Source organism: Trifolium pratense, linkage group LG2 (assembly GCF_020283565.1).
Source record: "Trifolium pratense cultivar HEN17-A07 linkage group LG2, ARS_RC_1.1, whole genome shotgun sequence".
In the NCBI taxonomy this organism is placed as follows: domain Eukaryota; kingdom Viridiplantae; phylum Streptophyta; class Magnoliopsida; order Fabales; family Fabaceae; genus Trifolium; species Trifolium pratense.
The window spans coordinates 29,701,478-29,754,735 of record NC_060060.1 but is presented as its reverse complement, the minus strand read 5'-3'; the positions used below and the strand labels follow the sequence as shown (position 1 = coordinate 29,754,735).

At 31.5% G+C, this 53,258-nt stretch overlaps 7 protein-coding genes and 1 pseudogene across 9 annotated transcripts; 3 read left to right on the top strand and 5 right to left on the bottom strand.

Annotated features, from left to right (window-relative positions):
* Window positions 1–6,355: 6,355 nt before the first annotated feature.
* On the bottom strand, window positions 6,356–10,991 carry LOC123907968 (G-type lectin S-receptor-like serine/threonine-protein kinase At1g11300). Of its 2 annotated transcripts, XM_045958449.1 has the most exons (8): window positions 9,893–10,991; window positions 8,804–9,679; window positions 8,554–8,685; window positions 8,120–8,283; window positions 7,832–8,042; window positions 7,399–7,636; window positions 7,149–7,299; window positions 6,356–7,004 (listed from the first exon to the last, which is right to left on the bottom strand). In XM_045958449.1, the coding sequence occupies exons 1-8, from the start codon at window positions 10,332–10,334 to the stop codon at window positions 6,690–6,692; spliced, it is 2,529 nt and encodes an 842-aa protein (XP_045814405.1). In that variant the 5' UTR covers window positions 10,335–10,991; the 3' UTR covers window positions 6,356–6,689. The 2 variants fall into 2 exon arrangements, with proteins under 2 accessions (XP_045814405.1, XP_045814406.1); XM_045958450.1 differs by lacking the exon at window positions 6,356–7,004 and having other exon boundaries at window positions 7,163–7,282; window positions 9,893–10,477.
* A 6,182-nt stretch (window positions 10,992–17,173) lies between these two features.
* Window positions 17,174–21,372, bottom strand: LOC123907958 (annotated as a pseudogene).
* A 2,068-nt stretch (window positions 21,373–23,440) lies between these two features.
* On the top strand, window positions 23,441–24,574 carry LOC123904516 (probable protein phosphatase 2C 43). Its single transcript, XM_045954173.1, has 3 exons — window positions 23,441–23,726; window positions 24,131–24,212; window positions 24,268–24,574. Exons 1-3 carry the CDS (start codon window positions 23,441–23,443, stop codon window positions 24,572–24,574), a joined length of 675 nt encoding a protein of 224 aa, XP_045810129.1.
* Window positions 24,575–26,296: 1,722 nt separating this feature from the next.
* Window positions 26,297–27,215, bottom strand: LOC123907963 (uncharacterized protein At1g08160-like). The gene has a single exon (XM_045958442.1). It carries the CDS (start codon window positions 27,156–27,158, stop codon window positions 26,553–26,555), a length of 606 nt encoding a protein of 201 aa, XP_045814398.1. The 5' UTR covers window positions 27,159–27,215; the 3' UTR covers window positions 26,297–26,552.
* Window positions 27,216–28,418: 1,203 nt separating this feature from the next.
* On the bottom strand, window positions 28,419–30,858 carry LOC123907960. 2 transcript variants are annotated; one of them, XM_045958438.1, is made up of 4 exons: window positions 30,737–30,858; window positions 29,881–30,514; window positions 29,203–29,491; window positions 28,560–28,763 (listed from the first exon to the last, which is right to left on the bottom strand). In XM_045958438.1, the coding sequence occupies exons 2-4, from the start codon at window positions 30,508–30,510 to the stop codon at window positions 28,759–28,761; spliced, it is 924 nt and encodes a 307-aa protein (XP_045814394.1). In that variant the 5' UTR covers window positions 30,511–30,514; window positions 30,737–30,858; the 3' UTR covers window positions 28,560–28,758. The 2 variants fall into 2 exon arrangements, with proteins under 2 accessions (XP_045814395.1, XP_045814394.1); XM_045958439.1 differs by lacking the exon at window positions 30,737–30,858 and having other exon boundaries at window positions 28,419–28,763; window positions 29,881–30,653.
* A 5,326-nt stretch (window positions 30,859–36,184) lies between these two features.
* On the top strand, window positions 36,185–36,761 carry LOC123907965 (calcium-binding protein KRP1-like). The gene has a single exon (XM_045958445.1). It carries the CDS (start codon window positions 36,292–36,294, stop codon window positions 36,646–36,648), a length of 357 nt encoding a protein of 118 aa, XP_045814401.1. The 5' UTR covers window positions 36,185–36,291; the 3' UTR covers window positions 36,649–36,761.
* A 765-nt stretch (window positions 36,762–37,526) lies between these two features.
* Window positions 37,527–41,126, bottom strand: LOC123907962 (OVARIAN TUMOR DOMAIN-containing deubiquitinating enzyme 1). The gene is made up of 9 exons (XM_045958441.1): window positions 40,890–41,126; window positions 40,493–40,725; window positions 39,952–40,017; window positions 39,760–39,843; window positions 39,483–39,605; window positions 38,549–38,601; window positions 38,358–38,407; window positions 38,185–38,285; window positions 37,527–38,015 (listed from the first exon to the last, which is right to left on the bottom strand). Exons 2-9 carry the CDS (start codon window positions 40,646–40,648, stop codon window positions 37,752–37,754), a joined length of 897 nt encoding a protein of 298 aa, XP_045814397.1. The 5' UTR covers window positions 40,649–40,725; window positions 40,890–41,126; the 3' UTR covers window positions 37,527–37,751.
* Window positions 41,127–47,474: 6,348 nt separating this feature from the next.
* Window positions 47,475–48,149, top strand: LOC123907964 (B-box domain protein 30-like). The gene has a single exon (XM_045958444.1). The coding sequence runs from the start codon at window positions 47,516–47,518 to the stop codon at window positions 47,927–47,929; it is 414 nt and encodes a 137-aa protein (XP_045814400.1). The 5' UTR covers window positions 47,475–47,515; the 3' UTR covers window positions 47,930–48,149.
* Window positions 48,150–53,258: the final 5,109 nt, after the last annotated feature.

The following is a 53,258-nucleotide window of genomic DNA, read 5'->3' as shown; positions in this document are numbered from 1 at the left end:
TGTAATTTATTTCCATCTGTCAAAGTTAGCAACTCAAACATTAAAGGAATTCACAGTTGCTATTTTTATTTTTATTTTGAAACAATTTTAGACTTTTAACTTAAAAAAATATAAAGAAATTCAAAATTATTAAGGCGGAAAACAGAAACAGAAAAAAATCGCACAGAACTAAAGAGAGGGAAAGAGAGCAATAGTTTCTTAGAGGATACATTATACTTATCTATGCCAATGTGAGAATTAAGTATAGTTTTAACTAAAAATGTAAACTATATAAAAGGTAGTCTCCAAACAGTGTCCATTAACAATAACAAAATTAACAATTTAAACCTTGTTAGTCATGGATTATGTTGATAAATAAATTTGAAGCCATGATTATACCTTCAAATTGATAGACTTTCCAACATCATTTATTTGAACTCTTTCATATAAATAGAATGTTTTGAAAAAATATTATAATCATATAGTGTTTGTATTTGGAAAAAGCTCTAATCATAGGTAGAGGGGAGAGCCATGAGCCCATGACTACAACTTACTTTTTTTTCTTGACAAATTTGAACACATATTCCATTGTGCTTCTTTTTATTTTATCCCCACACCAATTAATTAACTCTAAGAATCCAATGCAGATTCCTTCTTTACTTGCATGAAGGATTGAATGCGAAACATGTATACTACTCAAATTCCTTGTCACTAGACTAAATATAGTGGTTTAAAAAAAAATTCCTTAATTGGTTACAGCTGCTAGCATTTATAATGATATGGATGATATATTATTTTCATAGATTGCTAATTTTAATTCAAGATGAAAAGTATTTGTCCACAGTCTGTTTTATCTATATACACAATATAATATCCACAATAATATAAATAGAATATATAGAAACAGAAGAATAATGAATACCTTGAGATGATCTACGTCGATTCCAATAGATGCTAAAATCCGTACCAAAATCCGACTGATTACATAACTGACTGTGGTCATTAGAATGGCCATCATCATTTCTAGGGAAGGATTCCTGTAAATTAGGAATGTTCGACCGTCCGGCAACTTTATGTATTCATAGAAAGGGCCGGTCGAGTAAATCCAACCACCTACACCTTGCCATAGTTAATGTAATACTCCCTCCGGTCCTTTTTATAAGGAATACTTTGAAAAAATCACACAGACCAACAAAGCACATTTAACATAGTTATTTTCATTTAATACTCTTATAAATTTAAATTTATTCCATGTATATCCTTATTTAATTACTCTTTATTCAACTAACTTACTTATTTTTAAATTCTCTCTCATAATAAATAAGGGTATAAGTGAAATTGAACATTTAAAACATTTGAAAATTGGTCAAAGTTTCTTATAAAAAGGACCAAATTTTTTGTCCTAAGTGTTCCTTATAAAAAGGACAGGAGGGAGTAGTAAAATTACATTTTACTTCACTATCGAGACATTAATAAAAGAAAACCAGTGCAATCAGTCGATAGAAAATGATAAGATGGTAAAATTAGTAGGAGCGGGTTAGAATTGATTTCACATTTAACACACAACGTGGAAAGCAGCTAGGATTTCCAGCTTTGAATATGAATCACTTTCGAGGGCAGAATCCATTTGAGGTAAACAGTGACGGAGCCAGAAACTTTGAGAAGTAGGGGCAATATTTAAGTAAGTAAAAATATGATATTAAAAATATAACATATCATTTTCAATGTATATATACTGATATGTATCATAAATATTTTTTTGTAGTTTTATTATTCCAAACATTGCCAAAATCAAAAATATATTAACAAGAATTTTTTTAAAATTAATCTTCTAATTTTTTTAAAATTAATCTTCTAATTCACGGGAGAAGGAGTCATGGTAATATAGTGTTCGATTGTGATGTAACTAAAATCTGATCAATAATTGCTGTGCCAGAATTTGTTTTTGTTATTATTTAAAGACAAATGATAATAAGTGCCATAAATATATTTATTAAGAAGCTAAATATAAATATATAAAAATCATTTAAGAAATTGTGTATTCTAAACACCTTAAAAGTAAAAAAATTGTTCTTTTCAAGAGAAAAATAAAAATCTCTTCTATTTTCTTTTTTAGTTTCTTAATAAGAGACACTTGTTAGCAAGACGATTATTTAAAATATAAAAAAAAAAAAAAAAAAACAATGCGCCAAACTATCAACTTAGATACTATTAAATTGTACACAAATACATTTGTTCTTGTGGTAATATATAGTTAATTAAATCTATCAATCGTTAGTTGGTTCAGTGGTGATTGACGTTGAACTTGGTAGGGAGGGTCGCGGTTCAATCCCCCGCAACTGCGATCGAAAGACGCTGAAACTACTTAATATCAGAACTGAATCCCGAACCAAATTAAACTGGTAGTGAAAACAAAAAAAATTAAAAATTTATGCATTATAAGTGACATGCACATATACATATTACATAGTAGTACTAGTAGTAGCAAATTATAATTAAAGTGGGGGCACCAGCCCACACAGCCATATACATGGCTCCGTCCCTGGAGGTAAATGATAGTTACATTGCACCAAATAATTCACCTTTATTATGTTTGGTTACTTATATGAGATGTTAAAGAAGTTTCACATCGGTTTTAAGATGACCTGAATATGTACATAAAGTAGAGATAATTTTTACCTTACAAGTTGATTTTGTAGGGTTTAGTTAAGTCCAACTCTCAATTTCAAGATGGTATCTGAGCCTCCTCCATGATCCATTGGGTCGCCTGTTATCAGGTTTTTAATCGGTCCATCCATAATTTATATCCGCGCACCAAGTCCATAGTGATAGGCGCGAAGGGCAATTCTCACCTTACAAACTGATTTTGTAGGATTGAGTTAGACTAAGTCTCGATTCTAAAATCTTCACCGTATAAGTGATAAAAGTAAATTCGACAAAAATAAAATATAAAAATGAAAAAAAAAAAAAAAAGCCTAATCAGTGTTGTATTTAATCCAAGTGGCCTGCATACTTTCAATTCAATAATAAAACAACAATTTATATCAAAATCTCAATCCCTCTCCTTCCTCACTCTCATCACAAAATGGCACATCCACATGACCAAATATATGCTTTGGAGAAGATGTTGATTTTTAACTGCATCTTAACATTGATAACATTCGACTCTTCTACCAGCTTGTTGCTAAGAGCAACTTTATGCAACAATATCTGTATTGTGATGGTTTCATTAATGTGTTTCTTCTCCTCCGCCGTTCTCTCCTATGCCCTTATTCTATTACTCGACCACTTCCACCACAAGATCAACCGTCTCTTCGTCCGCATTGCAATGATTATCTGTGTCATCGGACATGTCTGGGGCGTTCGCTGTTTCATCATCCTTTTCTACTACCATTCCTTCGCTATCTGGAAACCCACCTCTTGTGCTCTCATGCTTATTCTGGATTTGATTTTTCTCTACAAGCACTTCATACCATACTTGTGAGTGATAGACTATGATAATGATCCATTAATTGGTGTTTAGTGTAAATGTAACTAGCATCTTCTATTAGTATTACTAGCTAGTTTGATTTTAGTTTCTTCTTAGTTCTGCTGCTAGCATCTTCTATTAGTATTATTAGTATTAATTAGTTGCCATTTTAATCAAATCCACCACTTCCATAACTGAGGCTTGCTTGTTTATAAAAATTGCATGGTTCCACACCCTTATCAATTTTTGGTCAGATTTTATTTACTTCGCAGACGAACTCCAGATTATCAGGATCTCCTTTCCCTAAGAACTAAATGATTAATACAACAATAAAAGTGAGGTAGGAGTATATTTTTTTTCGGTTAGGGGTGTAACTGAAGAGGTAGGAGTATTTTAAGTATTTTTTTCGGTCAGACTTAACATTATAACCAAACTCATATTCAAACATATAGTAGCTTAAACTCTTGAGGGTCAATAATTTCTTGGTGTGAGCTATAGGTAGTTATTTCAACCATGGCATCTTCATGACTGTTATCTGCCTTGCAAGTTTGTGATAGTGACACCATTCCTCGAATTCGAGTCATGACTATGTTGAGAGTTGAGACTGAGATGACTCTCCTTTATGCTCAGTCTGCCTTTGAATGAATGCATTGTTAAGCATTGAAACAACTGTTGCCATAGTAGGTCTCTCATTCGCAATTTCTTGCACACAAAGAAGTCCAATATGTATGCATCTCAAAATGTCATCTACATAATCTGGATTACATATTTCTGGATCAATCAAAGATATAATCTCCTCTTCATTCCACAGTTTCCATGCCTTAAAAAAACCAAACAAAGAAGAATAAATATCCAGTATATATGGACGTAAATTTGAAATATAGTACTATAATGTAGCAAACATAAAATAGAGCCTTAATATGAATCAACATGAAGATTAATTAATTTGGAATGACTGACATATCTTAGTTAATTTGGACCAAGCAGGATCACCATAACCTGAATAATTAACAAAATTTAGTTCAGAATTTGGTTTTTAATTGGACTAAAAGTTGAACAGGTATTATTCTTCAACACAGTAAACCTTGTCATACTTCTTGGATGTTCTATTAACTGAGATGCAATCTATGACTACTTGTGTAATAGAAATTTGAATGCATATATGTTTGGTTAGTTCTGAGATATAAGTTAAAATAATAAATGTTGTAGAAATACAAATACCTGAACGTTTAGACCAAAAGAAATAGGCACAAGAAACAACAATAATTGTTGCCACGATCACTATAGCTATAACTATTGCTGTAGTAACATTTCTTTTCCCATCTGTATCTATAGCTGTTTACATAATTTAGTTCAGAATCTAGTTATTGGACTAAAATTTGAAGATAAATTTTATACACATTATATTTATCATAGAAAAAATAAACAAAATTATAGCTATGCACACTCACCAAATTCTGAATAATCTAGGTATGTAAAGATCATAGTCACACGGTTCGCAATTCACTTCGGTACGCGGTACGAATTCGGGTACGCGGGGGTATACAGAGTCGGTACGCCATTTGGGTTCATGGTACGTTCAAATATAATATATTCCAAAAATAAACCCACAAAGTATCAGGCATACTTTGAGGGAGAGGGAGATAGTACAATGAATAACAAAAAATAAATAATAAGACTAATGAATTACAAAAACTCAATCTAATAGATTCCTAAGGTGTAGTTATTCAAATGATCAAAATCCCACATAAATAGCAACTAGTCCCATAACCATCACAATTTCACAAAGCCAGTTTTCAACACTGGAGCACTGCTAGTAGGAGCAACAGCTGGACCTTGTTCTAACTCTGCTGGAGAAAGTGCAGGAGAAACTCCACTGTATTCCAAATTTCCAACACTGCTAGAGAAGGCTTTTTAACCCCTGTAACTTTCTATTTTGTATCTTTGCTTCCTCTCTTGGTATATTTTATGACATGCAAGAGGTTTAATAAAATTTTGATGTTTAAAAAAAAAAAACTAACAAAATGAGCTTTGTGAAAGCTAGGAGTATGAAGAGGAAAGAAGTCCAACATTGCTTAGTTTCACAAGTAGTAGTATGTTAGTATTATATGACGAATGTTACTATGTTAATATAGAAGAAATTTCAAGTCCCACATCGAAGAAGTTGTAAATATTGGAGAGGGCAAGTGGGTATAAATACGTAGTAGCATAGGCTCTTATCTTTAGTGGGGCAACAAGGTGCATCTACACTTGTGGGCCAGTGCCATTTCCACTTCCAAAATGCAGTTAAAGGTTCGACATGAATCAAGTCAAGCATTGACTTCCTGCATCAAATGCATAAGCAGTACAAGAACAATTATTCAAACACATAGTTCGACATGAATCAACAGTAATATATGTAAAGGGTTGAGAGGATGTAATTGTGTACATAGTAGCATCTCCAATTTTGATCATGTAAAGGGTTGAGAGGGTGAGTAAAATATGTAACATGTTTCCTTGCACACTAAGTCCCAATATGTTTGGATTTCATTATATATTTTATTGGGAGTGCAAGGAAACATGTTGGGATATGTCTCTGGTGGAATACAGAATGATTATCTGTGCCAAGATCAACCGTCTCTTTGTCCGCATCACAATGATTATCTGTGCCATTGGACATGTCTCTGGCGTTTGCTGTTTCTTCGTCCGCGTCATTCTCTACTACAACGGTTTCTTTGTCTGGAAATATGCCGCTGGTGCTCTCGTCCTTATTCTGGATTTGAATTATCTCTACAAGCACTTCATACCATACTTGTGGATGGACTATGATAATGATCCATTAATAGGTGTTTAGTGTAATGTAACTGGTATGAGTGTGTCCTACAATGGGAAATATATTGTTATTGGTTATGTTAGTTATTTATGGTACTTCAACTTGGTCTATTTTCTTCTCTATCTAACTCGAGCGATAATTATGTTTTTTCTACAACCCTTCATCGAAGATAGAGACGATGTATATTTTTTTATTTGTTTTTTCCTTATATAGTATATTAACATTTTAAGCATTCTTAATAACAAAAATCTCTGTTTGAAGTTATATGAAAGTACAATTTAATAAAAACAAATGGTTGGTCAGACTTTACTAGTTTATAACGAAATTCACATTCAATCATATATATATAGTAGCTTAAAGTCTTGAGGGTCCATAATTTCTTGGTGTGAGCTATAGGTAGTTATTTCAACCATGGCATCTTCATGACTGTTATCTGCCTTCCAAGTTTGTGATAGTGACACTATTCCTCGAATTCGAGTCATGACTCTGTTGAGACTGAGACGACTCTCCTTTATGCTCAGTGTGTCTTTGAATGAATGCAGGTTGAGATGGACGAGGAAATTTAACAATCTCACTGTTAAGCATTGATACAACTGTTGCCATAGTAGGCCTCTCCTTTGCAATTTCTTGAACACAAAGAAGTCCAATATGTATGCATCTCAAAATTTCATCTACATAATCTGGATTACATATTTCTGGATCAATCAAAGATATAATCTCCTCTTCATTCCATAGTTTCCATGCCTTAAAAAAAACCAAACACAGAAGAATTAATAAATACCAATATATATGGATATAAATTTGAAATATATGACTATAATGTAGCAAACATAAAATAGAGCCTTATTATGAATCAACATGAAGATTAATTAATTTGGAAAGACTTACATATCCTAAGAGGCTAAGTGCTTGATCGTGATTATAGAAACTTGTGTTTTTCCTACCACTTATTATTTCGAGGAGTAAAACTCCAAAGCTAAAAACATCTGATTTCTCTGAAAACAATCCTTCCATTGCATATTCTGGAGACATGTATCCACTGAAATTAAAATTTCATTGTCAAATATGACTCATGGAATGATAATAGAGTAAATTTTTGCTCTTCAATTGCATATTTATTGGATGTAAGATTACTTACTATGTTCCCATAATCCTTCTTGTATTTCCCTCATTTTCGCTACTTCCAAAGATTTTAGCCATACCAAAGTCGGATATTTTTGGATTCAACTCTATATCCAACAAGATATTACTCAGCTTTAGGTCTCTGTGTATTATTCTCAATCTCGAATCTCTATGAAGATAAAGCAATCCTCGAGAGATTCCTTGAATTATATATAGCCGTTTTTGCCAATCTAAAATCTTCTTTTTTACTGGGTCTGTTGAAACAATGGAAAGTAAGGTAATCATAGTGAATGCAACTTTTGGTCAAGTGAAAAGATGAACTAGGTAAATTTAATTGTATATCATAGAAAGAGTTTGAAAAAAAAAATGTGCATCAATATTTTTCTATATTAAATTCAATCTACCTCAAGATACACAAAAAAGAACAAGTTTAGCAGATGTATACTAACCAGATAGATAAAAATCTAAACTGTTATTAGGCATGTACTCATAGACCAACATCTTTTCTTCTCCTTCAATGCAGCACCCTAAAAGTCTTACAAGATTGCGATGTTGAAGCTTTGAAATCACAATCACTTCATTCATAAACTCTTCAAGACCTTGTCCTGATGTTCTTGAAAGTCTTTTTACTGCTATTTCTAATCCATCTGGCAATTCTCCCTAGAAATGTTTTCGAGAAAAATGATAACATTATATTACAGAACATCAATATAAATTTTTTACAAGATTTAGTTTACCTTGTACACTGAACCAAAACCACCATGTCCAATCTTATTAGCTGAACTAAAGTTATTTGTTGCTGTTGAAATGTTTTTGAACTCAAATAAAGGAAGGTCCTCTATTTTAACTTGTTTCACATCTCCACTTAGATTTGCAATTTGGTTTTCTTGATTGGTTTGCCCTGTATTCAAAACAAATATTTTTTGTAAATATTCAAAATCCAAATAACTTTTGGTGATGAGATATCTCAGAATTGGTCAATATATATTTGCTTAAAGAGACACTCCCTCCGGCCTTAGTTATAAATCAATATTCAATTTTCAGATTCATTGAATAACTAATATATCCGAATAATATTAAAGACCAAATACATAAGTTATTCAATGAATCTGAAAAATAGAAGGAGTATTAAATACTTAGGAAGATCCATGAATTCAAGAAATAGAAATACCTGAACGTTTAGAAGACCATGACCAAAAGAAATAAGCACAAGTAGCAACAATAATTGCACCCACTGTCACAGTAGCGATGATGATTGGTGTAACATTTTTCTTCCCATGAATCTCATTTGTTTGTATAGATGCTATTAACAAAATTTAGTTCAGAATTTGGTTATTGGACTAAAAGTTGAAGAATAAATTTTGTACACATTTATCACAGAAAAAATGAACAAAATTATAGCACGAGCTATGTAAACTCACCAAGTTCTGAATAAGCTTGGCGTATGAAAAGATCGATGCCGCCACTTGTAAACCTTACTATGTCAATTAATTTACCACTCCAAATCAAGCACTGAATTCCATTATCAAATCCATAAGCTGTGCAATTACAATCATTCAAGCACCGAGCTCTACATGCATCCTCAGAAAGATATGATTGCTCAACAAAATCCGGTGGTTTTGTCGTCTGTAGTTTTATAAACCCGTCTTCTTCACCATCTAATGCACTCCTATTATTTTTCACCCTCTCACACTTTAGTGATGCTCTTCTCACACACCCATTTATCCATATTAGTCTATTCCATTCGTCGGCATTTTTTGGCTCAAAACCTTTCAAACATGTACATATTGGCGCCGAATCTTTAAAATCACAGCTTCCATTAGGACCACAAATACCATAAACATCACATTCGTTTTGTTGAACAACCCTTTTCCTAACTTGAATCCTATTGATCCATGCAGTATACACAAGGTTTCCTTCATAACTCACCACAAGGGTTCCAAAGTAAGAACTATTTGGCAATGTATATGTAATCTCAACAAGACTTCCATTATCTTTTCTTGTAAAGGTAAATCCATTTAGATATGCAGAAGTAGACAACAAATTTGTTCTCAAACCAAGAAAAGCTTGACCATTCCATGGACCCGAACGCCAATGAGGTTGTTTTTGGTTCCATATAAAAATTTCAGGAGCACTGAGACGCTCAAGGCCGCCAGTAAAGTTTCCAATAGCTGGATCAGAAGGACTTTTCCATGAAGTAGCTTCTACTCTTTCTCCTGTTATTTGGTTTGTGCTTATTATGATATTCGGAATGAATGTATCAGTTGGATGATTAAAACTCGACCATATTATCCTGTCTGTCATTAGAATTAAAATCTGATTCATTAATTATTCAATGAATTTGAAAAGTGATTTTTTGCTTATATTTGAAATCAGAGGGATATAAGTGATATAATCCCTCAATCAAACATACAATCTCACTATTCACGCGACTTCTATCTTGGATTGTAATATGTAAGTTCGTAACTATAACTAATAACAAACTACTAAAAAATAAATATTTCTAATACCTGTAGTGTCTTCCTGCAAGACGAGATTTCCAGTATTTTGAAGCTGAACAGTGACATTAAAATTTGGTACAATATTTGAGACATTTGATGACCATATAATATGTTTTTGTCCATTTAGTGCTAAAAGGTTTGTGTTGTCATCAGATATGATGACAACACCGGAAAAATCATGTAATGGTGTTTCTCTGTTGGCTACCCATACGACGTTGGATTCAGTGACATACCATATTCCTACGTAGCGATTTGTTGTGTTGATGGGGCTGAAGAATCCAAGCTTGAATGCGCCGTCCGCAGAGCTTATAGTTTCAGAATCTTTGATCAATATTTGAGACTTTGTAATTGTATTCACAGAAGCAGTGCCAATGTTCAATATAGTGCAAAGGGTCGAGAGAGTGAATAAAATATGTAACATGTTACCTTGCACATTATTGAGTCCTAACATGTTTTGATTAATTCATGATTTCATTATACCATTCCATTATTATAAGAACAAAGGGAGAAGGACACTACAGTTGACTATTTACTTATCTTTGAATTTTGTAGTTGAAAGTTGAAATTGTACGTAGCAGCATAGTATTAGCAACCACATCATCTTTTTTACACTTTTCTTTTAGTATAAGTGTTGTCTTCACATCGCTAATTAAGAAAAAAAAAATTTCTTGGGTTGGTGCATTGGTATTGGCTTGGGACTTGAGAGTGTTCTCCTCTTGAGGACTGAAGTTCGATTCTCCCTGGTGTCAATTTGAGTGGGCTAATTTAGCTTCTTCAAAAAAAAAAATGTCAAAAATTCTTTGGTGGTCAGATATTCGATTCCTGAGAAAATTCATTTAAAAGGAGAAAATTCATCTTGTGTATCTCCGACCAAGATTAGTTACCCCTAAATGGCGATGAACACTTCGTACATGACACGTTTCAAAAGAATGACACGTTTCAACCATGGCAAGTTGTAAATGTAAGTAGTAGATGAACATGACAGCCCATAATCAATTATCTGACATCAAGTTGTAGAGACATAACTGATTTTGTATTTTTGTCCACATTAAATGGTCGGAAGGAAAAATTCAACTTTGGGTACTGATATTGGAATTTGATGTGGTTCTTAGCAGCTCTATATTCAATGCATGATCATTTTATCATGCGAACCCAAGTCAAGTGACGCAAGTTCTAACAAAATCTGTGTGACTATGTGAGGTCATTATGCAAGCAGGCCTTAAATATAAGTATATATTTTGTACACGGTGAAAGACTTGTTTTTACCAGATAAGTGAGATAAATTCTTTTACCAGATACAAACTTGTTTTTTATTATTGAATTAATAAGTTCTACAATTAAATTAAATGGAATATGATATGACATATTGATTGAATGGTGATACTTATTAAGTTATTAACTCAATAGTAAAAATAAGTTTGTATATGGTGAAAGATTTATTTTATTTGTGAATCTCATCACATAAAGGCATATGTATATGCATATGGATCAGGTTTGAGTGTAGTCAGGGATTTCTGACTGCACTGCATTCAGGCACATCGGAGCCGTTCAATAATAGATTGGACAGTTAGATTTAAAAATCAATTTTATATTTAAAAAACTAACTAATATCTAAACTTAAAATCTTAACCGTCTGATCAAGATCGTACGATTTGTATGTACTGACTGCGTGCATTTTGACTGCACTGGATCTGTTTCCATATGCATATGCTTGGAAGATACCTAGATCTTTCCTAGTCTATGTAGACACACATAAAGTCCTGCTGTCCCTGTATAAGTATGGACACACATCAAATCAATGTAATATGTAGACTTGCAAATTTAAAGCAACTTTATTGCAAGATCCTTAGCTAGAATTTTTGGTGAAGTAATTGATTCTTATATTTTGTTGGCGTTGGAGTGAGTATATATGGCGGTACTTGATTCTTATAGATCGGAGAAAAATAGTACTCTTTTATCATGTCTCTTACGTCATATTTGGCATAATAGGATTAGGATGTTATGTTAAAACTTAGATTAATATAAACACTAATTAATTTTTTAATTATTTTATAATTTTTTTGGGAGCACATCTACTTGGTAATTTGAGAAAGGATTCTCTGCAGTAATTTACTCCCTGCAATTGAATCATGTCCATTCATTTTATTTATTACATATAATTTTATTAAGGGTAAATAGGGTTTTACCCCCTGCAAAATAGGAGAATTTTGCATTACCCCCTGTAAAATAAAAAGTTATGATTCCTCCCTCGTAATATTAAGATTCTTTGTTTTACCCCTGAATTGACAACATGGATTTGGAATCTTAATTTTGCTGACATGGCAACCATAGGTGGCTTTTTTTTTACGCATGGCTTTTTTTTACGGTGAGCACTCCGGTACACATCTTATGTGGACGTGTACCGGTACACTGTTAAGGTGTATAATTTTAATTGGTCCACATGTAATAATAATTTAACATGTCATTTCAAGACTTCTTTAAATAGAAATTTCCTAAATTACTCTTTTAATTTACAAAAATTTTAAAATGGAAATTAAAGAAATTTCCTAAATTGCCTTTTGTCAAAATAAATAGAGATGTTTTGTAAAAAAAAATAAAATAAAAAGAGATGAGATGTTTTAGATGAGATGAGATTTTTAATTTACAAAAATTTCAAAATGGTTTTTTTTTACAAAAGGGTTTTTTTTTTTTTTGTTAAATTGACAAAAGGGTTTTAATATGTGTGTTTTTTTGCTTTTCATCAATTTCTATTATTTTTTATACTTATAGCACCACTCGTTTTGAAGCATTTCTTTCAATTTCTTGTAAAGTTCATATTTTTGTTTCATATATGCAATTTCAAGGTTTTTCAATTTCCGGCGGTTGGTTTTTTTGTTTTAGGTTGTGGGTATCATTCGTCTCTTTCTTGCATCAAAAAATTCTTACTAAATACCCCCTCTGATCCCATATATAAGAAAAAGTTTATTTTTAAATTCAATGTAAAGTTGATGTATCTAGACTATAATGTTATCTAGATACATCAATTTTACAATGAATCTAAAAAATAAACTTTTTCTTATATATAGGATCGGATGGACTAACATTTTCCTTTAGGATATGTTTGTTTCGAAGTAGATGGAGTGAAGGGGAGATGAGGAAATATTTGTAATAAAGGGTAATTTTGGTAGAAACTCTCAAATATCTCAAATGTTATATATTTTTTAAAAAACTCTCTCAAATATTATATATACGGTACCTTTTTTTTTTGGAAAACTCTCTTATATATATATATATATATAGAGTCAGGATCCGTTGACACCAACTAGTTTGACACCAAATGTTACACCTCTCAATAACGTTTTAACCGATATAAATTTTATAAAATCCACCGTTGGATTGAAAGTTTACATCATATAGATCATTTGTGTAAAATTTCAGACAAATCCAAAATCATTTGATATGCTATTGAGACACATAAAGATTAACGGCATTTAAAAAAATACAAAAACCGTTAATTTTGATGTATCTCAATAACATATCAAATGATTTTGGATTTATTTGAAATTTTACACAAATGATCTATATGATGTAAACTTTCAATCCAACGGTAGATTTTATAAAATTTATATCGGTTAAAACGTTATTGAGAGGTGTAACATTTGGTGTCAAACTAGTTGGTGTCAACGGATCCTGACTCATATATATATATATATATATATATATATATATATATGAGATATATATATATATATATATATATATATATATATTTGTAGAAACTCTCAAATATAATTTTTTGTACAATATTTGAGATATTTGAGAGTTTCTACCAAAATTACCGTTTACTAAAAATATTCCTTCAATTTTTTTTAATTTTTTAATCAAACAAACTTAACGTCTTTCATTAACGAGTAAATGTTCAATACATAAAAGAATAATCTCAAATCTACGGAAACTAGCCCAAGAATTGGCCGCCCGAGCAAGAGAATGGGCAACCATATTCACTTGTCTCCTAACAAACTTCACTTCAAAGTTTATACACGATAACATAATTTGGATAATATCAGCAACAATTAAACTAAATTCCGAATTATCACTATTCCTCGTTCGAATAGCTTCAGTTAAAACCTGCGAGTCGCTTTCAAATTGAACCCTATCCAGACCTCTATTAGGTAAATGAATATTTTTCCGATATATTAGATCATTAAATTATTAGGTAAATGAATATTTTTCCAAAATAAATCATTTTTTATCATTTAAAATATTATAATAACTAAATACTATTTCTCAAAATTATAAAAAAAAAATAATAATTATCACTCATAATAGTCAATATTGATTTTTTTCATGAAAAAATGTAAAAACGTTTGTGTATTGCTTATAAAACATTGAAATTGTGTCTTTTCTTATGAAATTATTATATCTGAAATACAATAATCGGCAACTAATTTTTTGATTTAATAAATAATTATTAATTAATTGATCTAATGTACCGGTAGATTGAATTTTTTCATATGTACCATAGAAGCCCCCTAATAAGTTTGAGGGCTTTACTTACTTAATCCCTCAACAAGTTTTATTAGAAAATTGAGATTTTCATGTAGTGTGTGATTCTTAAAAAAAAAAAAAAGTAATTCTACCAACCATGATTAAGGGTGCGTTTGATATGTTAAAACTTAAGGGACTTGACAGGACAACTTCGGTTGTATTGTACGTGTTTGATTTTAATTTTTTTCTCAAACAATTCAATACCACCTAATTGGAACGAGACTCATGACATTTAAATTTTTAGCAATATAATATTTCGATGTCAACTAATTGGATTACCTGTGAATCAAAAACCTAGTTATCAGAAAAGGATTATTAAGTTGCTACCAATTCTACCGATAAGAACCAAAGAAATAAATTGACCAAATTGAAATGTAAAACACTTAAGAATTTAAATGTCGACAATGTAACAGTTCAACATCAACTAGTTAGATTAACTATGACTCAAGAAACGTAATTCATATGAAATGAGTGTTAAGTCTCAACTAATTTTCTCAATTGTGACATAGGGAATCAATTCATCTCAGTTAATCTATTCAACTTGACCTAATTGAAATGATAAACACTTAAAAAGTTGAATTTCAACATTCTAGCTAACAGTTCAATCTCATATTGTTGGACGAACTATTACACCAGAAACCTAGTTATTATGAAATGATTGTTAAGTCACAACCAATTAGACTAAAAGGAACTAAGGAGATCAAACATTCTCAATCTCACTATTCAACTTGACCAAGTGGGAATGAGAAACACTTAAGAATTCAAATTCTAAAATCAAACAATTCAACCTCAACTAGTTAGATTAACTATGAATTAAAAAAACATAGTTCAAATGAAATGACTATTAAGTCTCGACTAATAATGTCAATTGTGTCAACAGAAATAAAAAAATTTAGATCAAACCCTTCAACTTGAAACATAGTTCATATGCAAACTTAACTAATTATACTTACTTTATTAAGGAATTCAATTTTTCTCAATCAAGTCGTTCAATATCACTTAATTGGACTAACAATAACTTATGAATTTAAATTTCGACAATTAAGCATGTCTAGAACAATATCAAAAGTTCATTTACAAAATTTAGTATTTTTTAATATGAGACGAATTAAATATGAATTTTGTAAATCAAAATATCAAGATAAAAGTAACAAATATTTTGACCTAGAAATCAAATTTTGTGCTCCTAACTTTTGGACAAACCTTTTATAATGAGCTATACATATTTGCAAAATCATCAGAAATATACATCAACTTTACAACATGACCAAAATTGCATGCATAAACATTTTGTGGGGATCAAAACATGACATTTTCTTATGAAGATGAAAAAATAAATTTAGTAATTTTGTATCGATAACAAACTTATTTAACCCTGTAAAATATAACGAATCACTAAAAATTAACAATATTACAATAAATATATAAACATATTAAAAAATTTAAGTTTTTTTTACTAAAAATAAATATTTTTTAATAATTATATGCACTAATGGTTAGGTGGTAAATGTATATTAATTTTTATAAACTAATAATATTAAAAAAAAATTGAAAGGTAATAATATTGAAATATTAAAATCGTAGTTGGATATATCATATTAATAATTTTAAAAGTTTTTTTTGTTTGAATAATTAAAAAAGTTATTAAAATCATATTTTAATTTTTAAGAAAATACAAAATACTAAAATAATATTATTTATAAGATATTAAGAATAATATTAAAATATTTGAATTTGTTGAAAATCATATATAAGTTGAAAGATATGATGCATGATTTGATTTATTGTGGAAGAATATATTTGCCAATATTAAAAAGTAGTGTTTAATATAAAAAACTTAATAAAGAAACAAAATCTGCATTAATTTTTTTTGTTGGCAAATCTGCATTAATTACTATATTACTTGTTAACCACATCAGCAGTGTACCGGTACACATCCACATAATATGTGTACCGAAGAATTCACCTTTTTTTACTGTTTTTATTTATTTAATTTTTATTTTGCCACATATTGAGCTATGTCATTTAAAAAAAATAAAAAATAAAACACAAAAAAGAGGAAAAACAAACAGCAAGAAACATCAACAATCTTCCCCACTCTCATGGGAAGAATAAACAACAACAACAAACTTCATCTTCAATCTTAAATTTCATCTCATCAATTCAATCTCAAACCCATAAATTCAAAACCATAAAAAACTCATAAGTTTCTCAAAACATAAAATCTCACAGTTCATTCTCCACCACCAGCCACCACCACCGTCGTCGTCCATCTCTCTTTCCCACCAATTGCATCTCTCTTTCCCACCAATTGCATCTCTCTTCCTTGCAGCATCACTCTCAATTTTGTTGTTTGTTGATTTTCCAAAAAATTAAAATTAAATCAGAATTAATGATGTTTGGAGAACATGTGTTGTTGTTATTTTTCTTGAACTTGTAATTGCTAACCCAACCCATATCCTTCACCAAGATCAGAGGAATGAACACGTGAGAGGTAGAGACCAGGAAGGAGAGGGATGAAGGAGTTGATTATGTTATGGTTGTTGTTGTTGGTGGTGGTTATGGAGGAGGTGGAGGAAGAGTTTGAATTGGAGGAATTGTGAAGATGATGTTTTTTTTTTTTTCCGATTTAGGGATTTGAGATGAAAGTTGCTTCCTGAGATTACCTCCTGAGATTACCCTATTTACCCTTTTATTAAACATAATAATTATGAATGGTGTGGATATAAACTGGACTCCCTCCAGTTATATTTCCACCGGTAATTTGGGCTGAGTTACAAAAAAAAAATTACATAATCCATCTTAAATAATTTAGCTTTCTTGATACCCTTGTTTTCTTTTTTTACCAATTGTTGAAAGTTTTACATATGATAGAGAAAAACGAACTGATTTTGTGAAATTGAGTTTGATTCAATCCAACTTCTAATATTAAAGCATCGAAAGATGGTATCAATAATTGTGTATGTACATCACTTGGACATGAAATTGAGAATGGTTGAACTGCTGCATTTAATTTCAACCATTGCATCGTCATATATATGTTCGCTACTATCTGCCTTGCAAGCTTGTGACACTAACAATGTTCAAAGAATTTAAGTCGCGACATTGTTGATCTATGTCTCCTCTACGTTCAGTTTGCCTTAGGATGAATGCAGGTTGAAATGGACGAGGAAATTTAACAATCTCGCTGTTAAGCATTGAAACAACTGTTGCCATAGTAGGTCTCTCCGTTGCAATTTCTTGCACACAAAGAAGTCCAATATGTATGCATCTCATAATGTTTTCGACATAATCAGGATTACATATTTCTGGATCAATCAAAGTTACAATCTTCTCTTCATTCCATAGTTTCCATGCCTTAAAAAAAACCAAACACAGAAGAATTAATAAATACCAGTATATATGGATATAAATTTGAAAGAATTAATATATGGTCGGGTGGCATTAATCGATTTGTAAAGGCTTACATATCCTAAGAGGCTGAGTGCTTCCTCGTTTATGGAAACTTGTGTTTTTCCTACCACTTATTATTTCGAGGAGTAAAACCCCAAAGCTAAAAACATCTGATTTCTCTGAAAATAATCCTCCCATTACATATTCTGGAGACATGTATCCACTGCATTTAAATTTCATTATGGAATCAACTATATATTTATGGTTTGTCGCATGATAATGTACTATATTGTTTTATGCCTCTTCAATTGCATATTCTAAAGACAAATATAAAGATAGAGTCATGCTTACTATGTTCCGACAATCCTTTTTGTACTGCCCTCGTTTTCGGTGCTACCAAAGATTCTGGCCATGCCAAAGTCAGATATTTTTGGATTCAGTTCTTCATCCAACAAGATATTACTTGGCTTTAGGTCTCTGTGTATTATTCTTAATCTTGAATCTCTATGAAGATAAAGCAGTCCTCGAGAGATTCCCTCAATTATGTATAAGCGTTTTTTCCAATCTAAAACCTTCTTTTTTACCGAGTCTGTAAAAATAATGAAAAGTAATGTATAGAAGAATTTAGATGTTGCTGCCACATGCAAACATTTATTTATTTATTTATTGTATAACATGATATTGATGTATTCAAATGAAAGGCTAAACCATTTTCAAATGAACTTTAAATGTTAGAAAATTTTGTGTTATATTAAAATCACTTATTGAAAGTACAAGTTAAGATGTACTAACTAACCAAATAGATAACAATCTAAGCTGTTGTTAGGCATATACTCATAGACCAACATTTTTTCTTCCCCTTCAATGCAACAACCTAAAAGTCTTACAAGATTGCGATGTTGAAGCTTTGAAATCACAATCACTTCATTCATAAATTCTTCTATCCCTTGTCCTGAAACTCTTGAAAGTCTTTTCACTGCTATTTCTAGTCCATTTCGCAATTCTCCCTGAATTTTTTTTCGAGATAAATGTATGATGCAAAATTTTAATTAAATATAAAAATTTCACAAGATTTAGTTTACCTTGTACACTGAACCAAAACCACCATGACCAATCTTATTAGATGGGTTAAAATTATTTGTTGCAGTTGAAATTTCCTGGAATTCAAATAAAGGAAGGTCCTCTATTTTCACTTGTTTCACATTTGTATTTTGGCTTTCTCGATGGATTTGGCTTGTATTCAACACCATTGACTTTGCCTCTTTCCTTCTTGCTGATTCCAATTATAATTCCAAATATATACTCAAAAGAATAATTATAATTTAGGCACGTGAATTTAGCACAGTTGGTAGGGACATTGCGTTACATATGCAGGGGTTCGGGGTTCGATCCACCTTAAGGGTGAAATTTCTAACCACTAAACTACTTAACAAAAAAAAAAGAATAATTATAATTTTACCTAAAATATATATTCTTCTAAATCAAATTCAAGCTAAAGTATCCTATATTTTCAAATTTCAACCGACTGTAACTAAGGTGAATGAGTTGATGTTGTCACCAAACTCAGCTCTGCCATACAATCAACATATCTAGATCGTTGGACAAAAATCCAGTTACTAACATTTTAGTAAAAAGTTAAGCTCCGATTAGATCATTCATATTAGTCAGTGTTTAGATCGGATGCCCATTTTTTTAAAAAAAATAGATATATATTTCAGTTTTACCAAATTAAGATTAGAATACAACTCGAAATAAAAATTGTTTGATCTTAATTTAACAGTCGAGATTTGCAATTTTTAGAATTGGATCATTAACCGGATAATAAGTAAGCAAATAATGAAAAAATTAAACATCGAAATTGTAGATATACCTGAACGTTTAGAAGCCCGCGACCATAAGAAATAAGTAGAAGTAGCAAAAATAATTCCTCCCACTATCACCACCATAGATATGATGATTTGTTTAACATTTCTCTTCCCATCTATATCAATAGATTTTAGATTAAAAAAAAAAATTGGTCAATTGACTATACTTTTATAATAAACTATATCTGGTTCATAATATATTAAAAAGAATCTTTATTTATATATGAGACCATAGAGTACATAAAATCGCAAAAAATATGCTATGAGCTAAGCATACTCACCAAGTTCAGAATTAGCTACGCGTATGTAAAGATCAATACCTCCACTTGAAAATCTAACTATGTCAATTAAATTACCACTCCATATCAAGCATTGTATTCCATCATCAAATCCATAAGCTGTGCAATTACAATCATTCAAGCACTGAGTTCGACATGCATCAGCAGAAAGATATGATTGTTGCACAAAATCTGGTACTTTCGTCGTCTCTAGTTTCACAAATCCATCTCCTTCACCACCTAATTCACACCGTAGTGATGCTCTTCTCACGCACCCACTAGTCCAATTTTGTTTATTCCATTCAACTGCGTTTTTTGGCTCAAAACCTTTCAAACATGTACATATTGGCAAATTTTTCGAATCACAATTTGCATTTGGACCACAAAAACCATAATAATCACATTCATTTTCTTGAGTAACACCCTTGGTAACTGGATACCCATTGAACCATAAAGTGTGAACCATCTTGCCTTCATAAGTCAACACCAGGGTTGCAAAGTAAGAACTATTAATCAGTGTATATTTAATCTCAACAAGACTTCCATTATCTTCCCTTGCAATGTCGAATCCATTTAGATATGAAGAAGTATACACCAAACCACTAGGTAAACCGATAAACTTTTGACCATTCCATGGACCCGAGCGCCAATGAGGTTTTGTTTTGTTCCATATAAAAAATTCTGGAGCGTTGAGACGCTCAAGGCTATAAGAGAAGTTTCCAATAGCTGGATCAGAAGGCGTTTTCCAAGAAGTCGTTTTTACTTTTTGCCCTGTTTTTTGGTTGGTGCTAAATATCATATTTGGAACGAATGCATTAGTTGGATGTTCGAAACTCTCCCATATTTTATTGCCTGTCATTAGAGATACAATTAGTTACCAGATACATCGATTATTTAATAAATTTGAAAAATAATTTTTTACTTTATAAATGTGATCAGAGGAATTAACTACTAATTAATGATATCTCTAATACCTGTAGCATCTTCCAACAAGACGAGGTTTCCGGTACTTTGAAGATGAGCTGTGACATTAGAATTTGATGCAAAATTGGAGACATTTGATGACCATATAACATTTTTTTGTCCATCCAGTACTAAAAGGTTCCTGTTGTCATTAGATATGGTGACAATACCGGAAAAATCTTGCAATGGTTTTTCTCTGTTAGCGACCCATATGATGTTCGATTCTTCGAGGTACCAAATTCCTACATAGCGATTTGTTGTGTTAGCGGGACTGAAGAATCCAAACTTGAATGCATCATCATTTGAGCTTATAGTTTGAGAATCTTTGATGAATTGAGAGGATGTAATTGTGTACATAGCAGCACTACCAATTTTGATCATGCAAAGGATTGGAAGAGTGAATAAAATATGTAATAACATTTTTCCTCGTACATTCAATCCCAAAATGTTATAAATTTATTCATGCTTTCACGGTACCATTATTATATGAACATATTTAGATCATAGGACACTATTTACTTCTTCTTGACTTTTGCAGTCAAAAGTTGAAATATCATCAGCTACCTTCCACACCTATTTTTCCTTTACTTTTCCTTGTCTTTCAATTTAATTGCCAATGTGGGAAGTTTCCATTATAAACGTAAAACTAATTCAATTGGAAGTTTTCTAAATCTCAATACATAAACATTATTACAATTGAAAATGGAAATTGAGATATACATTGATTTTGATTTTTTTTCTTCAAATAGATGGCAAAAATCAACTTTGGATGCTGCTAAATTTGAAATTTCTTAGCAGCAAAGCTGAATATTCAAGGCATATATCAATATTCAAACATATTTCTTCTGAAATAATAGATCTTTTTTAGATCTATGTCATTTCATGTGTAGTAAAAATGATTTAAAAAATTATCTAGTTGGTTCGGTGGTGATTGACGCTGAATTTGGTAGGGAGGACCACGGTTCGATCCCTGCAACTGCGATCGGGAGGTGGCCGGTACCACTTACCAGATTAAATTGGTGGTTAAAAAAATAATGATATTAAAAATTAATGGTATTTGTGTTTACACTGATTTTTGGTAAACAACCGCTAGTTTAAATTAATTACTTGAGAGATCAACTAGTAAATCTCGAGACAATTGTTCGTGCGTTATATTAAAAGAGGTTTGAATGTTCATCATTAAAGACATCATTAATTTGCAAAACAATGTGTTTAATTCGTAAAATAGAGTTTATGAAACACAAGTGTGAGACATAAATTGAATGAAAGTAAAAAGAAAGTTCACTCGAATGAGAGAACCATTTAAATGCAGAAATGTAAATACTTTGAAAGTAAAGACTTAAGAAAAGTAAATTTGCATTTAGAATGTAAAAGTTACAAATGAAAAGAAATGGTTCACTGATTCATACATCTTTCTCGAGTAACTCGTTTCTTGCTTTAACATGGGTACTTTGAGTGTTTGAGAATTTGTGCAAGTGAATTGTGACCCTTATTTCGACTTACAAACTCCTATTTATAGAAAAACTAAGTAACTGCTACTTTTAACGTTAAACTACTAGTCCTCTGTCACGCGTCCTTCTGTATTTGAAATGAACCAAGGCCTTGAACCGTTGTATCTGTCGAAATCGAATCATACTTGAAGGATGGAAAATACTCTAAGTCCACCATTTTAAGCACTTCGATTCGTTAACTTTAATCGAATCAACCATCTACTCGAAAGACAGAATCTCTTCATATCTTGTAGATTCATATTGGACAATACAAAGAATACTTTCCATTAGAATTCTCTTGTTCTTAAAGACATTACCCTTAACTTTCATTAAATGAGAAGATAAGAGAGATAATCTCTCTTGTTCTTGAAGACATTTAAAGCCTGATATTATTTAAAGCCTTTTAACAAGCTTTTCAATAATGAATGTCTTTGGAACTAGAGATGAAAACATATTTTAGCTCGAGCTAAAATATGGGATAACAATTTGGTCTAAAATTTAAACTAAATACATTTAACAGATATTATTCGATGAAGACTGAAGAAGACACTACATTGAGTACTATTGAATTGAAACTGAAAAATTCATATCACACCTCATCTAATGTGAAAGTTTCACATCTTATAGCGATTTTGTAAAAGATAGTTGATTTTATGTTACAAGTTAGTTGATTTTCAGTTACATTATAAAGTGGATAAGTTAATTTATATGTATTTCTGTTGAGGCTTTTCATTTTCTGTTACCAGTTAGTTGATTTATAGTTATATTATAAATACTCCCTCCGTCCCAAAATATAAACAAAGATGAGTCAAAGAAACTTGATGTATTTAGTTAAAGATTTAGATCAAATACATTCACTCTTGCTGACTAACTTTTGCTTATATTTTTGGACGGAGTACATGCATACTAGTATTCAATAATATTCATTCATTCATTGAGAATTTTATTTCCACACACAACACTCATTCAACCTCTTCCTTTCTCCTTCAATCTTTTCTTTTCTTTTTTTGTCTTCAAGAATTCAAAACCCTTATCAAGATCATGATTCCATTTCTAAAACATGTTGTTTTTGGGACCCCTTATCAGCAGTATGGTCAAATTGAAGACCCTCAGGCATTTCATAATGACCCTCTGGCGTGGTCGAGGCCACTGGTTAAGCATTACTGGGGCGAATTCTCCATGGCTGCAGTTCAGGCAAATGTGGATATGGAAGATAAGTGCCAAGTTGAAGTTGGCATTGATTCAATCTTTGTTGGAGTTTATGATGGCCAGAAAGGCGACACCGTTTCCATCTTGCTTAGAAATCATATCTTCCGTCAAATTATCGGTGAGTCTTCATTTCATTCATTTAATCTTTGTTTCTTTCACATTTGCATTTTCATTCATTACACTGTGTATACATAAATTACACAGTAAGTCTTCTTTTCATTAATTTCTTGATTCTTCTTTCATTTTTATAACATATTCTTCTTTGAGTGTGAATATGAAATTTGATACATGAACTGAAATTTAAGGGAATTAAGTGATTGTATTTCCAAGAATTGAGGAGATGGAAAATGTTTTCTTAATTATAAACACCGAAGAAATCAAGAAAATTGATATTTCTTGTGATGCTAATAACTTTTACACAGAACAAATCAAGAAAACTGATCCGTATTGTTGTACTTTTGGTCTAAATCGACATGTATAGATATATTTTTGATGAAGAAATAATCTGGTTATAAATTGCAGTGCTTATTCAGGAGAATAATAACAATATGAATAAGAATATTCTGGAGCGAGCTGTTGCCCGAATTGAGATAGCTTTTATGAGGTTTGCTGGAAGAAATGTTTGTTAGTTCAGGTTGTTTGATTTGTTTCATATGGAGAGGGACGTTATATGCCGCCAATGTTGGAAACTCGCGTGCTGTACTCGGTTCTATGACGGATGTTGGTAATCTTAAAAGATTGGTCGTTAAACAGTTGGTTAGAGATCACAATTTATATGATGGAAATATTCAAAAACAAGTTAGAAACTTGCAGCCGGATACTAATGATGATTATAATGACAAGTATGTCTCCATGTTATTCATTAGAGACAGAGGTTTAATCGATACAACTAGATGCATAGGATATTCATATTTGAAGGAGGAGATCAGTGAAGGCGTCGAAATCCCAAGTTGGGAAAGAATGTGACGCAGAACGGAAGCGCTAGGTTAGCAAAACGCTAAACCTAATGGATAAAGACAAGCCGCAAACACAAACTTGTCAAAATAGGGTTTCGGAGTCCACCGAAAGAGTAATTTGGAATCCACCAAATTTGAGAAAAATCTCTGAATTTTATTAAATCAAAAGGTTCCCTTCAAGGCTACAATAATTTAGTTTAAATAGGAGTGAAAAATAAAATTAACAAATCTCCTAAAAGATTGTAAAAATAAAAACAACAAACCTAGCTAAATAAAAATTACAAATCTACCTAAAATATAAAAAAATAACTAACCTAGGTGAAATATAAAAATAAGAAATCAACCTAAAATATAGTAAAACTAAATCTAACTAAAATAATAATATACAGAAGAAATCCTCCTACATCAGAATGCCTAGGGCTTTGAATTTTACAAGACCTTTGCTAACATCAAAGCCAGATGTTTATTCAAGAATCTTAAGCAAATCTGATAAATTCGTTATATTTGGATCTAGTGGATTATGGAAATTGATGTCAAAGAAGGATGCTGCTAAAGTTGTTAACACCAGTCCACGAGATGGAATCGCAGAAAGACTTGCCACACTTGCTTTACAGAATGGGGCTAAAAGAAGGGGCAGAACATATAGAGTTGCCTAAGAGTAATCAAATTAGTGGGTCGGACATACACTTTCACAATTATGATCAATTTAGATCGGCTTATCATGATGATATAACTGTGGTTGTTGTATATTTGGATCACAACAGGTCAAATAGCGAGGGTGTGATGCTAGATATGAACTCCTATAGCGGCTGCGATGATGGATTTCAACAATCAGAGTTTACAAATTTCTATAATAATGCTAATGCGTCACACATGTATACCTAGGAAATAAGATACCATAGTTTTTTCATTTTCTCAGTTCGGTTGTAAGTGTCATAATGATTACGCCTCGGCCTTAATTTTCTAAATAGAAGTTTGAAAACATTTCTGTTACACTGCATGCATACAGTTTTACAGTACTAAGTTGTTTATTATATGAACTAGAGCATGGAGTAAGTAATTGTGAAAGCGTATGCGCTATTCTTTCCTTTATTAGATATGATACAGTACTTTTTTTAAGGCCAAATAGGGTAGGAAATGATAAACTAACTTCAGTCCTTCCTGACATACAATCAAGAGTTTACTTTCCGGCGATAACTGAGTCTTTGACAGATTGTACAAAATCAGGATTTGGCCTAGTGAATGGTATCCCAAAGAAACAGACCAGAAAAATATTGTGGACTGTCCTTAATAAGAATGTACCTAAAGAAACTTATATGCGACGAAATATTAAAAAACGACTGAATCAATATTTTAGTCCTTGAAATTGTAGGAGTCGGACAATTTTGTATCTAAAATTAACAAAAATCCAAAAGAGAAAATCCTTCGTCAGTCATCACATTTGCAATGGTCATTGAAATAGTTCCTGCCATTGTGAGAACTGAGAAAGTGTGTCTGTCATTAATAATTTTGTATCTAAGATTATTTAGTAATGCTTCATCATTAATAACAATTGAAGGATTTTGGTGGCAGAAAGAGCCTACAATACAATTGAATCCAAAAGATCTTGCCTCCCTCTAACACAAATAAGAGGTATTAGTATTAGAGTTAACATGGAATGAATAATAGTCAATTTTATTTTCTTTTCAATTTTGCACACATTATTTCGATATATTTTCAACATAACATGGAATGAATAATAACAATTTTAATTTCTTTCAATTTAATATAGAAAACACATAAGAAAAATTACAATAATATATGCTGACTGACAAAAGAATAATATCATCAATCTAATAATGACAAACTCAAGAAAAACAGAAGAAAAAAAAAATCAGAAAATTAACACAAAAGAAAAACCAAAAATAACAAATAATAATAACATTCAGAAAAATAGAGAGAGTGTCAAAGTCTTCCTTAGAGTGTTTCTCCATTTTTGGCATGCTTGTTTACATATCAACATCACAATAGGCCCTTTCAAAACTCTTAACTTTCGAAAAATTCACCAACACGGGAGAACAAAATATCTTTATAACACGATGTTTCGATTTCCACACTCCAACCTTAAACCTTATTCTTGCTCTAACGAACACATCTAACTGAATATCCCCCGAAGATCTCTCAATCTTAATATCTTTCGGCACAGAACCATACAAAGCCGCAGTTTGAGCGGTTAGTCCCACATGCAACCTAGTAACATTCTTATGTGGTTGAAAATACGGTTGAATTGTATTTGTTGCTAGTGTTTGATCCTCGTAACTCACGGAAACCTCAATAGAATCATAGTATATTGACACTTTTGAATTTGGATTTTTTGCTCTTATTGTGAAATCAAATTTTGCATTGAGGTGATTTGCATCGGTTAAATTGAAATTGTGGATTGAAGCATCTTCAACACTATATTGCAAGTGCTTTGGCTTAAGAACTAGCCAAGATATGAGTACAGCTATGCCAACAAGAATTATTAAGGCTAAAATTATTATGGCAATGTAACGTAGGATTGGAAATTTTGATTTTGTTGCATGAGGCTGTGATTGTGTCAAAGGTTGAGCCATTTTTTCCAATTCTACTAAGAGTTGTGTAGTGTTAATTTGATTGAAGAACTAAATCAAATTATGTTTATATATTGATATGTATGAACCAATTTAGGATAATATTTATTTTTTTAATAAATTGTCACTTTTTTGCTTTCAGAATTTCGTGCATGAAACTCAAGACATCTATGAGATTCTATATTCTAAGACACATTGTTCTTTACTTGAGATTAAAGTGTTACGATATATATTTGGTAACATACTATCGCAAGTAATATAGCTGTCGGTATAAAGTGTCCAAATTTGTAGATTGAAATGGCTAGCTTTTTTTTTAACAGCTATAGGGGGGGAATTAATTAATATATGTATATGTACAATATGCTTTTAATTAAGTTTTTTTTTGTTGCGTCAAAAAAAATTAGATTTTTTTTATTCGTATAGTCTAGTGGCTAGAAATTTCACCTTAATTTCACTTTAAAAGTAAATAAATCGAATGTCTGATGTTCGGACTCTGACTCCTATATATGATAATGTGATGTCCCTGCCACCAACCGAGTAAGATCATGGGAATTAAGATTCTTTAGCATGCAAGATTTTCTTATTGTGATAATGACATGGCCAACTAAAGATGGTTTATATGTAAATTACAATATTTTGGAACATTATGTAATGGGTACACTTTTTCTTTTACATTCTTGTTTATATTTTTTTGGTAAATTAAAGAGAAAAAGAAGCATCTATGAGTCTAATGAGGAACAAAGAGTTCGATGCTTTTCTTCAACCCAGCCATACCTATTGGAAAAATCTATTAACTCACTAGTGAATTTAAGGATAATTTATATTACTTTTTAAAGACGTTAATATTGAAATAGGCTTTTATATATCGTTAGCCTATTATATCAGACTTTTAAAAGGATTATAGATAGACAAGCTTTAAAACAAATATATTGCAATTTTGCAAATAATATGTCAGGCGTGAGCGCCTTTGACTAAGTTTGTCTTAAATATTGCAATGTCTAATTTGGTCTAACCTATCCTACCGTTACTTGTGCACCAATCTTAAACCATCGGAGTCGATTAAAATAGTGATTTGATCGAGATAAGATAGGATAATAACCAACAATAAAATAATTAATTTGTCCAAGTTGTAAGAGTCTTGATCTTGTTAAGCATGTGGTCAAGAGTTCGATTTCTGACTCGTGCGTATGTATGGAGAAAATTTGGTTGGGAGGGGAGAATTCACCTTATGTGCCCCACAGGATCCCCAATGGAGATTAATTATCGCTAACGGTGGTGGAATCCTCGTACCAATATCATAATAATTAACTGAAATAAAATCATTTATAGTACATTCTTTTAAGACATTCCAAAGTTGTATATATTCATTGAGGAATTTGACTTTTTTGAGCTATGCATTGCTGCAGTTGATTTTCTTTTCAATCTTTTATTTCACAAAGTTTTCCCTCTTTTTTTTTTCTTTCTGTTCCTTGAGTGAAAATATAGTACATAGGGTTCAAGTAGACCAACATGTCAGAGCCAAATTCCTTTCCTGAATATGATTTACATTATGCATTTCCAGTGTCCCACCCATGAGCTTGTGATTGCCTTCATCTTCTTTTGTTTATTCTGAAAACCATTAATTAATTGTTATAAAAAATCAAGAAACATTTGAAGTACCGCAATAATTACGTAATTTTCACAAATTTATAATTTTGACCCCTTAACTTTCAAAATAACTATTTTGACCCCATATACTGATGACTCACATGTTGCGTCAGCATGACTTGTCACATATGCTGATGTGGCATGTGAGTTATTGTCCACATTGCAAGACATGTTGATGTGGCATGTGAGTCACTTGCCACAAGTGCGTTTACTTTGTCATTGGGCCAAAATCACAAATTTGTGAAAGTTTAGGGTCAAAAATATTATTTTAAAAGTTAAAGAGCCAAAATCGCAGGCTCGTAAAAAAGTTAGGAGTTCAAAAATTCAATTTAGCCAAAATTATATTGATTAACCGTGTAAAGGGAACTTGTATAATTTTTAAGGACTAATAATTAATTACCTGCAAATGATGAAGGAACCACAACTATATGCATATCAATATTGTTGGGAGGTAATTGTAAACGAAGTGGATATATTTTTGCATTCAATGGATTGCGACAACATACAACAATATCATCAAGTCCTGTTTCTTCCTTCAACTTTTCTTTTAAATCATCAACACTACTTCCTTTGAATGTAAAGAATTTTTCTTCACTTCCTTCATGAACATCTCCATTTTCATCACCCACATTATAAAATATCATCCTCCCTTCTTTCATTGGTGACTCACTCTCTTCTAAATTTCCACTCTGCATTTTGAAAAACAAAAATAGGTTAACATATAATTTAATCCATGCATACATCCTTAGCTCTAAATATATGAGCATTTCACATAGGGTTGTGTCTAAAAAAATTAAGGTTTAAGGTGCAATCTATAACAGTTATATAAAAAAAATGTGTTATATTTTAACCTTAAAATTGTTTTTCTAAGTTTTATAACCAAACAATTCAATCTATATTGTAACATTATTGATCTTAAATATGATTTAAACGATTTTGAAAAACTTCTTTTAGCCGCGGCAATTTTGATATGTTTTGTCAATAGTGTTCTATATGAACAATACATACAATTCAAAATTATTGACAATATATTTTCTCTACAATTAGGCAAACATAATGCTATTATTAAGAACTATACCTCATTTGGTATGGAAGACCTTAGATGAATTATGGCAAAGGGATTATCATTATCTGATGAAGTAGGAGAAAGAGGAGGAGAAGGAGAAGGCGAACGAGAACGTTCCGATGGAGAGTCGATGGGACGAGCCACCTCTTGAACAACACTAGGTGCAGCCTCTTGTATGTGCTTGGGTGGTTCCGGCCGAAGCTGGACAAGATCCACATCCCATAAAATCCAATTTGCCGATTTCGTACGATGTGGAATGTCATGTGTGACAGAGTTTCTCCACGGTGGTAACCCCCCATTGGCACGTAAATATTGACCATAACGAGTCTTGAGTCTGACCTGTTCGCCTTCCCTTATCGGTTCCCATTCCAAAGATGAATTCAACCTTGTGGGAAGTGTTTGCACAACTTTTTTCCCCTTTGCACCTAACAAGAATGGCATATTAGAGGCTGTTAAGTATCTTCCATAAAAACTCTTCAATCTAATCAAGTTGCCATGTTCTACAATCTCAACCGTCCATTTTGCATTGTTGTAGCAACCAAGACGATCTTGGTAAACACCTTCTAAATCATCATCTGCCAATAAGTACTTATCATGATTGCTTCTCAAACGAACCACTTTAGCCCTTTGGAAGATTTCCATTCACCTAATATTGAATCAAAATGGAGATGAAGAAATGTGATTGATCTATGAGTTTCAAATATTGATGAAGATATTGAAATGCACAAATTATTTGGAAATGTGGGGTTAAATATTTAGAATGTACGTTTTGGCATGCATGATGCAAATTTTATATAATGTTTGTTTTCATATATATACTTGTTAATTGCGAATGATAGAAGTGTAAGCCCAAAATTAGAGTACCTACCGGTTATAAAAATAGAAGAAAGAGAAATGCTAAACACCATTAGTAACTAATTTTGATGATCAAAAACTCTAGTACCATTTGTTAAACACATATCACATGCCCACAAATCTCGAAGTTCTGATACACCTGTTTCTTCGCAAAATAACAAAAATAACGGTGTTTCAAAAGACTTTACTTTTTCCTTTAATTTGAATTTAATTTATATACACATTAATGTTAGCATCTAATAATATATTGACACATTATGTAATGTGCTTTAAAATACATGAAGTGACATCAACTAGTTAAGTTAAGGGTTAAGGAGTTTGAGGTCCAGATTCGAGTTCTGACAAAAAGAAAAACTAACATAACATTGTAATATACTAACAACTAACAAATTTTCATTCCAAAAAAATAATAATAATACATGAAGTGACACATTTATTAAATGATGTGACAATACATTATTAAATGCATGTTTAAAATAATTAACTTTACATTGACAGTAGTACACAACAATTAAACTATTTTCTTTTTTATGTCGTCCATTTTATCAAATCTAAAGATTGGGTTCCTTTAAAGTAACCGATTCACTTTAGAATCATTAATTGATTAACAAATTAAAGGTAAATATTATAGATATGTAAGATTGTTAGAATAACTACTCTTGATTTTCTTAGTGCAACAATTTGTGCCTTGCTTGCTTCACAAGCGATCTATGAACTCTCAATCTAAAATTAAAAAAAAATTGATAGATGAATATCTAAGAGAGTTAATGGTTATAAGTTATAACTATGATTCATTGATGAATGGTGAAGGTTACAACTTAGACTCCCTTGTTGGTTAAGTTTAAGTAACAAACTTAACCAACTAACACGAAGGAAACAATAAATAAAAAATCAAGAAGTGCTTCAATGACAAAATTACACGAGGGCTCTTGTAGAACTTGAAATGGAGAAGATTTTAACATGTTTAGTTTGTTGAAATATGACCTATGGTGGCCGAAATCAAAGCCTTATATCACTGATGGTCGGTCAAAAGGTTTTTTTTTTTTTTTTTGCAGTAGTCTAGCTATTGGGTTAGACTCACATTAGAAGTGTGGAGCCGTGAGAGTTAAGTTAGACACACAAACTATTTTTTTTATGAGATGAAAAATAAAACAAATAACAAAGGAAAAAAAAAAACTAAGCTTTAGGACGAGCAACAATACGAGACTGAGTCGAGGAGGATAATGAAACTATTTCAAATCTTCAAAGTATTGTTGGAGGGAGCTTCAGTCTTCGCAAGGCAATCGGCATATTCATTACCCTTTCTAAGAATATGCTGAAAAGTGACATTCAAATCCCCTAGTGGAAATGACGAATTTGTTGGACATTCAAAGTTCCATGAAAAGCAAAATTAACCGCTGGAGCAATTTTGAGACCATTTAAAATTGTATGGAGTTCAGCGCATAAGGAAGTAGAGAAAATGAGGTTTAAATTGGACCTCTTCAATAATGTCTCTGATAGTTATCAATTAATATACCTTTACGAAACCGGTTAAAGGAGTTGTTATCAATGTCGAGAAAAACAAATTGGAAAAATAGTTTTACTCTTCTTATTTGGAAAAACAGTGGGTGCTATTCAAGATTTATTGAATTTTTGTCTAGTTATTATTTTTTAGGTTTAATTACAATTTTGTTCTCTCTAATTTCTTTTTTTTTTTTTTATTATAAAAGAGGGACTAAGCCCTGTTCTCCCTAATTTCACTTACTCATAAATTGTTCTTCTATTTTAAATTCATCCAAATTTAGTCCCTTTTTCATACTTTTTTTGGAGTGGTATTTTTTGTTTAACAGTAAATAATTTATTATCCAGGTATCTGCACAAGGCGAACAGAGACCGGTAAAAAATAAACTATAAAACAGAGGTGTTGTATATATGTGGAATACCAAAAATAAACACCAAAACAAACCCCACCTAATCGAGGTCCACCTCCTAATCCCATAATTAGAAAGGCACATCGCAACTTCCATGCAACTAGAGAAGACACCGGCCCGGCCCAGAAAAATTGTCACTAGACACTAACTCCCGATCTCGAATCAAAAGTGATCGGTCCATCAGAGTCCAAAAAAACAGCTTCGTAAGGCAAAAGGCTAATGGCGCAATGATAGATTAAGAAACTAGGCAAACAAAGTCTAAGCTCGGAGACAACATTGTTATGCATGATTTTTGGAACTTTATTTAGTTTTTAAAATTCCTTGTCAAGGGTTAATAAAGTTTACCACTGTTAGAGAAAAAATTTGAAATCGTTCCTTCATCTTAGTTTTGTTTTTTACCTCTCTTCCCACCTCACCATGTTCATATTTGTCTTGTCTTCTTCTAATTCCATCTTCAAACGAAAATAGAGTTTGCAATGCTGCTCCAACTTATGCTAAAGGACATTCAAGAGACAATGGTATTGTACTAAAAAAGACAATGCTTTAGTAACCCGTACAAGCACACAATTATTACAATATTTTGTCTATTTATAAAAGATTACATAAAACAATCAAATAGGTTTCTAGTAGCAGCTTCATAATACTGTAAAAAGAAAAAAGTAGCAACTTCATAATGTCTATTACTTCATATAGGCTAAATAGATCATGACATTAGTTAAAAATCTAATATAAAATAGTTACCTAGCTTTTATTCATAGCAAATTTAGATACGAATTAGTAGGAAATTTTGACAGTTAGCTCATAATCAAATATTTGTAGCTAATTCCATGATTGATTGTATATCATATGGTATAAGTTATGATTTACTTGATAGTAGAATTCACATTTCAGCAAGGATGGCAATTGGACATAAAGTGGATATCCATAAAAAAAAATAAAAAAAAAAACAATTCGTAATTATGGGTAGGGTAAAAATCTGCATTATGTATTTTCTACCGCTTACTGATGAGCAGTTAGGTATTTTGTTTATGTCCAAGTGTGTATTAACGTGATGAGATAGTTAATGTATATACTCATCAGTGGAAACAAGAACCTCTCAACATACTTACTATGAAAAATGGTTCAAACTCATCGCAGTTCGTTTCTAAACACATCCCATTAATAAATATCCTCTTAATTACAAACTTTAGTGTAATATTATAATTAGAATACAAATAGTTATAATAATTTATTATTTTAATTGTTGATTAAGGTTAATTCATAAAATCCAACTATCAGTTCTTAACAAAAATTGAACTCACACAAGCTGGTCAATTCCTAATCAACTGAATCATGATTGACATTTATACTTCGTAATCTATGCTTAGCATCCATTGAATAGTTATTGAAAATATTTACTTTGCCTTTTCCGAATGAAAAACGAATATAGACAAAATATTTTCTATCTTTTTGGTCAAGGCATTTAATTACTTTGTTAGTTTCCTTTGTATTTTTGTGTCGACGACATAGTACTTAAGGAAGCTGCCGAAATCTAGTGGCTTTTTGGATCATCTAAAGAAAAGCAACAAAGAGGTTAGATACTAGAAATTTCACGTAGTTTTCAGAAGTTTGGACTTAGCTTTGTGGTTACTCAGATTCTGACTTTGTTGATTTGGATTTCTGCAGGTATGTGGCTTCTATGAAAGATAGTATATGACCAAAAGTATGTGATACTGAGATAGAACGTACTTTGGGCTGTTGGCCCTACAATGCTTCCTTGAGAACCGTAGTATCCACTAAAATTACTCCACATATTTTTTAATTTTTCACGCCTCTTGAACTTCTCTGGATTTCTAAAAATACCTCTCTCGCAAAATAATCATCGAGTGTTGAAGGATGCAAAATCTAGAAAAACAATTTTTGCTACTTAAGTAGCGAACTGAGTTCGCACTTTAACTAGTGAACCTTATAAAAATATTTTTATAGGGGGTGAAGGAAAGGTGAGGGAGAAAAAAATATTAGATTATATAAAGTTCGATACTTAAATAGCAAACTATGTTTTTCATATTTTTGCCCCCTTTAAGTAGCAAGGGAAGTATTTTTGAAATTTCCAGAGGCCCGCGAGAAAAGTCAGAAAAAAAAAAAAAAAAAAAAACTCATTTTTTAATGAAAACATAATTAAACAAAACCTTTTTAAAAAAAAAAAAAAAAAAAAATCTATCCAAATACTTATAAAGACATTTTAAGAAATAGCAATAGACAATGAGAAATCTAAATTGCTATGAATAAAAGCTAGGTGACTATTTTATATTAGGTTTTTAACTAATGTCATGATCTATTTAGCCTATATGAAGTAATAGACATTATGAAGCTGCTACTTTTTTCTTTTTACAGTATTATGAAGCTGCTACTATAAACCTATTTGATTGTTTTATATAATCTTTTATGAATAGACAAAATATTGTAATAATTGTGTGCTTGTACGGGTTACTAATGCATTGTCCTTTTTTAGTACATTACCATTGTCTTTTGAATGTCCTCTAGCATATATTAATTATTCAAATATACCAAATGAGACCAACCACTAAAATACAAAAGGTCCATTGTGTCCTCACTCTCAGCTTGTCCTTTACTCATCCTCCGGAGATGAGTGATATTGAGCTTTTATTTTTTCTTAATTATATAGTAAAATTGAGAGTTGAGTTTAACTCAACCCTATAAAATCCGCTTATAAGATGAAGTTTGTCTATACTTTATAAACTTATACATGGGACATCTCACATCCGATGTGGAGCTTCTTAACAACCCCCTCACGTCCAGTATTATTGGGTTTGGTGCGTGGATATAAATAGTGGATGACCTGATAGCGGAAACATGCTAGCAAGGCTTGGTGTGCCGCTGCTTGACTTTTTGTCTTATTGTAGAGTTTGTTTCGTTCAGATTGATAGATCAACTTCAATACAGATTTAATCGATGATTTGGGTGTCAACAATACAAATCTAAAGACATAGTATTCTAATCACTTTGATTTTGTCTGTAACCATTTTACTATTTTGTAAAATTATTATGAGTATTGTAAATTTATTCGCAGTTTATTTTTTTAACTTTAGAGATGTTGAATTTGTTTTTCAATTTTAGAGGTCTAGTTTGATCATAGAACATCTTGTAGCTTTAAAATTCTTGTTGGATCCTTTGCCGCCAATATGTTGTTTATATTGAAGATTTGCTATAATTGATTTATACAAAATAAGTAAACTAATAAAAAAATGAAAAGCAATACAAGAAAATTGTATTATTATTTTGTTATTACTTACTATTATGGAAAGTAACAAAAATTGATGTCTCAAAGGAAAATGCCAACCCCGTGAGTGACTGATATAATATGGACCATTTTAGTCACACTCACAGTAAAGAACTTCCCACGCACCTTCCAAGAATTAGACAAAAAAGGCCACAAAATGTTAGAACTTATGCCTAGCGCCTAGGAGGTAGGAACAACCTTAAATTTTACTCCTTCCTCAAACACTTGCTATATATATATATATATAAATGTTTCATTCCACATACACAACTTAATTTACCATAACAAATCATTGTCCTCATTATTACTATAGAACAAGTGTTCAAAGCTGTTTTTATTTTCTCTTAGTGTAGTGTTGCATAATTGCATTGAGCAATAATGGCATCAAATTCGAAGAAGAATGGTGCATCAGTTGTTTTTGAAGACTACTTCCCTTCAATGATGGAGAAACTAGGAAGTGAAGGGTTTATGAAGGAATTGACAAATGGTTTTAATGTGTTGATGGATAGAGAGAAGAAAGTGATAACATTTGAGAGCTTGAAGAGGAACTCTGCATTACTTGGGTTGGAAGGTATGAGTGATGAAGAGATTATATGCATGCTTAGAGAAGGTGATCTTGATGGAGATGGAGCTCTTGATGAGATGGAGTTTTGCACCCTCATGTTTAGGTTGAGTCCTGCTTTGATGAATGACTCTAAGCAACTTTTGGAAGAAGCTATTTTCACTGGCATTTGACTTTACTTTTGTTAATGTCCTTTTAATTAGCCTCTAAGTTCCCTCTCTTGTATTCCTAAGGTGCTTCCTTTTTGGTGTGTCTCTAATTCAACAATGGACTGGTCTTTTTGTTATTTTTCGGTGTGTTGATGAGTAGGTCATGTTAATTATTTAGTAGGCATCAACAAAATATAAGAAAAAAAAAATATTTATTTTAGGTTTGATTTTAACCTCTCACGTTACAAATCAAACTCTCACTTGACATTGTTAAAAGAACAATATGCATTAGATTAGATTATTGTACTATGTAGCATTTGTTTGCTTATAGGCCTGCTACACATAGTAATGACTAGAAGGGTTGACATGACTAAAACATATCCAACTAATCAACAAATAAAGTCTTAACTCATTAAAAGCGTTGACATGACTAAAAAAATAACAATCTTAATTTATTTTTTTCCTGAAGTTGGAACTAAAAATTCAAACTTAGCTCTTCTTTTCTGGTTTTGGATTACAAGGGAGCCGAAGTCAGATTTGTTCGAAACTTAGCTCTTCCGTTTCAATTAAGTTCAAATTAAAAATCACCAGTCAGAGAGAATATCTTAAAGTTCCAAGACTATTTGTAGAATACTTATATTTCCTCCGTTCAATACGAAGCCGTTTTAGAAAATCTGCATTTACATCTTAATTCAGGAGGAAATATACTACTCTGCAATCACTTAAAATCCAGTGACTAGTAGTAGTATATATCCCAGCCACAACTCTGCATTGTTGTAACAAATGATACACATCTGCATCACTCTACACGAGCTACTAGGGGAGCACCATGCCATCACAGAACTCACCAACTCCCAATGAATAGAGATATTAGGAAGAATGAAATTATGACCAACAAATAATGAAGCAACATAAAATGGTGAGTTTTGATTATTAATGCACTAATGTTGGCATATACTTTGTTGATCAAACTTTCAAAATATGTTTAACATTCTAGACATATTTGACCATTCAACAAGACACAAGAGTACATATGCCCTCCTTAACAACCAAGCTCGGTGTAAAGTTGTTTGCGGCTCACAACGCCGAGAAAGTAACAAATAAAATGTCTTCCCAATAGGCCATCCTCACTTTGGATAGAGGATATCATAATGACCAGGACGATATAGTAATGTAATGAAGGGATTGTTCTTGTCAGAGCTACCTCTAGCACTTGGAAGATCACCAGCAGCTGGAATGAAATCATGATGATTTACACTGACACCACCAGTATCGCATGAGCTGCGGTCAAGGTACACAACACGGATTGGAATGCCCAATGCATCTGAAATGGCAGTAATGTGAACATGATCGCTCTCTTCACCCATTGGTTCAACAGCTGATTTGCAAAACTAAACCGCAACAACATGAAAGAGATGAGAAATATTATATTAAAATCACAAGATTAAAACCATATACTGGCTTTCTACAATAAAACTAATGGCTCTACTGTTTCTTTCTTGTCAGATCCTAAATTTACAAGCAACTTATGAAGGGATGAAAAGAATTATCGAAACCAACCTGCTCAACTGTTGTATTGGATAAGCCCATTATGAATGGTTCAAAAAATTCTGAGCGCTTTTGTATTTCAGCAGACGTAACAAATCTGAAGAACATAACAACTGAAGAAAACATTTTGTCATGAAAAGTGGAAGAAATGAGATCAGGACATGGGACAGGTCTAAGTCACTCACCATAATCAGATACTGACTGATCTCGGCTTCTAAGCACAAGCTCTTCAGGACTGTGACGATATAATAGATTCAAATATAGTAATTAGGACAAGATAAAAAGCAAATTGTGATGATTAAATATTTCGAGAATATATCATGCTTCCAGTTCAGAATTGTGAATGCAAATTCATGGTGAAGGAAACGGTTAACACCTTATGGAAATCTCTTTCCCTTGAATAACATCTTCCAGCTGCTCAAGGAATAACTGAAATATTTTTACAGTGAGATAATAAAAGGTAAGTTTATAACCTTAGATAAGGATAACAATTGTATGTAAGCTTATTAGCCTCTGGAAGTACCTCTACAGATTTAACATTAGTATATCTGCCTGGGTTCCAGATGTCCAATTTATAATATTTAAAAAATAATAATTAAACATTGCTGGATTTGTTTATACTTTCACCAACACAGAGAAGAACTATATGCTAGAAAATTTTCCAAATTCTTCCCTTCAATAGAAAACTTTTTACAGAATTCAGATTGAATGCCCCTCTATTTTTTCTGTTGTATGACTTCCCAACTTGTTGGAAAAATCAAAGAGTTTTTATTTCCACTACTGGTCAGTTTTCCTTGGATAGCTTCCACTGCAAAACACGCCCCATAGCTCTGATCTGCCGATTTCTAATGTACAGCACTTCAATAGTTCTCCATATCACATTAAGAGGCCTAAATTTTGTTGCTACTGTAATTATTGGCTTTCTATATAACATCACAATAACCCCGCGTAAACGTGGAGATCCTCTATTACCGTATGAAAGGGAGAGAAGGATATAAAGAAAAAGTTACATGACATCGAAGATGATAATAAGCCATTGCATGATAACTAAGACAATTTATTTCATTTCTTTAACCTGCACGGATGGAAAATCTGAAGGCATATGCAAAGTCATAGCAGCTAGCTATTTCTACTAGCTCAAAGGTTAGCAGATTTTACTAAGTATACCCAGGACTATATACCAATGTTTTGAGCACTTTTCATTAAGTTTAGTGGGTATATTCATTTTGGCTAGTATTCTTTGAGATATTTATAAAAACATAAGCAAAAATATAACTCCAGAAACACATGAAATGCAGTTGATAAGTTACCGTAAAAAAATCTTCAAAAGTCAATTCTGGATAACCCAAGGTTTGAAGTGCATTTCTACTTCTCTCAACATTTGCTTTGATGCGATCAATTTCTGCACTGTCTTGAGCTTCCAAAACATGCTCCTAGGGAAAGAGACAGATAGAGTTAATTTATTGACTGGACTATTGGAAAATTGGAATGTTTTATTCAATAGTGAATAGTCCCTAGACCCAAGCTAGAATATCCATTCAATGTTAAACTAGAAGATGTTTCTAAACTAGAAACAATAAAACATACAAGATATGAAAACATAAAGCCTCGAAAGAAGCAGTTTCCATCTCCCCGAGTACGCCGAATAGCAGCATATTGCTGATCAAGCACCTGCATTAAAAGGCAATAAAAATTCAAGAAACACAAAAAGATGCAAGGATACGATACAACATAGCACAAAAAGGAAATAAAGATCAAAGGTTGATCAATCAATCATACCTTGATTTTCTCCAATAAGATAGGACTGCCTGATTGATATTCAGCAGCCAAGCTAGATAGCGGTTCCTGCCAATTTACAACATGAAATCTGTCCTTTAAATCATTACTAATAAAAAATCCTATTCCATCCCCACCATCTAGTAAAGAAATCCCATAGATTAAAACAGATAATAACAATAAACCACCTAAAGTAATGTCTTTTTTTTGTATTAACCCTCTGGTTCTCGGGGAAAGGGGCCCAGTAATCCAGAGTTCAGCCGCGAGGCAAGTAAAGCATGGCCAAGAATTGTTCACACCAGGAATTGAACTCAGGTTCACCCGAACGATTCATCCTAGCGGGAGCTCATTAACTACTTGAGCCCAAATGTCTTGGTTTAAAGTAATGTCATTTTATTTTTTTTTGGTATTCAAGGTAATGTCATTTTAGTTTACAATAAATCAATTAGCACTACGTATATATACAACTAATCAATAAACCCTTAATGACTAGATGATATAAAAAAAAAAAACAAGTTTGAAAGAATTATGCACTTAACTTTACCTTGTCACCAACAAATGGAAATTTTTTGGCTTCATCATCCTGAATAGAAAATTGCTGCTGCATTACATCATCATCTTCAAAATTGCCCCAACAAGATTCAGGACCAGCCTCATACTCAACTTCCCCATCATCCAAAGCTGGTTCTTTATTCCGCATTTTTTCCTCTTAAACCAATTCTCAAATTTGAATCTTTTTTTAGAACAATCAACAATCTACTCAGAAACTAAACAACCCTGTCAAAGATAATAACTGGTGAATTTTGATTTTGGTTGACCAAATCATAAAATTGCGTTTAAATTACGGCATAAAAAAAAATGAAATTCGCACGGTTTTGAATCATGAAGAGATGAAATTGATGATTCCAGAATCGGTGATTACGGGAAATGGGAAAGTTTACCTTCGGAAGCTGAAGATTGTAATTGAAATCAGTGAGTGAGGTGGAAGAGCGGCAATACTGAACTCGAATCCCTAAATTCTCGAAATTCTTTTAATCTAAAGAGATGCTAAACGCAACAGTTTCAGCGTTTTATACTACATGGTGATGGCACAAACGGTTGATATACATCTCTCAGCCGTTCAATTTAGATTAATGATAAGTCAAAAAAAAAAAAAAATTAATGATATAGTGGAGATTGTTTTAATGTGCAAATAAATTATGTGATTTAAACCGTTCAACGATTGAGATTTATTAAGATAGTTTATCGGTTTTGTTTGGTAAAAAATAGCGGATATAACTGATAAGCTAATTTATGGCAGATAATTTATAAGATAGCTTTTAGCTTATAGCAAATAAGTTTATTGATTGAACATTTAATTGTTTTTTTCAAGTAAGATGATAGGGGTAATATTGGAAGGAAAAAATGATAAACCATAAGTTATAAGCTCATAAGTTATTTGAAATAGCGTTTGAAAAATAAACTATAACTTTTTAAGAGACTGTTACCAAACAAAACTTTTAACTTATCTATATATATAATTCCTAAATAGTTCTCCTAACCCTAATTCACTTAGACCAATCAAATTATTTCATTTAGCCACATCATCCATTTAAATCCAAATAAATCACTCTACAATGCCACATCATTTCTACTTATATTATTATTATTATTATTATTTATTATTATTTTATTATTTCATCTCTATACTTTTCATATTCTACATTTATAAACTTATGACTTTTTAATATACACTCAATCTATATATATAAATCCTAGATAGTTGTGGAATTGTCTATCTAAACCCTAATCCACAAACCAATGAAAACTTTTCATTTAGCCATATCATCCACTTACATTTATTTAATGTGGGGGTACTAATTGTAATTATTATTATTATTATTATTATTATTATTATTATTATTATTATTATTTTGGGTTATTATTCATTTACATTTGTTTGTTCATTTTATTATTTTTTGTATTTTATTGTTTTTTTTTCAAAAAGGTTAATGTTTTTGCTAATAATCTTTTGTCCAATCTTTGTAAATATAAGGAGTTGGTCAATTGTCAGGACTACTTTCTAATGTTAGTAAAAAAAAAGATAAAATAAAGTTTACTAATGGTTGTTATGTCCTGTATGATTTTTATCATATTCGATATTTGAGTATGAGTTAAGTTGGTTTATTTTTGCTCCAATAAGTTTCAAATTAATATAAATGTCAAATTCGATAATACAGTAGTTTTTTTGTAAGAGATAATAAAGTAGTTTATCCAACTCAGAATCCTCCAATGAGATTTATAATATAAATAAAAACTTATGTTTCAACATCGATTGTTTTCCATGGTCAATTATATGTTGTCATTTCCATAGTTATTTTGAAGAATGAGTTAAAGATATTGCTAATCAATGTTAATGAAGAAGATACCAAAGTAACTTCAAATCTGATGTATAAATAAGTTTTTTAAATGTATAAGCATCGATATATATATAATTCCTAGATAGTTGTGCAACCACTAATCTAACCACAGTGTATGAGTATGACCATAAACCGTTTTCATAGTGACATGACAATTTATGGATTACCAACTTATTTTGGTAGATGCAATAGGATCCATCGTAATCTTTTCGAAATGTATAAACACATCTTTAATATCTATCTTATATTTACATCACTTTATTATATTTTTTTTTAAGGAACATCACTTTATTATTATTATTATTATTATTATTATTATTATTATTATTATTTTGTTTTTATTGATGTTATTATTATAATTTTCATAATACTTATTGTTTCAATTTATACGAATGATTTTTCAACATTATAATATAAAATACCGCATAACACCCGTGCATCGCACGGGTGTGGGACTAGTAAGCTATGAGTTAGCTTATATGTCTTTCAACGAGAGTTTAAGGTAAAAATTATAATGCATCGGATTAGGTCTTCGACGCTATATTTTTTTCTACTTTCAATTTTCCTTCACACCAATTATTCATTATTTTGTGCTCACTCATGTCTCTCCTAACTGCCACTGACCGAAAGTTCATGTGCTCACCTTCACATTTATCTCAAAAATTCTATTACATACACCATTGTAGGGATTAGGGAACAATTAAACCAATTATGTTATGAACCAGGAGTTGGACAAAAGGTTTGATGACCCTCATTTTGGTCCCTGATGTCAGTGATGTGAAGGTAACTAACAACCAAGAGGATTCAGGTCGTGCCCAAACGGCTAAGGGAGAATTATCACTTGATCTAAACGAATTAGAACATAGTACACATCATAGTCTCTAGAGTCTTATATATAAGGAAAAATAAAACTATGATGAAAGTTATGAAAATAGTGTAGAACTGTAGATAAGTAGTTTCCTTCATTGTAACTTCTACGTTTATCATTTTTACCGCTACTCATTATTGGTCTTTTATGTTATATTTGGTGGTGCTCTCGTTAAATTGTCATGAGTACTTCTCCTCCCTTTCCTGATTATATCGCCGTCACCCTAAAAAAAAATCCATAATCAAACCAAACAACCTCACCAACATCAACAACGAGTTGCAAAGTCTTTGCATTCGGTTTCAACCATCCCAAGTTCCTCGTCCAACCCAAGAAATTACCTCTTTTCTTGACACACTTCCATCAAATTTGACATACCTCGTTTTGATGGCACCGGCCCACTTGATCGGATTTTCAAAATCAACCATTTTTTTGACTTTCATCAAACCTCAAAAGAACAACGTCTAAGAATTGCTTCATTTTTTATATGGAAGGTGGCGCTTTAACCAGGTTTCAGTGGATGCACACATACAATATTAGCTACTCTTCAAATTGCACCTTCATTGTATGTAGACCCAAAAGGTGCACTCTTCAAATTTATATGCTACCACCCTTTCTATCTCAAAAGTTGATTAATAATGTCTAACGAACACCATGCAGAAGTTTGGATTCAACCAAAAATGGATACGAAGAATAATGTGTCGAATGCTTAATACTCTCTTCGTGTCTATTTAATTATAAGTACCTTTAAAAGAAAAAATGTGTCCTCAATTATAAGTCCTTTTTCAAGTCAGGGCCATTTATTTTCGATCGTACGGTAATAAAATTGTTGACTGCACTAAACCGAGATCCGACTATAGGACTTATTGAATGCTACACACTAATTAATGTTTAGTTTTAAATTGGAGAATGAAGGTTATAGTAGGTTACCTTAGGTAGTGAAGAACAAACAATGTGAGAATATGATTTGGGAATACAGAAAAGGAATAGTCTGCCTTTATTGAAAGTAGATGTATAGTTGATAATTCTTTGACTTCTAAAGTTTTTTTTTTTTTTTTACCGCTAGATTCTTATATTTAAGAAAGGGTGGTAGCATATAAATTTGTACGTTTAAAATTGGGTAAGATATACATGAGTACACTACTTTTTAATAATTTAGTAGAATTTAGCTAATAATCAATTAAAACAAGCCGATTTGCAAATATCTAACCAACTTAATTGGAAAAAGAATATTAATTAAAATATATTTTTATATCGTTTTATATTTATCGGTTAATTTATTGGCTAATATTATTAAACACATTAATACAGTCGAATAGGGCATAACCAACTAATTAGCATGAGAGGTAGTACAAGTGGATGGGCCGGGATTTTGGATCACATACACTAACTACGTCACGCAGTTTCTCATCTTAGAATTATCTAAATTAAAATTGACAATTCAATTCGTTTATGATTCATTTGTCGTCTATAATCTGTAATTAACAGTTGAGATCGGAACAATTTGCAACTATATACTTTTTCAAATGCAGGCGATCTCGGTGGTCCTTGGAGGGTTGCTGATGACGACCCTTGAGTTGATTTGAACCGGTAATGAAGCAGCCCCTCCACTATTCATGCTCCTCCATAAGCTCTAAAGAAACATCACATATATATGTATGTACTATTCCTTAATCATTTGATCCATGCATAGTGTGATATATAAATAGGGACCACAAGTTGTACAAAATACCCCACAAATTTTGTCTTGCACTGTTCAATGCCATAGAGGAAGAAGATACCAAACCTCTAAAATAAAACCAGCTACTTAGTCAGAGATTATAAATTGGGCATACCTTACAAAGAAAATCCACAGTATTCTTATGAACACGTGTCCTTATGTGTGGTTAGCTACCTTTTATCAAGTTGTTTCCTATAAAATAAAAATGAAAAATAATTAATATTTGGCACATTTTGATACATGTACTACAATTTTTGTTGAGATGCAAAGTGACAGAATTAAGTGCATGATGGTCAACGAGGCAACCTAATGATATATTGTAACACCTAACCTTCAGAATGTCAGCAAATATGAGGATAATATTTCATCAAAAAAAGAAAAAGCAATGAGGATAATATATTCAATGATTATCTTCTATACCAAATTCTCAATCTAGAAGGAAAACCAAAATCACAGTTTAGTATGTATGTAATTATTAGAACTAAAATTAGTTGTGTGAATTCACCCAAATGTTTCATGAATCAAATACTAGTACAACACAAATCGTATAGGAAAAAGGTTAGACTGAACCAACAGCGTGTTGATAGTATTTTATTTCCATAGATAATTAATGTGTGTTCTGAGTTGTATGGTTCAAAATTTAAACATCTCGGTCTAATGGTTTTGGTAGGGAGGATTATCGTTTGATTCTCTGTAACTGTGATTGGGAGAAGGCTGAAACTACTTTATGTTAAATTGACCCCGAATAAGATTAGTCAGTCCAGTAGATCGAATATTGATCGTGAAAACAAAAAATAAAATAAAATTTTAAACATCTCTATTGTTTTTTTTTGTTGAAAATATAGACTCTCAATTGGTTACCGCTTTCAAGAATCATGGTGTTGTTTCTTAATTGGAGATTAAGAATAGGTGGTTAAAAACATGCCCTTTCATTGTTTTTCATATCTTTAGAGAAGACAATTATTGTACAGACATAATTATTTCCTTTAGACTATGGAGTAATAATTTTGTTTGGTAGAATTTTATCCCCTCTTGTGTTTTCGATCTATTTAACCGCAATAGGTTAGGGGCTTTCATGATTATATTGTTTCTGTTGATTTATTTCCAGGGTCTTTCTTATGTTCGCTCTAACTCTTTTTTTTCTTCATTGCGATTTTATTCCATTGAATTTTCTTGGTAAGATTTTTAATAAGACATGATTTTTAGGTTTTTTTTCTACACTACCCCTTAAAAGTTTGATGAAATTTACCTAACAACCAATTATAACAACCTACATGCATGTGAATTAAAAGTTAATTTTTGTGGATATATACTACGTGCAAATTTACTTTTATAACTTTATTTGTATTGATTGTTGAATAAATATCTCTAAATTATCTATGAATAGTATAAGCAGTATGTCTCACCTATATTTATGCAACTTTTGGCTGTTTACATTGAGCTTTGGCATAATTTCCCAATGATTATTGAAAGAAAACAATTCTTTAAATGGATCTTCAACTTACAATTTCTTTTTTAAAAAGGCATCAATATCTTTTATTTAGAAAAAAAAAATTACACATTTGTACAGAATGGGTATGGAGCACTAAAAAATATCACCAAACAACATTTGATTATTGTACCAATAGAAATTTGTCTAATTGTCTTAAGATCACAAAGTATGGTACAAATATAAAACTCTTTTTTTTTTCCTTAAGTTGCTGTATTCATAAATATGATTTCACTCTCTTCCATATTTCATACTCATTGGTAGGGAGGACCACAGTTCAATCATTCGCAACTGTAATCGGGAGAGGCTGAAATCACTTGATGTCAGAACTGACCCCCGAACCAGATTAAACCGGTGGTGTAAAAATAAATCCAATTTAAAAATCAAATAGATGAGTGAAGTTAATAAAGTAAACAAACTATTTAGAGTCTTCATATAATAAAAGTTACTCCTATTTTGGAAGTCAATTTTTAAAGACTTTTAGTTGAACTATCCTCATAGCCATATAATTCATAAATAGAATCATCTCATTATAAAATTACACTTCAATTAATGTCAACATTAGTCTTAATCCTATTTCACTTCACTCATGATGCTAACACTCAAGTTGGTATTGAATTTTGAAACTAACATAATCCCAACTTTGTTTGACTCAAAGTCATATAATAAAATCAATTTGAGTTGGTTCAGTGGTGATTGACGCTGAACTCGATAGGAAGGATCACAATTCAATTCCTCGCAATTGCATTTGGGAGGAGACTGAAACCACTTGATGTCAGAACTCGCCCGAACTCTGAACTACTATGACATTTTCCCCTAGGAACATGAGGGTGAAAAAAAAAGGTCATATAAAAAAAACTAATTTCATTCCTCTCTTGGTCAACTCTCTCCACGTAGGAGAGAGAAAAACAAATCCATTGATTAAAAAAGAAAAACAGGAGAAGGTAACTGGTTTCAATAAGCACAAGTTGCCCCACTATATTATGCATTTTTTCTTTTTCTTTATATTTTTGGCCTCAAATTTTAGTTATATATATAATAATTGAGACCCTTTGTCTAAGACAATAAAACATAATATTTTTAAGGTTGATAAGATGAAGAAAAAATGTGAACTATGCAAAAAACCAGCAAAATTGTTCTGTGAATCAGATCAAGCAAGTCTTTGTTGGGAATGTGATGCAAAAGTTCATACTGCAAATTTCATAGTCACAAAACATCACAGGTTTCTTCTATGTCATATTTGTCAATCTCTAACACCTTGGCATGGCACTGGACCTAAGTTTGTTCCCACAATCTCACTTTGCAATCACTGTGTTTCTGTTTCCAACAATAACAATGATCACCACCACCACCACGATGACGATGATGATCAAGATGAGGATATTGAGGATGAGGATGATGCTGATGATGAAGATGAAGAAAATCAAGTTGTTCCATGGAAATCTACACCTCCACCATCAGTTTCTTCTAGTTCTTCATATAGTGCAACTAGTACTACAAATTATTAGTATAAAGTTATAAATAACTTGTTTTTTCTTTCTATGTTCTGTTTTTTTTTTTTTTTTGTGTGTTCTAATTTTGAGGTTTTTGGTTTTAGTTTCATAGATTGTTAACAATATTAGTTTCTAGTTTATGTGTTGTACTAATAATCATAAGTCCACTCTCTATATTGTAGCAAAATGCTTCCATTTATATGGTTGTTAATATTGGAAAATTCTTTAACATTAATCTATATAATCTATATATTTTCACACATTGGTCATTAGTCATTTTCACTTTCTTCATGTTGAATGATCTAGCTAAAAAAACGTATGTAGTTCATCTTTCGGGAGAACTTGAGTTTGATTTCTGATGAAAACAATTCTTAATCAGGTTTTACTTACCTTGCGGCTGAACTCTTAATTATCACTTCTTTCCTCTAAGAACCAGAGAGTTAATGCCAATAAAAAAAATGCAAAATTTGTAAAATGGAAAAGTTATCTCAACATAGATAGTGTATGAATGTTATAAACTCCCAGTACTAAGTTTAATTTTTACTTATAAGAAAGGAAAAGAAAATCAAGGTTTTGTCTTTAACAGTATTTGTGTTTTCTCAATTATAAACAGACACTATACTATTGATGATTTTGATTTTTTACTTGATTTGTAAATTATGAAGGGCCACAAAAATTATAGAACATGAAAAACTAGCGGTTCTAAATTGAAAATTGCCCCACTAGCATTAAATTATAGTAGTTTAATTAATTAATTCCATGTGTTTAACTTCTATTTGATGTGATAATAACATGGCCTTCTAGTAATTCCAATGTGAAATGCAAGAACAATTCAATTATGAACAGCTAGTGATTTGTACTAATTGAGGATTTTGTCTGATCTTAGATATTGCCTAGAATTTCTCTATAATCACCTGGAATTATATAAAATTGATTATATCACATAGATTGGTAGGAATATTATAACCAAGGTTGTCAGAACCGGACCGGTCATCGAATCGGTGAGCTCACCGGTTCAAGGTTCAATTGGTCGGACCGGGTTCAATCGGGGTCGAACCATTTTTAATTAAATATATATTTTATTAATATATAAATAAATATATATGAATAATTGCTCAATATTTCATAATTTCACACATTAAAAAGATAAAATATCACAAGTCAAAATAAAATAAAATCTATAATTCAAACCAAATGAAAAATAGATAAAAATCAAAAACATTTCCTATTCCTACGACGTCGTTGTTTTGTTTTAGATTTTTTTTTAAAAAAAAATAATTTAAAACGACGTCGTTTTGCCCTTTTTTTAAAATAAAAAAATAATAATCTGCAAAACCGCTTGAACCGCCCGGCCGGTTTGCCGGTTCAACCCGGTTCGACCCCGGTTCACGCGTTTTTTTGCCGGTCGGTTTTCTATCCGTTTTTTGCTGAAAACCGAACCGCTTTCATGACCGGTTTACGGTCCAACCGGTCCGACCGGCCGGTCCGGTTCGGTTTTGATAACCTTGATTATAACTGATTAAAGGACAACCACCTCTTATTTGATGTGATTTACCAATTATAAAATATATCTATATGCTTTTTGAACCTGAGAATTTGGGAGTAGGGCCAATCAAATTCGACATTACCACGTGCCTTCCATAACTATATGATATATCTTAGTATTCAAACACCAAGTTGATCATTAGGGATAATACTACATCAAATATGTTAAACTAAATTAAGTATAAGTATGAATTGATGTTGAGATTGTCATAATTATGGAGAGACATTGTGATTTGACAAAAATTATGCTTTGGAATTTCTTTGTACTTACGATGTTGATATCTTTAGCGTTCATTCATACATACACTTGTCAAGTTTGTTAATTTTTTTTTTTTGTTATTTAGATTTGAAGGAATTAAGAAAGTAGGCGCAAGGAAGTTAAATTTGCAATAAGTATGTGATATAAATAGTTTGTGTTAAAATTTGAGAGATATAAAGAGGTGAATGCATGAAATTCAAATTCTAATTTTAGAGTGTATCATCAACCGGCGATTATATTTTAAATGATTTTTGAATAATGGTTTAAGATGGATCGTCTATAAAGACGTGTATATCTATTTTGGTCAGAATTTTGGTCCCTCAGTGGGCGATTCTACACATGGGCGATTCAACACATGGGCAAGTTCAGACAGTTGTTCAAGCTCTCATAATTTTTTTTGATATTTTTAGGGATTAGTTTAGGATAAAATTGAAAATTTTAGGGATAAGTTTAGAGCAACACTTAAATTTTTTGGTCAACACTGAGATAAACTGAAATTTTTAAAAATTAATTTAGAATATAACTAAGAATTTTTTTGTTAAACTAAAATTTTGCCAAAATTCTATAAAATTTCTTGCTCTCCACCGGAGAAATGTAAAGCTATATTGTAATGTAGACAAAATATTGGTGGTTTAGTACTATGAGGTATATGTGGCTGTAAGTGTATCTTTTGGCCAAAATTTACCACCACGGATACAAGATATAATTTTTGAGTTATATGTTCTTATTCCTTGGATTTTGATCTACTCCAAATCCATTGGTTTTTCTGATTTGTCCCTATATTGTACTTTTTCTATATCAACAATGTGTGTGAACCACAAAGGAAAAATATTCTAGTTGTTGAAATTATAGCCATTACACTCTCTATGGCATCGACACATGTCAAAAGTCTTTTCTCATCAAGATGATAATTCAAGTGCATGCTTTAAGCAACCATGCAAATGCTATATGGAATCTCAATTTGTTGGGTCACGATCACGAGGAATTGTCGGGGATCATACATATTGAGTTCAAGAATAACTTCACAAATGAGTTGGACACCACACTTTAACCCAAAACCTTAAAGTGTTAGATTTATGGGTCATCTCACTTATAAAGTGTTCAACTTCCACTTTTCTAAGCAATGTGGGACTTAACACTCACACTTGCCACAACACAATCAAATCAAATTCAAGACATTTTTTACATTTATGAAAGGAGAAGCAACGAATAATAATGTTCTTGGTTTAGATCAAAAATTAAAAAGACGAATAAATGTGACGTTATATTGCTTTTGTATGCATGTCTCCCTATTAATATTCACTTTAGGTGCTTCTTGAGATATTTTCAACCGTATATAGTTTCAAAGAATGTAATCGGTGGTTCCACTCAACATGCTAGTAGGTGATCGAATTGTTAAAGAAAACAAGAAAGTAAATTGAAAACAACTCAAAGAGACCTCATAAGAGATTAACGTTAAAAGCTTTGTATGGGGCAAAATAGTAAAATTTTATACTCAAATTAAAAAAGAAATATTGAGAATCGTAAGAGTGATGATCGGAGAAAAGGAGGTTGATGATTTGTTAACCAATTTAAAATAGGTGAACATGTACACATTTATTTGGATATATATATATATATATATATATATATATATATATATATATATATATATATATATATATATATATATAGGTATATCGTATCGTTGAGGTGAAGATCACCAAAGCTTTTCGGATAAGAAGCATCAGATAAGAGGTTAGCATTTGAGGGAGCTCTATGTTTAGCGAAAAAATCTACATATTTATTCCTCTCTCTAAACGTATGATAAAGAGAAACATTAGTTTGAGAGAGAAGTTTCTTTATGTCTTGGACCAACACAACACGTATATGATACTTAATTTGAGGATCTTTTATAAAGTTGACAGTGTAAAAAATCAGAGTAGCAGACAAGTTTATCAATAGACTAGCAAGAGGCCCAATAAAAGCATCAATTAGAAAATAAAGTAAAATCTCTTGTATATTAATTAAAAAAATTAAAATTAATGTAATTTCTAAAATTAAATGTCACACATAAAATATGTGTCTAGTGTTTGTGTCGAGTGATTATGTGAACATGTGAGTGGAAGTTTTTGTTAGTTGGTTGATGGTTTTATTGGTTTTGGTTGGCTTCGCCTTCTCAAATTTTGCAACCGCTATCTTCACTCGTCCTGAGTTTTGATGGGACGGTTTATTTTCCTTAACTCAAATTCCATGGTAGTTGATGTATGTGGCCTTGATATTTGATTCTTTCAGATCTGTTGAGATCTACAGTTTTCTTGTATTTGGTTTGTCGTCACGGACCACAGTGCCATCGCTCTCAAATATGTTTTCGGTCAGTTGTGATTGAATTCAAACCTTTTTGGCCATAAATGGCCTTAAATTGTTGTTGATTTTCGCATAAATGGTTGGTGTGTGGGTTCGTTACTGTGTTGGCGGTCAGATCTATTCCCCCTCTCAAGTTTTGGGTTTGTTGTTTGTCAACTTATGCACCCTTTTTTTTTCTTCTTGCAATATGGTTTCGCGCTCGTACGCGGGTTTGCGAGATTATGCCCCCGGTGTGTGTATTAATATGCTTAAGATTGGGGTCATATACCCTTTTGGGTTAGTTATTGCTTTTTATAGGTTTAGGATTTATATATGTCCCTAACTTTTCCGTTTTAATCTAATCTACTTAGGGTATTGTAGTTTTTTTATTTTTATTTATTTACAATGAAGTTGAGGATCGAACTCACAACCTCTAGCATACTACCCAGACTCTTCACCGCTAGACCAAACCTGGTGGCTTGATATTAAAGATCTTTCTACACCCCATTTGCTTAAAAAAAATAGGGGATGTATATTTTGTTTTGTAGTAGCAAGTAATGTATTACGTAAGTTTGTACAATTGTCTTTTATATTTATGAATGTATGCAAAAAAGATTAAACAAAAGAAAAGAGATGAATATGAAAGAAAATATGAAAAGAAATAAGAGATTATTATACATGTAGTATTTATTACATAAAAATTTAAAATATATGCATGTAATAATTAGTTGTGGGTGTTTTTGGTGATTGATATGCATATTTAATACATGAGAATGGTGGCATTGTATATGATTTATTAATATTAAATTATTTTTTTATTTTTCATTTAAGCACCATAATTGGTTGGTGGTGTCATGCATATAATGGATTGGTAGTGTAGAGGTGGTCGATATTTATGACTTCAAGAGTCACATTTAACATGAAAATTACGGAAAACAAATTGTATATTATTTATTTGATATTAAAAAAATTGGTTAAATTGCACTTTTCCCCCTAACTTTCACGAGTTTGTAATTTTGACATTCTAACTTTCATAATAACACTTTCATCACCCTAACTTTAACCTATTTTTCAAAAGGCTAACCCATACTGATTTTGGTCAAGTCAACACACATGTGAATAATGAGTCACATGTCACGCCAGCAAGTCAAATCACACGTGGACTATTACTCACATGATATGCCGACGTGAAAGTTAGGGGGGTCAAAATTGGTG

Coding starts and splice junctions, on each gene's coding strand:
- LOC123907968 (XM_045958449.1), bottom strand. CDS start 10,334: ATGTTAGGACTCAATAATGTGCAAGGTAACATGTTACATATTTTATTC. Junction 8,686..8,803: donor CCAAGCTTATTCAGAACTTG/GTGAGTTTACAT, acceptor TTTTGTTAATAG/CATCTATACAAACAAATGAG. Junction 7,300..7,398: donor AGAAGGATTATGGGAACATA/GTAAGTAATCTT, acceptor TTTTAATTTCAG/TGGATACATGTCTCCAGAAT.
- LOC123904516 (XM_045954173.1), top strand. CDS start 23,441: ATGATTCCATTTCTAAAACATGTTGTTTTTGGGACCCCTTATCAGCAG. Junction 23,727..24,130: donor TATCTTCCGTCAAATTATCG/GTGAGTCTTCAT, acceptor TATAAATTGCAG/TGCTTATTCAGGAGAATAAT. Junction 24,213..24,267: donor ATTGAGATAGCTTTTATGAG/GTTTGCTGGAAG, acceptor TTTCATATGGAG/AGGGACGTTATATGCCGCCA.
- LOC123907963 (XM_045958442.1), bottom strand. CDS start 27,158: ATGGCTCAACCTTTGACACAATCACAGCCTCATGCAACAAAATCAAAA.
- LOC123907960 (XM_045958438.1), bottom strand. CDS start 30,510: ATGGAAATCTTCCAAAGGGCTAAAGTGGTTCGTTTGAGAAGCAATCAT. Junction 29,492..29,880: donor GGTCTTCCATACCAAATGAG/GTATAGTTCTTA, acceptor TTCAAAATGCAG/AGTGGAAATTTAGAAGAGAG.
- LOC123907965 (XM_045958445.1), top strand. CDS start 36,292: ATGGCATCAAATTCGAAGAAGAATGGTGCATCAGTTGTTTTTGAAGAC.
- LOC123907962 (XM_045958441.1), bottom strand. CDS start 40,648: ATGCGGAATAAAGAACCAGCTTTGGATGATGGGGAAGTTGAGTATGAG. Junction 39,606..39,759: donor GCTTTATGTTTTCATATCTT/GTATGTTTTATT, acceptor CTCTTTCCCTAG/GAGCATGTTTTGGAAGCTCA. Junction 38,408..38,548: donor GGGAAAGAGATTTCCATAAG/GTGTTAACCGTT, acceptor ATATCGTCACAG/TCCTGAAGAGCTTGTGCTTA.
- LOC123907964 (XM_045958444.1), top strand. CDS start 47,516: ATGAAGAAAAAATGTGAACTATGCAAAAAACCAGCAAAATTGTTCTGT.